This window comes from Pygocentrus nattereri, chromosome 4 (genome assembly GCF_015220715.1).
Source record: "Pygocentrus nattereri isolate fPygNat1 chromosome 4, fPygNat1.pri, whole genome shotgun sequence".
Lineage (NCBI taxonomy): Eukaryota > Metazoa > Chordata > Actinopteri > Characiformes > Serrasalmidae > Pygocentrus > Pygocentrus nattereri.
The window spans coordinates 27,840,510-27,911,189 of record NC_051214.1 but is presented as its reverse complement, the minus strand read 5'-3'; the positions used below and the strand labels follow the sequence as shown (position 1 = coordinate 27,911,189).

General features: G+C 42.2%; 5 protein-coding genes across 13 annotated transcripts in view; 2 read left to right on the top strand and 3 right to left on the bottom strand.

Moving 5' to 3' along the window:
- vamp4 (vesicle-associated membrane protein 4) overlaps positions 1-4,909 on the top strand; it is a 17,934-nt gene extending 13,025 nt beyond the window's left edge. For all 4 annotated transcript variants that reach the window (XM_017688773.2, XM_017688760.2, XM_037538137.1 and 1 more), the window contains 3 exons: positions 979-1,058; positions 1,502-1,553; positions 3,050-4,909. In XM_017688773.2, the coding sequence (XP_017544262.1) occupies positions 979-1,058; positions 1,502-1,553; positions 3,050-3,075 (158 nt within the window). In that variant the 3' untranslated portion in view covers positions 3,076-4,909. The remainder of the gene's footprint in view (positions 1-978; positions 1,059-1,501; positions 1,554-3,049) is intronic.
- Positions 4,910-12,519: 7,610 nt separating this feature from the next.
- myoc (myocilin) lies at positions 12,520-19,383 on the top strand. The gene is made up of 4 exons (XM_017688751.2): positions 12,520-13,361; positions 16,440-16,505; positions 16,844-16,942; positions 17,680-19,383. Exons 1-4 carry the CDS (start codon positions 12,899-12,901, stop codon positions 18,465-18,467), a joined length of 1,416 nt encoding a protein of 471 aa, XP_017544240.1. The 5' UTR covers positions 12,520-12,898; the 3' UTR covers positions 18,468-19,383.
- Positions 19,384-19,496: 113 nt separating this feature from the next.
- prrc2c (proline-rich coiled-coil 2C) lies at positions 19,497-44,247 on the bottom strand. 2 transcript variants are annotated; one of them, XM_017688745.2, is made up of 34 exons: positions 43,810-44,247; positions 40,306-40,476; positions 39,588-39,765; positions 38,479-38,591; positions 38,051-38,176; positions 37,636-37,919; positions 37,085-37,164; positions 36,604-36,743; positions 36,407-36,494; positions 35,941-36,124; positions 35,181-35,745; positions 34,781-34,953; positions 32,652-32,913; positions 32,277-32,490; positions 29,606-32,038; positions 28,848-29,008; positions 28,575-28,729; positions 27,916-28,303; positions 26,868-26,953; positions 26,493-26,687; positions 26,046-26,294; positions 25,772-25,864; positions 25,455-25,556; positions 25,119-25,221; positions 24,666-24,872; positions 24,271-24,392; positions 23,780-23,922; positions 23,347-23,581; positions 23,045-23,152; positions 22,608-22,814; positions 22,414-22,517; positions 22,159-22,285; positions 21,811-22,035; positions 19,497-21,602 (listed from the first exon to the last, which is right to left on the bottom strand). In XM_017688745.2, the coding sequence occupies exons 2-34, from the start codon at positions 40,418-40,420 to the stop codon at positions 21,339-21,341; spliced, it is 8,229 nt and encodes a 2,742-aa protein (XP_017544234.2). In that variant the 5' UTR covers positions 40,421-40,476; positions 43,810-44,247; the 3' UTR covers positions 19,497-21,338. The 2 variants fall into 2 exon arrangements, with proteins under 2 accessions (XP_017544234.2, XP_017544228.2); XM_017688739.2 differs by having other exon boundaries at positions 25,035-25,221; positions 43,810-44,246.
- Positions 44,248-46,390: 2,143 nt separating this feature from the next.
- Positions 46,391-64,028, bottom strand: LOC108415675 (flavin-containing monooxygenase 5-like). Of its 2 annotated transcripts, XM_017688727.2 has the most exons (9): positions 63,912-64,028; positions 60,971-61,103; positions 56,812-57,000; positions 56,187-56,352; positions 53,788-53,930; positions 51,819-52,015; positions 49,416-49,771; positions 49,157-49,229; positions 47,328-47,754 (listed from the first exon to the last, which is right to left on the bottom strand). In XM_017688727.2, exons 2-9 carry the CDS (start codon positions 61,100-61,102, stop codon positions 47,328-47,330), a joined length of 1,683 nt encoding a protein of 560 aa, XP_017544216.1. In that variant the 5' UTR covers position 61,103; positions 63,912-64,028. The 2 variants fall into 2 exon arrangements, with proteins under 2 accessions (XP_037394115.1, XP_017544216.1); XM_037538218.1 differs by lacking the exon at positions 63,912-64,028 and having other exon boundaries at positions 46,391-47,754; positions 60,971-61,102.
- Positions 64,029-68,893: 4,865 nt separating this feature from the next.
- Positions 68,894-70,680, bottom strand: part of si:dkey-239i20.4 — a 17,405-nt gene continuing 15,618 nt past the window's right edge. For all 4 annotated transcript variants that reach the window (XM_017688682.2, XM_017688705.2, XM_017688690.2 and 1 more), the window contains 3 exons: positions 70,594-70,680; positions 69,981-70,053; positions 68,894-69,842 (listed from right to left, as the gene is read on the bottom strand). The exon at positions 70,594-70,680 is cut by the window's right edge and continues 269 nt beyond it. In XM_017688682.2, coding sequence (XP_017544171.1) covers positions 69,485-69,842; positions 69,981-70,053; positions 70,594-70,680 — 518 coding nt within the window. In that variant the 3' untranslated portion in view covers positions 68,894-69,484. The remainder of the gene's footprint in view (positions 69,843-69,980; positions 70,054-70,593) is intronic.

Sequence of the window (70,680 nt, the reverse complement as noted above, 5' to 3'; positions counted from 1 at the left end):
ACTTAATACTTGGTATTGCTACATTCCCAGTAAGTGCTTGCATGTATGTGTCATTTTAAGATGTAGGAATAGGGCTAATATGGAAGTTATTATTTTAGACATGTCACCTTCAAAAGAACAAATGTAGCAATTGGCCAATGTGTCTGCAGCTGCTTAAACAAAACTTTTTGGAATTGTCTGGATTTGTGCCCACACTTTCTGGCGTCTCTCATAAGCATCGGTATACAAATAAAATAACAGTTTATCCCTTTTTCTCATGCCCTCTGTCTGCACCATATTGTTCAGCTCCACCTTACTTATGGACCATTTGATCTGATGTTTGCTCGTAATTAAAGTGTATCTTCATTATTCCAATTGGCTCTGGTTCCCTGAGCTAACAAGGGTTGATGAGAGTTCCAGACAGAGAGACAAAGCCAAGCCTGCAGGCTGGAGGTCTCTGCCATCCCAGCAGGCCCGGTGAATGTCAACAAGCCTCTCATGGAGACAAACAGAGCCAGTAATAGAGTGATCTCAGAAGGGCTCTTACATAACCACCACGCAGAGGGGCATGGAGGAAAAAGAGCTGCTCTCTCCATTCTTTCCACATAGATCTTTAAACTGCCTGATTGATGTTCCACAGCTCACCCAGGCTGGATGGGCAGATGTTTGTGTTGACAGATGAAGATAAAGTTTGACTTTAAGAACTGGTGGTGGGGGGGATTTTCCTTTGGTCTTGCTGTAAATCATGTTCACGTGATACTATTAGAGAATGCTTTGAACAACTAAAATGTGATGGCCGTGACCTTATCCTGGAGGAGAATTAGCCCAGCCCAGTTCAGAACCTTGTTTTTTTAAAACTCCCCAATGACTTAAGTCTTTGGGTGTGTGTTGTATAATTATGTGCCGTCATTATCTGCATGCAAGTAGGAAAAATAAGCAAATTTGGATTATTGAAATTCGTTCACACATCTTTCCTTGTTTCTGAAATGTGGCTTCCAGAGAGCCTATCGGACAATGCATCTGCATTCAGCAGTCGAGCCAAGCAGCTGCACAGGAGGATGTGGTGGAGAGACATGAAGGTGAGGCCTCCAGTATCCCTGCAGTACCCTGGGTTACATACTTTGTGCACAAAAGAACAAAACGATTAAAGCTCGTACTCTAAAATTTACTTAACTAATAAGAGTAGCACCTGGTGTTACTGGTGCTGCCTCGACCTCTTAGTTGCAGTAGATGTAAATGTAAATTTTAAATGTATTTTCTCCATAGTCTTGTCATGCGTATACTTTACACACAGTGATACTCGATAGTTCCACACAGTGATGTATCCAGATTTGTACTTGTATCTTCAGATCTTGGAATACAATACATACAGTGCATCCCTGTTTAATAGTATTTAATGAGAATTCAGGTTGATTATGATGAGTAGTTTTATATGAAATAGTCCAGTCTTGTTCACCAGCCCTAGTTTTAATAAGGTCTGGTCTTCTGGCATGTTTTTAATTCCACCCTCTTCTGTCCTCAGATGAAGATGATTGTGGCATTGGTGGTTGTCATACTGCTGCTCATTATAATCAGTACGTATGATGAACTTCACATACACAAACACATATAACATTGTTATTGTCATGTATTTAGCTGGAGATCTACTGCCCTGCAGAGGTTAATTCCACCAACATAGCTATATAATTCATATGTTACTAAGAAATTGGATAAGAAGCAAGTTTCAAAGAAAAAAATTATGAAGGATGTTAAGAGTTCATAAAGTTCTTACATGTAAATGTGTATCCTGTAGTTCAATAAATGCAGTAGTTCACAAAAACAGATTTTGAGTAGAGGCCTCGCTGGTTAAGTCTTTCAGTTTAAGCATATGTATGAGGTTATTGTAATTTTGAAGAAATATTTAAGATTTTTTCCAAGATAAGCACTTAAAATTGTTCTTAAAGGAATTGACCATTTTCAATTTAACCCAGATGTAGTCAGTCAGCCGAGACATGTTCAGTATACAAAGTGCTGGAGCTAAACTGGGAGCTGTGTTGCTAATAAACACTACAAGTCAAGTTACCCAAATTTTTTCCTTAAACGCATCACCAAAACTTCTCTTAACCTATTCAAACCACATCCAGGTCTTGATTAAGACTTGTGAGTATGGTTTACTGCACAGTATGACTTACTGACTGTGAACTATAAAAAATGAACAAAACTGAACGCTGTGTAGCCGATTTCCCAGCTTTTGACTGCAAGATTTCATCCTGCTTGCACAGAAAATCTGCACAGCCCACAACCTATATGTTTTGTCCTGCTACCACCCTCCAACTCTCTTAAATAGGCAGTTTCTGTCTGCATTAGTCACAAATTAAAATGACTGCCATATCAGACTTGCCTTTAGTTGGCTTAATTGTCATATATTTGCCTTTATTAAAGGCACTTTGCACAGCTCTGTCTGACTGACTGACTGAAGGCTCTCCTGTTTCTGTAGCCTACATGATTGCAATTCACATGTTCACGTGATTGCATTTCTCAGCACTAATGTTGACTTGCTCCTGCCTGCACTGTGCTGGTTAACCACCCACTCCTGTCCATGACACTGAAAATTAGCCCGACGCTGAGGATATTGTGGTGGGTCCAGTGAATGCTCTGATTTGTTGCTCTGAATTTGACTCTTCAAAGAAGTTGAAGTTTTTCCTTAAGTCTGAGGTAAAGCCATAACTCTGCAGGTTGCTCTATCTCCAAAAGCTGGATTAGACAGCTATGCTGTAGCTGGACATAATATCTCTGTTGTCGGAACAAAACCTTGCATCTCCAAATTGGTAACTTTACAGGAGAAAGAAAAAGCACATTTTACTTTTAATCCAAGTCATTTTGGGCCATTTCTCTTTGGTCCATTCATCATGAAATTTATACACAACGCAGAGGCCAACAAACATTTTTAAATTATGTCAAAAACTGAAAATCAACAAAAATGGAGATATGAGGTTTTGTTCAGACAGCAGTGGCATACAAAATGATCTTTTAACACTGTTTTTGTTCTGTCTCTGTCTCTGTCTCTCTCTCTGTCTCTGTGTGTTTCTAGTCCCAATAATACTGAAGTATCGCTAGTTTCTAGCGGGGAGGTTGGAGGCTTGATCTGCTCTTCCTCCCTCCTCCTCCCCTTGTCATGCCTCCACACCAGAAGAGGGCACTGCAGGCCCAGTGTATCAACCCGCTACAGCTTCAGGGGGACCATCGTCACACAGGGCAATCAAGAGTGTGTGTGTGTGTTTGTTTGTTTGTTTGTTTGTGCGTACGTCATGTGCAGACATCCTGGAATATGACAACATATCAAGCTGTCAAGGTGATGAACGAACATATCATTTGGCAACGAGGCCATTGCCAGAGTCGTTTTTTTTTTTTTTTTCTCCTAGCGTCCACATACACAGCTGAACTGGTTTGTAACTTGCCTAAAAACTTTACCCAGTCTTCATTTTATACGCATTACTACAAAGATTACCCGTTTTTAGGTTAAGATAGGTCAGATTTGTACTTTATAATAAAGTTTCATTTCTTTTGGCTAATTAGAGGCTTAAACCATTCTGCTTATACTAACCAGAAGTATTAGAGCGCGCACACACACACACACACACACACACACACACACACACACACACACACATACACACACACAAACACATTACAAAAATATTTATATTACTCTTTCGTCAGTGGTACAGCCCATTGGAATCCTCTAGGTTAGGAACCACCATACAGGAACTGAAGATTTTACTCTGTACTGTTGCTGTGATCTCATTCAGAATAATCTCATTGGATTTTAAAACATGAAATTAGACTTAATCCAGGTTTCTTTAAAGAAGAGAGACATGATGCTTTTAAATGTTTGCTGCTATTACCATTTTCTCTAAAAGGAAACTATTTAGGTTACTTGGCAAGTGTACATACTGTTAAATGATCACGGTCAATTGTGGTAAGTTGTATTGTTTTGCTTTCAAGGGATTGGTACAGCCCTTCTTATAGAGGTTTATGTGAAATGATTGACTAGCTTTGTTCTTATGAAGTGCTGTAATTTTGCAAGCTCGTTTTGTGGGGCTCACTGGTTTTATGAGCTCAGTTTAGGTGTGAGGCCTTTCAAAGTTGAGTACTCGTCTAATGCTTTTTATCGTTACAACACTTGGGTGACAAAATGAGCAGGAAAGTGGGAGCGGTAGCCTATAAAAATATTTCAGCTGGGTTATTGTTATTCAGGCCTTTTATTAGGCTTTCCACAGAAAGGTGAAACTGGTAGAAAACAGACCGAACTGGCTTGCTTTGAGTATTTCCAGTAAAGTCGGTTGAAGTATTTCTTGGACATACTGACCGCTTGTTACTCACACATGTGAGTGATCTCGATCGCTGCTGTCGGAAGAAAACCTTGTATCTCCATTTCTGTCATTTTTCAGTTTTTGGTATAATCTGAAAATGCCTGTTGGCCTTTACATCATGTGTAAATTTCATGATGAAAGGACCAAAAGAAACGGCCCAAAATTACTTGGAAGACATTCTGATTCCATTGACTTACATTGAAACTAAAGTAGGTTTTATCCTTCTCCTGTAAAGTTACCATTTTGGTTGTCTTTCGAAAACAACGATGTACATATGTAGTATAAAATGGTTAATGTAATTACCTTTTCTTTGTTTTTAAGATAACTGTATTAAACAGGTAATCAACTTTGTACGGCCAAGGTGAGGGATGTTCTTGATGGTATGATTGAGGTAATTAAGACGTTGGCGGGCAACGGGGACACATTCTGTAAATTTGTATTAAGATGTACTGCTTTACTGACTATTATTATTTTGTATTTAATTTATATGTAAATAACCATTCCTTCAAGAGGTGAAAAGTGACATTGGCAGACTGTGAACTACTTTTTTGTTTTGAAATAAAGTGATTTTAAAGTGAGTCTGGCTGGATCCGTTTCAAAACCAGACAAATAACAGGAAAGGAGATCGAGACAGTGCAGTCTGCCACCCTAACCTACACACACACGAGCACAGACGTCTCCCATCCTTCTGCTGATCCCTCTCATTCAGTTCTATTATTCCTGCTCCAAGTTTCATTATTTGCTCTTTTATTGGCTCCGTTTAAAGCCCTTTTGCCTGGCTGTAGTACATAATATGGAGTCTCAGGTCACTACTAAACCTGCTCCACTTTAAACTCTGTCTCTTTGTCGTTCCAGTCATTATTTCCTTTCTCTTTTTATCTGTCCCTCTTGTTTTATACCTATATATTTTTTTATTTTTTTGGACCCTCTTTTTATGCCCCTGGTCTCTGCTCTTCTCATTGCTGACGTGTGGTTTGGTGGGCTGCTTTCTCCAGGTCCACACTATGACATTCAATATAAAAGCACATCAGATGCAGGAGCAACAAGCAAAGCTATTTATAGTCAAGCTTAATATTGTATTTTATTTTTCCCTTTCTCTGCTGCTCATCAGGTTTAGTGAGCTCCATCACTCTGACACGCAATGGGTGTCGGCGTGGATCATCTGGACCTGCTTAAAAGGAGCAGCTTAGCAGTGCAGAGATGAGCCATACGGCTGAGATTTAGGTTTGAATCCCAGTTGTGCCATATATCACCCCATGAATGAATAATGGATATCCTCCAGGATGTGATCCTTTAGGATCTCTGTTGAGGTCCCAGTGCTTAGTGGTTCTTGGAGTTCTTTTAGGTGCCGTGTGCATATTTCTTGGTTTCACAACTTCACATATTAAAGACCAACTGTCTTTGATGAAATCAGTGTCAAATTTATGGCAGGGGTGTCCATTCTTATTGGCAAAGGGCTGGTGTAACTGCAGGTTTTCACTCAAAACAAACTGGAGCTCACCTGATTCTACTTGTTTAATTGATTGGTCTTCAAACATTTCGTCAGGTGACCTCTTGCTTTGTTGCAGTGAAAAACTGCAGCCACGGTGGCCCTTTGCTGATAAGAGTGGACACCCTTGATTGATTTCAATATCTGACAGTGCTCACTTACTATGACATAATACATTTTATACCCTTTAAATGTTAGCATTCTCCTTTTAGCGGAAACTGCTATTTGAGCAGAAGATTTATAGCATGTGCTTTTATCAACAGTTTGGACAAGAAAAGTTCTAAATCAGTATTTAGGCATAGTTGACTAATGTTGTGTAAAAAACAAGGAAAGAGGTAATAACTATTCTCCATATATAAAACACATATGCATGCATTTTTTCTCATGTTTCAAAAGAATGCAAGGTGTCCCCAAATACAGGTTGATTTTCAAAATGATTAATTTCACTTATAAATCATTACAGAACAATGTAGTAAACTGTAAATGGTTTAAGTGAGCATGAAGTTTGTCATTTTACAAGTGCTCAATATGAACCTCCTCCAGCTGTACGGACAACGTCAACACCATAGACAAACTCATCTCATACTTGATTGAGTGTGTCGGGTGTCCCTGCACTCGCGGCTCTTTCAGTGCGATTTCAGAGACCGTTCAGTGTTGTTGGAAGTGGTGGCACATGAATAGAATCCTTTATGTACCCCCCACAAAAACACTCATGGTGTAAGATCTGGTAATGATGGTAACCTTTTTCTTGGAACTGTTGGTACCAATGATGAGTGCGCTGAGCATTCACTGAGGTTCACTGCTCTACTGACAGTCAGAAACTCTATGACCCCTTCTTTCAATTGTTCCTAGGCACCTCACAGTTGTAAAAATATACCACTTTGAAATGGGATGAGGCTTTTGGGTTAAGGTTAGGAAACCCTGTGCAAACTTGACATTGTAACAATAGAAGAACCTTTTTGGTGCAATGTAGAACCATATACACCACAATGTCCATCAATTTGAAGAACCATTTCACCATGCAAATGGTTCAAGGAGTGTGCATGGTTCTATATAGAACCATCGTCTTTACGAAAGAGCGCTTGAAGATCCATCTTTTTGAGAAGTAACAGTACTTGAAAATACACCCTCTTAACCTGGCAATTAGCAGACAAGTCTAGTCAGGTGTGTTGGAGCAGGTAAATCTGGTGCTGGACCCTCCAGGACCGGAGTTGTGCACCCCTGGTGTAAAGGATTCTAATAGTTCAACAGCTGTTCTAGGACTCCAGATGCATTTGATGGTTTCCTAATGGGACCTAAAATGTTCTACAGGAAACTAGAGGGGTCTTATTAGAAAGTAAAACCATCAGGTTTTAATCCCAATGGTTCTTCAGCAGAGACGTGATTGATGGATAAATACAGCTAGTGCTCTGCCCTGAACGCAGCAAAACGAGGGGAAAATATTACCCAACACCCTGATACTCCAAGAGGAAACAAAAGACCTCTGTTTGTGTGTCTCTCATATTTTCACCCCTCTCTCACTTGTGTTCTGCCCTCCACTGGGTTTGGCCATTGGACACATACATATCCACCCACTTCTGGAAGAATAAGGAAAACAACTGGCATGACTACTGGGAAAGAGGCTTATGTCACCTGCTGCATGTGTGAGCATGTGCTAGTGCAAAACAAACTCTCTTATGAGTATTTAAAATGTGATGATGCCTATTCTTTTTTGTTGCATCTTTGCAAATGCCTGTGTGAGCATGTCTGCTTCATTTTAAAAGGCACTTTGGCCAAAATTAAAAAATCGAACCATCACACATCTGCTGTGCTCAGCTCCTAGAGCAGTGCCATAGTCTCTAGAGCAAGATTTTCTAGTTTTAAGACTGAGACTGCTGATGAAGAACCCTCTTCTGATGATGCATTCTGATGGTAAATGGGAAACAGGAACTTTAGGGCAGGTAGACTATTTGAGGAGAGTCTGTTATGCGCTAGCCGGCTAATGCAGAAGGAAGCATTTTACCTTTATTAACCCCTATATCAGTGCCAAAGGGGGGGGGGGGATTTTACATAAATTAACATAACATTAAATGATAGTTTTAAGGTGGAAGGCTCCTTAAAAAAGAACGCACATATACACTGTGTTCAAAAGTTTTTGGACACCCGCTCATCCAAGGTTTCTTTGGGCATGATTCTAGGCTTATGCAGGTGCTCCAGGATGTCTTCTGTTTTCTATTTCCATGTCTTTGCATGGAAATTATACAAGCTATGTGTGCAGTGGAACACCTGTATCAGTAATGAGTGCACCTCAAAGCAGCTAAATTCACTAATCAAAAGGGCTGTCTGGATATTTTTGGGCTTGTAGCGCACTACAAGGTAATTGTGGTGTATCCAGAGCCAAAAAATGGAATGCAGCTGACTGATCAATAAATCATCCAACCTAAAACTCGACGATAATGCATTTAGACAACCACCAACACCCCCCATCCACCCCCAAAACAACACCTAAACCTATAAATGACCACCTTTCTGGCCTTGCAGAGCATCATCAGGAACTTGCCATTTAAAAAAGTGTTTATAAGAAGCCTGTTTAGCATTGCTTTCTCAGCATGTTTGTGTTGGCACTGACTGATTTCAGCATCTGGTCATTACCACTAGAACATCAGGGAACACATAATGGAAAGGAATGAGCACGGTTGAAACAATGAGTCCTGGACATGGATGGGCACATTTGTAAGAAAACAGGACAGATGTAGGAGAGTCAGGGCTGGTCTTCTCCTTTCGGCCCCATCTTCTTTCCTTTCCTGGGAAGTGGATCTGGAGTTCAAATTTTTAGTAGTAGTAATCTGGAAATGATTCCAAACACATTAATCTACTTTAGAACTGGGTGCATTGATAAATGCTGTCCATTTAGCTGTTTGCATGTCTGAGGTACTCTTTTTAGATCTATGAATGTAATTGAGTTACTTACAATATGTCACGTCTGTCCAGGGAGCTGTCTAGGGAAGTCGAGAGGTTGGCTAGCAAGGGTTGTTATTAATGGCTACATGTTGGAAATACCCAGTGTGGAAGTGAGGTGTTTGAGTGTAAGCTAAAGGGGGTCCAGCAATCTCACCTGAAGGACCCTGGCATACCCAGTTACTGACTCTGTAGCTGGACAGAGAGTTGAAGATGTTAAAACAGTAGGGTAAATAAATCAGCGGACGAAACCATGACTATTAGGGATAGGCTTTAAATTCAGGCCGTGAACCTTAACTTGGTGAAAAACATCCATCTATCCATCCATTTTCTAAGCCGCTTCTCCGTCAGGGTCATGGGGGGGTGCTGGAGCCTATCCCAGCGGTCATTGGGCGGAAGGCAGGATACACCCTGGACAGGTCGCCAGTCCATCACAGGGCAGAGAGACAGACACTCACACCCAGGGGCAATGTAGCATGTCCAATTGGCCTGTGGGAGGAAACCCACGCAGACACGGGGAGAACATGCAAACTCCAGAGGGGAATCAAACCCAGGCCCTCCTCGCTGTGAGGCGACAGCGCTACCCACCACGCCACCGTGCTGCCTGGTTAAAAACATGATTGAAAAAAAAAACACCTCTATGAACATTTATTCACCATTCTAGATTAAAGACTAAAAGACAGTCTACGTTTTACCTGAATCTTGTGACCAATGTACAAGCCTATTGGGAGATGAGGGTTGGTGGGTTTGTCATTGCTGCACATCTGAACTTTGATCAAACCTGCACTTTATTTCAAGTTTTTGTAGAGATCCCAATGTTTTTTGTTTTTTTTTTGGAGATCCCAATTGTTCTTTTATAAGTTTGAAATGAAGTTTTAAGTGAGAAATTAAATTGAGTATAAAGGGTAAAAAAATCTGTTCTGTGTTTTTGTTTGTTTACAAAAAAAAAAATGCTGTAAAATGCTTTACAAAAAAATCCAGACGTATCAAATATGTTACGAAAACAAAACTCCTATATGCAAAGTGTTTTCATTTTTTAAAAATTTGACAGAAGGTCTATCATTAGGCCTTCTCTTAAGGCACAGACAATGGCGGCACGGTGGCGCGGTGGGTAACACTGTCGCCTCACAGCGAGTGAGTGGTGACCGGGTGACCAGGCCTTCTCTGTGTGGAGTTTGCATGTTCTCCCCGTGTCTGCGTGGGTTTCCTCCGGGTTCTCCGGTTTCCTCCCACAGTCCAAAGACATGCAGTCAGGCCAATTGGACATGCTAAATTACCCCTAGGTGTGAGTGTGTCCCTGTGTCTGTCTGTCTGCCCTGCGATGGACTGGCGGCCTGTCCAGGGTGTATCCTGCCTTTCGCCTGATGACTGCTTGGATAGGCTCCAGCACCCCCCCGCGACCCTGACGGAGAAGCGGCTTGGAAAATGGATGCATGGATTAAGGCACAGACAGTTCCCCTCTGCGAAAAGGTGCCTGGGTGTTCCTCAACTCCACTACATTTACTTCAACTATGCAGTCCTGCTCCCATTCCAGGTTTAAATTCAGAGGCCATCTTCTAAAAGAGACCTCCCCAGTGGATGGAGTGTGGACTGTGGAAGTGTAGTGTCTATCTCTGTGGTGTCCAACCTCATCCACAAATGGTGGCTGCAGGTTTTCATTTCAACAAAGCAGGAGTTAACATCCTCAATCATTTGAAGACTGATACCAACAGATTCAGGAGGGCTCTGGCATAATTAGAATCAAAACCTGCAGCCACTTTGGCTATCGGATATGATTGGACACCCCTGGTCCGTCAGAATGCCCCCAGCTTAGTTCAAAAACTGCACAGTTAAACATAAACACACACATATGTCGTCAAAAGCTTATGAGAGACCAGAGAGGTAGAGAGAATGAGAGTGACCGAGAAAGAGAGACAGACAGGGATGAGTATAGCAGGTTTGAGCTCATGTTATGTTATAAAAAGCAAGAAACTGACCTTACGGCTAAATGGAATAACATCTGTTGAGAAGAAACACAAACGTCCACACATACAAGTCACAGAAGTGGTGCTAAATAAATAGTAATGTGGACAGTGACATACCTACACATCATCAGCACAGTGAGTTGGTGACATAATGATGCATCACCAGCATGTACAAATACAATAACTACCCTAGAGCAAATATGGAGGATACAAAGGGCTCACACAGTACCTAACCTCCAAAACGAACAGCCTCAAGAGTTATTGATTAGCATTTAGCCTCCAACCTGACCCTAAATGCCATGCCTGCGCCACTTCTTCCCATGGCAGGTTTTTGGACAGAGTAACTCTATCTATCTTTGCACCCTCTCAGCAGCTCGTGTCTAATATGTCCAACTGTGTGGTCCCCCTCCTGTGCCTGGGGCATCAGTGGCAAGCTGATAGGGGCATGAAAAACCACTGCTCCAGAATTAGCACCCAGCAGAGAGTACACATCCTCAATTGTTTCAATTCTGAGACTAACTGAGTAGATGCGCTTGTTCACCAGATTGATTGGAGAGAAACATAAACACACTCATAAGTAATCAAAAGCTAATGGAATTACAGAAAGGTGAGAGAGAATGAGATAACATGGGTTATCTGATAAGGCTGGATGAGACTGGACACCCCTGGCCTATCTGAAAGCTCCCATCTTCATTCTAAAACCAGGCTGTACAGTTAGACATAAACACACATAAGTCATGAAAAGCTTATGAAAGGCCTGAAAGGCAGAGAGAATGAAAACAGTATAGAGAGAAAGAGAGATGGGCAGGGATGAGTATAGCAGGTTTAAGCTCATGTTATGTTATAAAAAGCAAGAAACTGACCTTACGGCTAAATGGATTAACATCTGTTGAGAAGAAACACAAACGTCCACACATACGAGGCACAAAACTGGTACTAATTAAGCAGTAACGTGGACGGTGACATACCTACACATCATCATGGTGTGTGGTGACATGGTGATACATCAATCACACGTACACATACAAGAACTACCCTAGACATATATATATATATATATATATAAGAACAACCTCGGGAGTTATTGATTAGCAGGTAGCCTCCAACCTGGCCCTGAATGCCATGCCTGCGCCACTTCTTCCCATGGCAGGTTTTATAACTTTGTCTATCTTTGCACCCTTTCAGCAGCTTGTGTCTAATATGTCTGACTGCGTGGTCCCCCTCCCATGCTGGGGCACCAGTGGCAAGCCGATAGGGGCACGAAAACCCACTGCTCCAGAATTAGAACCTGGTGAGGAGTAATGCGTGCACATTCTCTTTGGATGTCCCCCCTAAAAACACTTGTGTACTCAGACACACACCATGTATACATTTTATAGTACACATGAAACATAAGCCAGCAATAGCGCAGATAGCAGTAACAAGGCCTGAAATAATCAAATTTGATCTGTTCTGTTAAAAATAAAAGCCATTATTTGAGAACTTCATTTTTAAGTATAACACAAATGTCTAAGTACTTTCTGGGGTGACTGTATGATCATTTCAAGACAATAACATCCACTACTAATAATATTTATCTAATAAACTACAGTGCATCAGGAGCACCACTAAAAAAATGTTTGTCTCTGTCACTTTTAGCACCACATAACATGCCCATGCACACGTGCGTAGAGAAACTCCAAGACGAAGTGATGGAATATTCTTGCTGTTTGAGTCCCTCCCTCCCTGCCTCCCTCCCACCTCCCTACCTTCTTTTCCCCTTTCAGACTGTATAAATATCCCATGCCTAGGGTCCCCAGGCTCAGAGAAACTGCCTCCTGACCTGAGAGCACACTGAACTGGGATCCAAGCAGGCATCAATCACCAGAAAACCCAGACTCTGCACCGACCTGACACCTGCTTATGGACACTCAACTGGGAAAAGCAAGGGCAAGACAGAACCAGTGAGAGAGATAAAGGAGACTAAGTAGACGAAGGGTCACTGGCAAGAAGTCAGTCTTTCATTAGTCTGTCTCCCATTTCGTCTGGGAGGGGTAGAGGAAGGAACAGATTAGTGACGGTGCTGCACTGGACAAGATCAGAAAGGAGACACGGTGAAGAAAACAGTGTGCACCCTTGTGTAACAGACGCAAAGAAAAATAAGAAAACCTCTTTTAATACCTGTAGTCTTGTTCAGTATGTGGTCCCTGGCCATAGTTTGGATCTCCAGCCTGCTTGTGAGCACCCAGGCTCAAGGCACTGCCAGCGTGTGGAGAGGGAATGACCGCAGTGGCCGCTGCCAGTACAGCTTCACTGTGGCCAGCCCAACAGAGGCCAGCTGCCCATCTGTGGGATCTGGACCAGAGATGGAAGCCCTGAAATCTCGACTGGAGCTGCTGGAGGTGATGGTAGCCCGTCTGGCTGGGGGAGAGGCACCGAGGGCTGCGGCTGGGACAGGGCTCCAGGAAGCTTACACCCAGGCCATAGGGGAGAAGGCTCAGCTGCAGAGGGAGAAGGACAGACTGGCCCAGCAGGTAGATGAGCTCCAGCAGAGAGTGGCTGAGCTTCAGAAGGAGGCAGAGAAGCTGAGGAGCAGACCCTGCCAACAGCTGCCTCCTCCAACTGTGCCGCAGCACGACAGTAGTCTCCGGCCTGGAGCTGGTGAGTACCTTTCATATGTGGTATCAGTGCAGTTCCCAAATCCTTGTCCTGGAAAACTACTACCCTGCACATTTTAAAGCATTCTTTGCCCCAACACACCTGGTCTACCATTTTTGCTCTAGACTAGCTCCCAGTACACCTGTACCAGGTAGTGTCCATGAAGGCTTGGATTAGGTGTGTTGGGAGCTCAGATAGAGTGAAAATGTAAAGGGTTGAGAACCAAGCTGTACTTGCAAGTTACTAAAACTACAACTAAAACTGTTTGAACTGAAGATAAAAATAAAATCTGCATCAGTACTTGCAGGGCATTGTTTACAGCTGTATGTGTTGTGGGCTGGAAATTGTAGGTCTGGTTTGAATTCAGAACTAAAAAAGGTAAGTAAAAACCCAGGCCACAAACTATGAACCAGTATACGCACACTTTCAGATGTTTTTTATTACCTTACATAGAAATTAACTGGCTGAAGCAAATTTGCGCAAATTGACGTACAAAACAACCTGGAAAGCAGGAAAAATGACTGGTAAACCTGTCTGGTAAACAAATTCATGTTTATTACAACCCAGAGGTAGAACATTCCACTTTGCCCACTTTGAATTGCTGGTAAGGGTGAGTAGTTTTCGTCTGCTCGTACAGTCATACCTGACTGGTAGCATTACTCTCACATAGAGGGGGTCCCTCTTAAAACCAGTGGGAACTACATGGATAGAAGAGATAGAGTTTCGAGGAGGAAACTCGGTCCATTCACCATATATCTGTCAGTAATAGTTTGACAGACATAAAAATATGGAGATGCACTTGGTTTGTCCCACACCATCTACCAGTGGAATGCCTGTATGACAGTTTTAGGGTCACTAATCATGAATCTTAGACTCTGTACACAGTGCCATGTGGTGATTGGACCAGCTGGGTTTGGATCTCTCCTGTTGCTGAAAGCTCTTGCACTAAATGCTTGCCGTGATCTAGTTTTGGAATGTTAACTTATGCTCATTGAAACGGGCCTGTAACGTTTACACAAGACACCCTCCCTGTCCTTATGTAGGCACATCCTGGTCTGCACCTAGGGCAGTAAAATATAAGCCTATCAATTTTTGGACAGAGGGGGAAACCAGCCAGCAGCCCCGTGCCCTGAATCCCACTCTGCTTCCATTTAGGAGTTCAGATCTTTTTCCCCAGCCTCTCTCAATTTACTGTGCTCCTCTTGCCCGTCTTCAGCATCTGTTCTGCTCCTCATGTTGACACCTGTGCCGTGGCCAGCAGTGTCCGGCGTCCACACATGCACAGACATGTGGAGAATAGATCATGGTGCATGTTCAAAACGGATCTAAAATGCGAATGGAGTGAAACCAGAGGGAGGAGAGACGCACCAAACTGTGGAGATCCTCTTCACAGGGGGCAGAGAGCGTCTTCTCTTTCAGAGCCCACCTTGAGCAAAAACAACTCAAACTGACCCTTCTCTCTTTTTTCCAAATTAGAAAAGCGTGACCGCACCAAGACATCCAGCAGGGTGAAAATGACAGGGTCTTATGTGCTGAGAAAACAAGAACGTCCCCATAGGCAAAAACCCGGGAATATGCCTTCACTATGCTATCTACTTTACATGTATATCAAATCTTAACCATCTGCAGTCTAGACAACTGCTTGATATAACAGGCATAAAGATGTTGGCCAATGCCACATTTTAATCTCCTGGGTAGAACTGACTTGTTTGCACTGATTAAAAGGTCAGAGTTTGACTCGTATACACTCATTAAAGCTGCCAGTGGGAGCCAAAGTAGTTAAGCAGGAGAAAAAAGGCTCCAAAGAGTCATCACGGCAGACGTCATGAGCAGAGAATGAATCAGGTGTAAACAGTTCTGTTTGTGTAAAATTGGTCTGAACTCTACTTGCCCTGGAAAGTTCTTGACATTCTGCCTGTATTGCCCCATCAAGCATCAAGTGGCTCAGACAGACACAAAGAAACCTCAAAAACAATGTATGTTGGTTTGAACCTTTGGAAATGGTTGAGCCTCTATCTGCCACAGGAATGCATTAGTAAACTAGCTGATCTAATTTATGATCACACTTAGCTGAGCTCAGGGTTGCATCTTTTCACCTCAACTTGCGGCCACCTTTAGATAAAATAAAAGTTAACTTGATAAAGAGAATCCAGTTTTGTAGTAAATACTAAGAGCTTCTTCTATCGCAGCTCTATCTTACCTTTCTCGGTGCTTTGAACAGGCCATTCAAACAGCTTCCAGGTGTTAACAACTGCACAATTATAAGCCATTAGGGATGCCTGTAAACAGTTTGAATTACTGTAACTTGTAATCAAGGCCATTTCTTGTGATAAACAGTATAAGAATTCAAGGGGTCCCACAAGTTTTTGTATAATTTATATAAAACACTATACGGCCACAAGTTCAGCAGTCTGTCCAAATGAGTCCAAGAGAGCATAATTAGCCTCACTCTCTCTGGTTGGACAGGATGGTCCTTCCTCTATTTCCATCACACAGCATGATATCAGCCAATGCAGGTGTCTGTTAGTTGGTGTAACAGAATTAACAATTAGCATTTTCCTCTGACATCGTGATGATGCTTTATGCCCCCAAATGTTCAGAAACAGCCGTATACAATGGGCCTGAGTGGATAACTCTGCCTTAAGGTTGTAAACATGGAACAGTCTGATTTACGATGACAGAGATGGAGCTGGAAGATGTAATTGTCTACATGTATGAGGTTTTTGAAGTAGAATGATGCCTCACCTTGTTTGAGGGTGTGTAAATGTAAGGAAGCAGACTCCATTACAGCTGGTAATCCACTCAGCACTCTACTTCCTCCAGTCACATTCTTGCATGTCAGCAAACTCCACTCACCCCTCAGACATCCTCACCCTTTTCTAAGGGATTAGAGGATCAATATTGTCAGAGGCAGCCCATCTCTAGGTTTTGGTGACCTTATGTAAGAGGAGCAGTACTGTAGCATAGCTGTCTGGAATGTACTGGAATCTCAGTTGCTGTGCCTGATTGATGAGGAAAAACCAGTTGGTATCTACTGTAACTTCTGCTCATATATAAATTTAACTTCTTTCTGACATTTAGGCACTGCCCTCTCACATCTGGTGTCCAGACCAGGCAGGACACAAGGAGACACAAGCAGCCTGAGAGGTAAATTCCAGCGCGTACCCACACTTATCAAGTCAAGCACACAGATGCATAACACTGCATTAGTAATGTTGGTTAACAAGCAGAATGTGAGGTGAAAAATATATTTCATAGATAACTTGTAAGTTTTGAGCTTTCACAAATATCATTCCCATCCAAGACAGTTGTTTAGCAGTAACTCTAGCCTTGTAAAAAAAAAAAAAAAAAAAACATTCAACACAGAGGAAGTCAGAGCAGAGTCTCTTCACATGCACATCTCAGTTTGAATCTGGAAAAACCCATCTGGCCTCCACCTGTCCTCTCATTTCTCATTGCGTGCTCATTTCCTTGCCCTCTCCTAGATCCATCTTGGCAGTATGGTAGTCCAGGATATCAGGAGCTGAAGGCTGAAGTGGCTGAGGTTCCTGCCCCAAGGCCAGAGGACACTGAAGATTACACAGGTAAAGGTAGCCACTCTGACTGTGCTCTTTACACAATGGAGTAACTGCATTTGAGGTAGAAAGCAGGAATACCTTCACTATTCTTTAGCAAGATGCAGGTCAGGCTGGCTAACACCCAGATAACCCTTCTCAAAGTCCTTTCTTACTTGCCCCAGGAACTAGAACAGCACACATCACTCTCTGAAAACAAAAAGCTATTTTTACCAGAGAGCACAGCTTGTAAAAGGACTTGGGTATCTTTAGTAAGGCACTAAAAAGGTAATATCAAACATCGTTTAATAAGACCACGTTGCAAAACAAACTTTGGGATTTCCCCCTCAAGTCTGTGTAAATCCTGCCAAACGTCTCAGTCATGAGCTTCCACCCACAGCTGACAGTCATCTCGGTTTCAGAATATTTTTGGAAAGGGTCAACTTGCATTAGCAAGAATACCAGGATGACCTGATGTCAGTAAAGGAACATGGTTCCTTTGACAGTACAGAAGTGCATTCTCAATTCCATCTCATCTCTCAATGCCTACATTCATACACTATATACAAGTTACTTTACTATTTAATACATCAGATACTTAACTCCACAGCACTAGAGCAGCATCTATGCCTCTAGGATGCCTTAGGTTCCCCTCACAGCAACTAGTTCTGAAAGTTTCTGTTATAAATTTGACAACTGATTGAACCTGATCCTCCCTCATTCTCTTCAACTTTCTCCTTCCTTCGTCCATCTTTCTGATCTCTCAGGCTGCGGTGAGCTTCTGTTCGTGGGAGAGCCAGTAACCCACCGCAAGGCTGATACCATTGCTGGTAAGTATGGCGTGTGGATGCAGGATCCAGAGCCTGTGGCACCGTATGGCCCAGGCATGGTGTGGCGAATTGACACCATAGGCTCTGAGGTCCGACAGCTCTTCGGCTACGAAGACATGGAGCAGCTGTCCCGAGGTTTCCCCACCAAAGTTCTGCTCTTGCCCGAGGCTGTGGAGAGCACAGGGGCCACAATGTACCGTGGATCACTTTACTACCAGCGGCGCCGCAGTCGCACCCTTATACGTTACGACCTGGCCTCAGAGAGTGTGGCTGCCCGCAGAGACCTGCCCCACGCTGGCTTCCATGGACAGTTCCCCTACTCCTGGGGCGGCTACACAGACATCGACTTCGCCGTAGATGAGGAGGGGCTGTGGGTCATCTACAGTACCAACAAAGCCAAGGGTGCCATTGTGATCTCCCAGCTGGACCCCCACAGTCTAGAGGTGAAGAGGAGCTGGGAGACCAACATTCGCAAGACCACCGTGGCCAATGCCTTCATGATCTGTGGGAGGCTGTACACAGTGGCCAGCTACACCTCACCCAACACCACTGTCAACTACAGCTTCAACACAGCCACCAGCCAGAGTAAAGCCATCTCCGTGCCATTCAAGAACCGGCACCGCTACAACAGCATGATAGACTACAACCCTATACAGAGGAAGCTCTTCGCCTGGGACAACTACCACATTGTGTCATACGACGTGCGACTGGGCAAGCAACAGTGAAGCATTTTACAGGGAGGGTGGTTATAAAGTCATTATAGAAGGGACTCACAGATCATAGACTGCCCCCCGCCAAAAAAGTGTCATATTGGCTTTGTGATTGTTCCTAAACCTACAGTTTAAAACTACAGTTTAATGATATACGAATTCCATAGCATTTCCACTGAAACTTGTAAACACAATACATATCAGTGCCAGCAAGATCAGACAGTTGCTTTCCCCATTTATCACAAATGTAAACTCAAGAATGCAATAAGAGTAGGTGAAACCCTAGGCACACTTTACTCCTTACAGCTTAAATAATCAGGCTTTGAGAAGCAGATGCCAGATTTCTACTTCGGTTTCTTTCATTACTAAGCCAAAAGTGTACCTATAGAAATATAGGCAACCAGTCTTATGAAGCTGCTTTGGTCTCCCCTAGTCAGAGGCCACTCATAGCTTTCTGATCAACTTCTGTTGAATTTCTACTTTTAAATCAACTATAAATATTCCATTATGGACAATTTGCCTATTTGTTTAACATTGTTCATGTGGCGTCACTGCCAAAAGGCTTTTTTTCCTTTTTAAGCAAGATTTTATGTATTCTTTTTCATTGCAGTGGCATGGCCCACTTAATGTGTTAATAGAGATTATTTTTCTACCTTTGCTTATCTGCTATATGTGTGTTTTTGTGTATAGCACTGAAAGTGTCAATCAGGGGGGCATCCAGCATACATTTTCCAAAATAAATAAATAAATAAAAAAAACAAAAACTCACACACACTTTAATTCTCCCCTCTCAGATAAATCTCCCACCTTTTTAGAACCTGTCAATACTCTGCTCGGCTAATACAGCACTGTACTGGTATGGTTATATATAGAAAAATTCTGTTCAAATTTAAATTCATTAACACTAAATAAAGATTACACTGAACAATGTGCTAAGCCTTTTTGTATCTTTTTCACCAGCAAACAGAAGGCACTTTACTCATTTTTCACTTTCAATTTTCATTTGAAGGAAAAAAAAAAAAAAAAAAAAAAGACACTAATGCATAATTTTCATTTTTTAACAGCATATTATTTTATTAGTTTCTGTAACCAAACCAAGAGAATGTAAATAAGACCTTACATATTTTATTACAGCGATTTAACCCCTGTACAAGTAAAACAAAAAACGAGGAAAAAAAAAAAAAAAAAAAAAAAAAATCATCCCTCTCTCCACTCATTCCTCTCCTGTTTGTTTTTCGTTTAGGAGGTCCACACTGAAAAACACCTGTATATCTATAGTCCTCCTTCTGCCATAGCAACCTGAGAGGAATGGACTGGAGAGGTTAAAGGCCCAGTTGATTGAGGCCTGTGGTCATCACAACAGAAAATAAGTCCTTTATGCTTCTGAACTACAGTTCAACCTTTTTTTAACCTCATCTTTTTCCCCCCATCCTTTCATGTTTATCTTGACTCGAATTATGAATTTTCGCCTTTACAGCTATTTTCTTAAGTATTAAAAATCAAGCATTGCTGCTCAAACCCAACCCAGACCCCAAGTGACCTCTCTGTGCTGAGATTGGCTGTCAGAGAGGTCAGGGTCCTGCCCTACAGCACTGTCAGCAGCATGGCTGGGTGAGCTGTTGCAAAGAGAGTGAAAGACTAAATAAGTCTGAGTTGGTTGGGAGAGAAAGTAAAGCATTTGAAACTCCTTCACTTGTATTCAGAAATCGGTGAAGGGGAAGTTCTTGAGCTAATAGACATCAGTCATAGGACTGCTCTGGAGTAAACTATTTTTTAAAAGAAAAAACAAGGGAAAAAAAATAAAAAAGTACTACCTGTGGACCAAGCAGACCTGTATGTCATTGGTCAAACTGTGTAGAATGGTGGTGTTCTCATAAAGCCTAACCTTTGGCTAAAGATTCAAGGAGAGGTGTTGCACACATACATGCTCCCACTTTTTCAACAACTCTCACAATCAATCGAACTACAGAGAAGAAGGCAGGAGGAAAGGCTCACAGTGGAGACTGCAATCACTGAATAAATCGTCAAAAATCCATCAAATCAATCAAATCAGTGGCTCTAACAGCACGTTTCTCTTACGGAAATCAAAAGCGCAAAGACAAGAAGCATTTGTGATTTATCAATGGTTTCATTTTGTTTTTGGCATACCACTTGGTCAGGAGAAATCATGTCACTATATTGGGAGGGATAAAGTGAGCAGTGGCCATGCATGTGTGCGTGTGCACGCTCTCACAAAATAGTGGGTGTGGATATCTTCATGCCTCTTACTCTGAGACCTTAACAGCAAGGCTTGTGCCAGATCACAAAATCCAGAAATTGATATAAACCTTTTAAATAAAGATTTGTTCCTTGAACTGAAAACACAAAAAGGGGAGAGCAGAGCAGAATTCCACTGCACAAATAACTGCCCCCTTATCGAGTCATTTTGCTTGCAGGAGAGTGTGATGTGAAAAAAAAACAAAGAAACATTTATATCTGTAATAAAAATGCATCTGTGCACTTAGCAGCAAATTAACTTGCTGCTTTATATCTTCAGCCATGTACAGTAATTGTTTTACTGCCTTTTATCTTTATTTTAAAAAAAAAACAAACAAAAAAAAAAAAACAACATACTAGAGGCGCCAACAACCTAACAATCACCCCTCCACCCTACAGAGGAGACGAGTGGTCTGGAAAGGAGTGTAGCAGGATGAGGGCATGGTAAATGCAATGAACACAGTACCTTTCAATCAGTATGCTACTGTTCATCCTGTATCCCCATCCTTCTCTCCAAAACCCAACTTTTCTACTCTCCAGCAGGGCTGTATGTGCTCTAGCAGATCTCTGTCAAGTCCTACTATTCATCCAACTGCTCATCTGTTTGTCTGTTGCACTGAAGGTTGATATTTACTTGCTCTCCTCAGGTTTGATGGCCTGGGGCTTGATCGGGCCGGTCCGGATAGGCTTAGTCGTGGCGAGCGGTGTGGGTTTGTCAGGTTCAGCATGGTCAGATGGAGCCCCCTGGTGGTTTGGAGCGATGCTGTCAATCGCTTTGCCTGCTACCTCCATACGAGTGGCCTTAGATACTGGAGCTTTTAGCTGCTGCTGTTGTTGCTGCTGCTCAGAAAAGAACTTGTGAGTGGACTGTAGTACCTCTGCTCTTTGCTTTGCCTAGAAAAGGGGGGGAAAAAAAAAAAAAAAAAAAAAAAAAAATCACAAAGGATGCTACCTGTAGTTCTTAAATTATAGATGTCTGACCTTTGCTTATGTACTATATTGTAATCTATAGAACCAAAATAACTGCTAGAAATATCTAATGATACTGGTTACATTAACAATGTACTGTATGAACAATATTCCACAGAAGAATGTTTGCTACCTTAAGGTCCTGTTCAGCCTTGAGAGCTGCTTGTGTGCCACGGGGTGCAAGAGGAGGCCCAGAAGGACCACGGGGTGGGTGCTGAGGTCTTGGGTGAGGCATTAGTCCCCCGCTCAAATTGGGAGACATAGGGGGACCCATTGGGGTACGCTGTACTCCTCCAGGAAAGGAGTTGGCGTGGGGGGGACGTACCAGTGGAGACACCATGTTAGGCTGGGACAACATCTGTTTGTACAGGGAGACGAAAAATAAAGGAAAATTCACAAGAAATTTTACTTCACTACTTTTTCTACTTAAGCACATAAAGACAAAATAGAGAGTCAAGTATTTAAGTTTTCAGTGGATTACCTGTGGATTGAACTGTCCAGGGAAATGTTGTGGGATGCGCATGCCTTGTGATCCAGACTGGAATTGTTTGGGATACAGCATACTGTTCATCTTACTTGACTGACTGCTAGGGCTTGTGGAGCTTGCCCTGAGCAGAGATAGGAGATTGATTTTGGAAGATGAGCTCAGTGTCAAAACCGACTGTAGATGTGCGTTACATATGACAGAGGTGTCTTATTCCTACAGACAGACAGACAAATAAACCGTTGACAATACCTGTAAGGACTTGATGTGGGGGTAGTGCTTCTTGCACTGATTGGAGGAGTACCAGGTTTCACATCCATCCCACTGCCAAACAGCTTTATGTCCATTTCACACATCTATCACAAACAGCACCTCAGTTTCAGTTAAACTGCTGCATATTCTTTGATCATGTGATTTAACACAAACATAAATAAAACTGTACATACCTTGTTGGAAGGCTGCATCATGCTGTGTGTGTTCTGCCCGATGAGGCCACGGTAAGGCTGGCTGTTCGGGGGCTGGCGATTGAGGTTAGGTGGCTGGGAATGTGGAGGGGTCGGGGGCAAAGATTGGGGCAGGGCCAACAGAGGCTGCCCCCCACCAGAACCAAAGCTGGGCAATGACAACTGTGAGCCAGGCATGGGGACCGTAACCTGCGGAAAGATGAGAATAAATAGTAATAAATAATTTCTAATAATATAAAGGCTCCCACTGCATAAGGGTATCTGCAAAATGTCCTAAATGGATTACTTAAACATGATATTTTAAAACAGCATTGTAATATGCTGCAGAGAGACAGAAAGTCATGTTCGGATACTAGCGATGAACACCTACTACATTTACGTCCAGTGGATATATGCCTGCTACGAGTACATGCCTTTACCTGTTGCAATGCAGAGCTGGGACTCTGTGTCGAGCTGTAGTAGCTATTCTGTGTGTGCTGCTGCACTTGTCCAGAGTAAAGGTTTGAATGCTGACTCATTCCTTGGCGCTGTAATACAATAGTAGGGTCAGTTAGAAATGGGCCACACAGAAAAGGGCCCGTCCTGTTTAAAACACTGGTTTAGGAGTATAAAATGTTGTACACAGAAAACTGCCAAAAGATAATTTTTTTCCTAAACGTTCAGATATGCAAATTAAACGTTTAATTTCCAGATTTAAACAACTGAAGGTTGTAACGCTAACCTGCAGCATGTGTGTATCTATGAGCTGGGAGCCGCCTATTCCAGAGGGCTGGTTGAGCTGAGGTTCGAACAAAATGGGGATGTGCTGTGTGTTGGAAGTCTGCTGAAAGGCCAGGCTTGACTGGGGCTTGGCCAGGTCTGGGGGCTGCACGCCTGGGTAGCTATGTAGGGCAGTTCCTGAGAGCATCATAGGTGATGGCTGAGACAGGCTATTCTGCATGAACGCCTGCTGAGACCTGGAGAACACACATCAAGTAGGCATCATTAGGTGCTTAATAAAGACAGTGAAAAAGGATGTTTGGGACGCATTACCAAATACTACCAGTGACTACAAAACATACAGGATGCATCAGAAAGAGAGAACGCAAAAGACCTATATAGAGCTCACTGTGTTCATCTATGAGTGATTGGTCAGTAGTCACATTAAAATGTACCTGTAGGGCTGTATGGAGGAACTGAAAAGGTCTTGTGGCTGAGAGACTGGTGGGCCAGTGCTGAGGCCAAGCTGGGCCTGGTGCTGGGGCTGACCCTGCAGGGGGGCGTAGATGGGGATTGGAATCTGCTGCACTGCTGTAGGCTACATGAGCACAAATACAAGCTGCTGTCAAAAACAACATAATGTACAGACTACACACACTTGCAGTTCACACACAGTGTAATATACAGACAAAAGATCAGCATATCAAACCACAAGAATGTGGGGAATTCAAGTCAGGTCCTGAAGGGCTGGGATCCAGGACAGTTTGGTGATTTCTCTGCTCAAACACTCACAAACTGGCAATTAACAGATGAGTTGAATCAGTTGTGTCCAAGTCAACAAGCTGCGTTGGACACCAGCCATCTAGGACCAGAACTGAACAGCGGTAGTGCAAGATTACCCATGACTAACGATAGAGTAATAATACTGAAAGTAGGTAAGGAGCACCTGTGATAGACCAGGCTGAAAACCTTGCTGTTGGGCAATAGAGGCTGGAGCCAGGCGAGGGTGTGGTGTGCTGAACAGGTGGCTGGTGTCCATGTAGAATGCTGGGATTTGAGCTGCAGAACCTACACACAATAAACAAAGTACACAGACAACAAAATATGGAAAAAAAAATAAAAGAATGGAGGAGCTGACTACACAAGTACAGCATGGTTAAAAATTAGGGAAATAAATCTTCCATGAAATAAATCACCACAGAGTAATGAGGCAGATATTGTTACTACATACAAGTAAAAGGAAATTTTAACTTGTGCATGCATATGTAATAGAGACATTTGAACTTGTATGACTCTGTATGTACATTTATGCATGTGTTTGAGAGCATGCAAATCCTTTACCTGCTGCAGACTGGGAAACAAAGACTTGTGGGGTTTGCTGCTGCTGCTGTTGCTGGGGTAACAAGGAGGGCACACAGCCCAGCTGAGAAAAGTTGTTGGACATCCCAGAACTCTGCAGCTGCTGGGGCTTCACTTTGCAGATGTTGGGAGGATCAGAGGCAGATGTGGTCTTGGTGCTCAAAGATGATGTGGTGTAGGTGGCCGAACCTGCAGTAGTAGAAGGCTCATCATTATCATGTACATCCTGATTAGTTGATTGGTCAAAGGCAATATTAAGCAACTTAACATACAATTACATAGGCTGGTATGTCAGATTCTGTGCTTTAAGCTTGGAGGATGGAACAGATGCCTTTCTTTTTTACAGCCTACCTGACAGCGATGTGCTAGGTGTAACTGAGGCCACAGGTATCTGAGGGACAGAGGCGCTGGAGAATGAACTGAAAGAGGCACTACCTGCTCCTCCTCCACTGGTGATAGGGGATGCAGAGGAGGTGACAGGAGAGCTCTTCTCTCCCAGACTGGGAGAATTTTCCCATGCCTTACGAGCTGACTCCATCTGTGGAAGTGGCAGAAATTAACAAAAGGTTATGCATGCTTCTGACAGATGTCAACAAGATCAACATATACAGTGCTACACTTGACAGGGCTTGAAAAGTAAGCAGCTGATAGACACTGCGCAGCTTTAAAGAGGAGCTTTCTCTGGCCAAGCATTATAGGACTGCACTCCTATTGGAGCCCAGCTGCTTAACGTGCAGAAAAGTCAAGATAGAGGGTGCACGACTGCTTCACCTTCAGTGTGAGGTCCACTGTAGCAGGAGAGACAGTGCTGAGGCTGGAGCTCTGCTGTAGGGCTTCTCTACGGGGCAGAGGCAGAGAATGAGGCAGCGCCACCTGAACAATACACACAAGGAGGGGAAAGAGACTTCACAATGTGCAAAACTGACTTGGAATCACAGTTATGGCAATTGGCAGAGAGAAAGAAGAGCAAAAGCAAGCAATAGAGAGGGGAAGAATCACTGAATGAAAACCGAAGACAAAAAAAAGGAGCAAAAAAAAAAAAAAAAAAAAACCCCACACACAAAAACTGTAGTTGTACTATGGCTCACATTAGCAACCAGGCTCTCCTCCATTTTGCTCCCTCCCGTGGGCACAGTATCAGCCAGTGAGGAGGATGGGGTAGTGTAGTCAGTTACAGACTCCTGAGAAAGAACACTATCACTCACATACATAATACTCCACATAACACACACCAGATAAGCTAATAAGGAATTATTACATAAAATAAAGACTGAATATGGTTAACCTTACTCAAATATAAAATAAAAGCTGTGTAAAGTTGTTAAATTCAGTTGTAGAGGTTCTGCCATGCCAGTTCCATACCTTGGAGCTGCTTGAGTACTCGGCTGAGGGGACTGTGATCATGCCCTCAATATCTCCTCCAAGTTCAGGAACTTTGTCTTTAGCAGGAGAGTTGGAGTCTCTATCCCGGCTGCCTCCAGGTCCACCCTTCTCCAAACCTTCGCCATCTGACTGGCGACCATCTTTGGCCTTCCGGTTCTTCAGCGAGCGCTCCTTACCAATAGGGCCTGGCTTGTACTCCTTCTGCTCTGGAGCAGCGATGTCAGGCAGCTAGTAGACAAATATGGTCAGTGATATAGCTTAGAGTCACAATTACAATAATGTGTTTCACAGTACAACACTTTAGACCATGCATTCTTTTGTGCTTTTAAGTATGTGAGAATGTAGCAGAGCAAATGACCACCTTCCTAGGGTTGTGTGTGGCCATATACACCAAATTAGGACAATAAGTATGTGTGAATGATTTACTTTTTGTGGTTTGATGGGTCCAGCACGAGGTTGTTTCTGTCTCTGTTCTTTTGGTTCAGGTAGTTTATTATCAGATGGTTTTTCTAGTAGCACTGGTATTCCATCGCTGTCTGTGCTACCCGCAGATGAGGGCGCTCCAAACTGTATACTCTCCATGCCAAGTTCCACACCACCCTCTGTTCCAGCCTTCACACCCTATTATATACACACACAGAATGACTCAAGGATCAGTATCAAGATGCAGGGGTGCACATCTTACTTCAGTATGTTTTGTCGAACCCTAAATCAGCAATGTATTACAACACAGATTAAACTATGGGGCAGACAAACATGTAATTAGTGCGAATTAAGCAACACAGACGTCACCACACTCACTTCAGAAGCCACGGTCCCAGTGAAGGACGTCAGGGGTTTATTCCATGCACTGACTGAGGGTGGCTGAGGAGGGCTGATGGGTCCAACTGGAAATAAAGATTAACCATTAGTGTTAAAATGACATTACAACACAACCAATAACTTAAATGATTGCTGAACAGGATCCAATGTTTTTAAAAGTGATACTTAAACCCTTTTCATTTCATCTATCAAATGTCTGTGCATTAGTGCAAAATGGAAAAAAGGAGAATTCTCAGGTGAGTGAAAATGTCAATACAGGAGAGTTCAATGGTGCCAACACCATAAGCCTAACTGCGATATATATGGTATACGGGTCATTCTTCAACATATTCCTCCACAAGTGGGTGAGATGTGTTGTATACACCTAGAGAATGGTACCAGTTTGAATGCTCAACCCCAGTGAGGATGTCAGGCTCCGTTATGCTCTGTTTTAGTTTGGGTCCTTTTATCAACTTAAAAGGAAAGGGTCACTACAAATCAAATTTTTTTTCTAAACGACCACCCCCTTATTCTATAATGAAACCTTTTTATCGTGACGGATAGAAAGAGGATAATAGTTTAAGGAGTACAAAAATGATGTAAACTGGAGCGCCCAATCTTATCCGCAAAGGACCAGTGTGGCTGCAGGTTTTCACCTCAACAAAAAGGTGGTCTCCTGATGAACTGTATAAAGACTAATACAAACTGATTAAACCAATATGCAGGTGAGCTACAGCTTCTTTGGTGTGAAAACCTGTAGCCACACCCACATTTGTGGATAAGATTGGACAGTCCTGACGTAAACCATATGTTCTTGTATTTGCAGTCATCAGATCAACAAAAAAAGAAAACCTGTGGAAGACTTTGGATAAATGTGTTAGATGAGGTGTTACCTCTTCACTACAAACACCAACTGAGGGAATAAATTTAGAAAATAAAGACTTTTTTTCGAAAAGACACCTAAAAACAAAGAAAACCCTATCAAAGTACAGTAACCACAAAAACTTGTACAATCCCCAAAACCAATAGGAAAATTAAAAATGCTTACGTTTCTTGACATCTGGGAGCACTGTGGAGCCAGCAACCTTATTCTCCCACAGTTCTGTACCCAGTGTGTTGTGTGTCTGGGTCTTGGTAGAAAATTCTACAGTTGCAGCAGGCAAAGGGGCCACAGTACCCTCTAAAGGCTGTGATGAGCTGGTGCTCTGGGCCTGAGCAGGAAGGCTGTGCTGGGATACAGAGACAGCTGACTGCGGCTGAGACTGAGGCTGCTGAGGTGGTTGAGAGGGAGCAGTCTGGGTCTGATGGACTGGTGTTGCAGCCTGCTGCTGAGACACTGCTGATGCTTGCTGCTGTTGTTTTTTGGCAAACCGTGGAGGCAATTTGGAGCTGCCTCCGCTTCGGCCTTTCTCCCCTGAACTCTTTTTATTCCAGTTCTAAAAATAAAATGCACAGGATTATAAACCTCTCTTTTATTATAAGTCTCTATGAAAGAGACAAATCTCCATATCTGAGAATTCCAAGCTTTATTCTAATACAGTGCGAATTAACCAAGTAAAATGTTCCAAGTCCAAGCCCTCCCACCAAATGGTACATTTCATAGGTTTTACCCAGGCACAGATTGTATTAAAGCATGCTAACACTCATTCATTGCTCAGCTGTGACTCAACTGCAAACCGACTACCAAATAAGTCTTCCTTCACTGACCTGTACGGTCTGTTCCTCTTTCTTCCTCCTCTCTTCATCCTGCAGACGTTTCTGCTGCTTCCGAGACACAACCTCTGTGAAGCCGTCATCATTAGTGTTGGACTGTGGGTCCTCCAGCGTTGTCACCTCTGGATGGTCATCAATGATTACCACACCTGAAATCATGGAAAAAGCAGAATAAGCCACTGTGCTTAAGCTCAAAGCTTGACAGCGCACCGAAACAACATTTAGCAGAGTTAAAAACACAGCTGGTGTTATACAAGATATACTCACTAGCATAGTTATTAAGGTCAAACTGAGACAGAGCATTCTCCTTCTCCTTAGGTTTCTTCACAGCCTGCTTGGCCTCCTCTTTGCGACGGCTAGTTGCTGGCTCTTTACTGGCCTTCTGACTTGCTCCCACCTGCGTGCCATCCACACTCTGAGCTGCAGCACTACAGAGACAAAACAACAAAAAGCTCAATATGAAGAGTCAGTGAGAGAAATGCATGGAAAACTCAGAATTTAAAAGATCAAAAGATGAAGGTTATGGGGAGAGTGGAGCTGCAGAACTAAAGTAAGTAATAAGGACACCTGAAATGTATTTACATTAAAATAGGTTAAAAGAAAACTAAGAAACTTAACAAAACGCTTCAGCAAGGGACTTGTACACAAACACAAGCACATGGAAATAGGGGGCAGGGCCGCAGCACAACTCCAATTAAGAGTGTGTTCTTAAGAGGGGAAAAAAATACATGGCAGTCCAAAAAAAAAAAAGTCTATATTTAGGCACCTATATTAAGAAAACCATCTGCAATTAGTACAGGAGATATCACCCACAAATCTGGATCAAATTAAGGTCTATTAAAAGACTGACTCTCAAAGCTGCATCCCCAGCAACGCACTTACAAGCCACCACAGAAGTAAATAAGTATAACCCATGGTTATGCCCATAAATAAACAAAAATAACTTCAATTACATTATTCTTTAAAACAAAATCAATAAACAGCAAAAATGTCTTTCTTCTAATGACCATCAATAAAGCACTCACCCTCTGCGTCCTGATTTGGCTCCTGACCCTCCCCTGCGCTCACTCTTGCCCCCTGCGTACCCTCGACCTGATTTGGCCCCACTATTGCCTCTGCGGTTCTGTCTGTCCACTGGTCTCTGGCTGGAGAAGCTCCTCTTGGCTGGGGGAAATGCCTCACGCTTCGGAGTCACTCCTCCCTCAGGGGGGGACTTGTTCTGGGCTCCTGTTGGTTGAAGAGGTGCAGAAGAAGAGGATGCTGTTGCAGCAACAGCTGCTTCCAGCGCACCCTTCCTCTCTTCTCGTTCCCTTCGCTCATTGAAATCACTGCTTTCAGAAGCTGTTTCCCATTCCTCATTGGCCTGGTCTGAAGAGTTCTGATTTGACAGGTCAGGTGATTTGCTGCCAGCAGCAACCACTCTAGCGTTTCCCGTTTCAGGGAGAACCGTCTCTGTGACAGGAAGTTCAGGAGGACTGGGGGCAGTAGCGACTGGTGCTGGGATGGCAACAGCAGCACTTTCAGATAGAGTGACTGGTGTTCCAGGAGCTTTGGACAGTGCTGGGGAAACAGATGCAGGTGCTGAGTCAACCAATGCTTCTGTAGCTGCTGGGGAAGCTGCTTCACCTGCTATGACTGCTGCTTCTCGTTCCTTGAGGCGCCTGAAGCGTGGGGGTTTGTCCTGCCTGGGAGGTCTGGCAGGCCTGGGTCTCCGAGGTCTCTCCCTTGCGCTTTGGCCCCCTTCTCTTAATTTCTTACCTTCATATCTAGGCAAGCGTTGTTCAGCCACCGTGCTGTCCAAACGAGACATCTCTGCTTCTTCTGGTCGGAAGGTCTCCATGGGTTTGGAAGGCCCTGGCAGGCCCTCCCGTGCTCCAGCTCGACGCAGCGGAACTGATCTGGGTGCCCCCCGTTCTCTGCCTCCTCCTCTTCGGCTGTACAGTCCCCCTCTACCACGTCTTGACGGTTCACCCTTTGGCAAAAAACCAGGTTTAGGCCGACCCTCCTCTTCAACTCGAGAGCCAGATTTGTCTGGTAGATGCCCAGGCCCAAAGCCTGAGGCAGCTTTGGCAGAAGGGCGAGATTCTGGTAACTCACGGCGCAGGGGTCTGCTGGGCTTAGCACTGGGCTCACGGTCAGACGGTCCGGTGTCGCTGGCAGACTCTCTGCCTTCGCTTTCCGAATCCGTGTCGGACCCTCTCCTGCGTCTGCGTTTGGGCAGCACTTCAAAGTCTGAACTTTCACTCCGAGTCTCACTCTCCTCACGACAGCGGAAGCCGGAACCTCCTGCGGCTGTTAGCAAGTCTGAGCGAGAGCGTGGCTCTCTATATGGGAACTCGCCTCGACTTCGCCCACGACTACCCCTCCCTCTACCACTGTAGCTGCCCCTGTAACTGCGACCACGCGAGTAGTATTCTCCCCGACCACGGCCTTTGAAGTTTGTATCTGAAGGCCAGTCAATGTCCCTATCAGGCTCTCTGTCCCGCTCACGCTCTCTTTCTCTCTCCCTCTCCTCTCTGCGGTAGCCTCTAGGTGGCAGGTTGGACTCTTTACGCGATGGTAGTTTGGGTTCAGAGCGTTTCTCACTGGGAGGAGGCTTGCTTGGTTTTTCCTCTTGAGCGTTGGCAGTACCTGCTGACTGTGACTCTCGCGCTTTGCTGGCACCTGCAGGCGCTCCCTCTTCTTTTTCAGCCACACTCTCCTTCTGATTCTCGCTGGACAGCTTTTGTCTGTCAGACACTGTGGCCGCAGCAGACAAAGGGGCTTTGAAGGCTGATCCTTCCTTTTTTGATCGCTCCCCTCGCTCATGACGCTCCTCTTTCTCTCTCCTTTGTTCACGCTCCTCCTTCATGTCCCGCAGGACAGGTTTCTTTATCGGCCCAGACCTCCTAACTGGCCGCTCCCCTCCTGCTCCATCTCTCCTCCCTGCAACTGAACCACGAGAGCCCCAGCGCAACTCAGCCTTCTGCTTGCTGGATGCTGCCAGTGGTAGCTTTTCTGCCTTGTGCATGCTTTCAGCAGCAGTGGGTGGAGTTGCCCGACTGTTAAGTGCAGGTCCTGGGCCAAAAGGCTCTTTTCTACAACTATCCTCTAACCGTTCTGTAGCACTGGGAAGATCCAGGGTCTTTTGAGCTTTGGAAACTCCTTCAAACCTGGGCTCTTCCACTTTGAGTGAGTGGCTGGAACCTTGGGAGATGGTCCTCTTGAGAACAGCCTGCCCTATGGAGTCAACCTCCTCTCCACCTGAGAGTGTGGCTGTCTCTGGCTCAAAGGAAGAGATACCTGGGGTCCTGTCTGTCTGCAGGAGACCTGGCACTTCTTCTGAGACATGGCTGAATGCCGAGAGAGGCTCAGAGGAGTCCCTGAAAAAGTCACTCTTGTTCCTGGGCTCCAGGGAGCTGTGCTCCTGGGGATAAACAGCTGACAGTCCTCTTTCCAGGTCAAGACCAGCATCAAGTCTGCCCATAAAAAAGGAGGAGTTTGTGTGAGATTAAAAGCTCTAATTTAAAGTTTTACAAAAATAACCCTTGTTCCATTCATTCAAACTTGGACCAATGAGGATGGATCAAAAGTTTGGAAGGTTTTGTATATCGGTTAGACAGCAAAAAAATATTCAGACACTAAATTATCAGTTGTATTATTGGTTGGAATTTAATACAGGACCTGTTGTTGTTGTTACAATAAAGGTTTCCCAACCTGGGCTCCTTGCAGTCCTCCCGACATTTAGGGGGTGTGGCAGAGGGTAAGGGCTCAGTTGAGGGATAGGGATCAGAACCCCACACCATCCGTGGATCACTAGGCATCCCATGCTCTCTAACTGGTCGGGTTAGATGGTCAAAGGAGTCAGAAGCAGAGCTGCTGTTATCTGTGGGCTCTCTACGGACCAGCTGCTTTGGAGGCATTCTCCCTGCTTTTTAAAAAAAGATACCCAAAAAAACCCCAAAAAACCCTTAATTAAATCTGAATGTAATACAAGAAATACTGCAACACACAGGTAAACAGAAACGTTACAACTTATTGTTTTCATGTTTGAGAGCAATTCTATTGCCATTATGAATAATGGCAATCTACCTGGATGCATGGGTGGCATATCCATTGGAGGACGTCCAGACATCATGCGTGGATCCATATATGACTGCATCATCAGCCAACGTGGATCAAAGCCCATGGAGGCCAGGTGTTGGTGGTGAGGACCCAACGGCTGATAGAGAGATCGATGCTGGGGAGGAACCGATGCTCCGGAAGGGGACACTGAGCCTCCGCCACTCTGCTGTTGCTGCTGCTGTTGTTGTTGTTGCTGCTGCTGCTGCCACTGTTGTTGTTTTAATTGCTCCTAAGAAAAGAACACAAGGTCTATCAAAAGGCAGTCAGTTTTCCTTTCACAAGTCAAATGCCCCCTGGGGTCTCTATACACTGGTCATTAATAAGCCCCTGAAATGTTCAAAAGTAAAAGAGACATTTCTTCTAATTAGTGAATGCAACTAATTTAAATTGTATCCACTGCTGACAGAGGTGGTTAACTGCACACACAGCTTGTACAATCTCCACAGTAATGCACTGACAAGAGAATTGGACGATCTGGAGCAGCCCTACATGATCCTAAGGTGAAAATAGCACCAACATTGATTACCTGAACAGCCTGAGGCAAGTAAAACACCAAGTTAGGACAGCAGAATTTTTTCACTGATGCTTAATGTATGCTACAAAAACTGTCTTATCCAGTTGAGTGTCAAGTTAAATCCCCCTATCAGGTTGCATGCAAGAAAGAGCAACACTGCTAGCTTATCAGGACCTCTTGGCTTGATGGGCCTCATGTCGGGCAAACGTGCAAGCCACACCATTTATTGGAACCAATTCTGGACAACTTGGGCTTGATGACCAGGTGCATTATGCTATGATTTATTCCTGGTATACACACAACAATATGGAACAAGGAATGTTAATGCCTTTTGGAAACTGAATATCCTATCCGTCTTGCACAAGCTACGACTCCTGCATTGCCATGAGCGTGCTGGCCAGGTTTCAACCTTAACATATTCAGGTGTGGGAGTTCCCAAGCAGTCACCTGAAATAAAGCCACTTCATAATCAATTTACATACTGCTATCACATGACTTTTGGTACATCAGTGTAATTCTAATAGCACAGAAGACTCATGGCCTCCCACACTCACATTTACATACAGTACTGAAAAGTTGGAAATGTGCAGCAAAGGTAAACCTATACTGGTTACAGAATATAATTTGCACTGGAGAAAGAGCTCATACATATGTTATTGCTTTTATTCTGAGATTAATTTAATGGCCCTAATGAGATTGGCGTATGTGTACCCATTTATAGCTCCAAAAGGTTTTTAAACAAAAATGTGTTTAGGACAATTACATTTGTTGGGGGAAAAAGTTAATATTGAACCTTGATTACAGAAAAATTGTTGAGTCTACAACCCACTGAGCGCATGCTAACCAGAAAGTTCCTTGAATCTGCACTTTATCTTTGTCCATTTTATCAGTTCTTCTTACCATACTGGTGCATTTTGTAGTTCTACAATAGCAGACTTCAGTCTATCTGTTCTTCTGCATACTTTGTTAGCACTCTTTGTTCTTCAATGGTCAGAAACCCCACAGGACCCTCACAGAGTGCACATTATTTGGGTAGTGGATTATTCGTAGCACTACAGTGACACTGATGTGCTGGTGGATCAGACACAGCAGTATTTGCCGTAGTCTTTAAACACTGCCTAATCACTGTCCACTTTCTTAGACACATCTATCTTGTTGGTCCACCTTGTAGATCTAAAGTCAGACACAGTAGCTCATCTGTTACTGCACAGTGTGTGTTGGTCATCCTCAAGTGGTCACGACATTGCCTACAGGATGCTACTGGCTGGATATTTTTGGTTGTTAAACTCAGTCCAGCCGCACTGCTGTCTCTGATCCACTCAACACACACCAACATACAACCACAACATCTGAGAATGAGCCACCATCCAAATAATACCTGCTCAGTGGTGGTCCTGCCCATTGAAGAATGACTACAAAGTGCTTCTATAAAAAGGTATGTGGACCAGATTAAAAAAAAAAATAAATAAATAAATAAATAAATAAATGGAAGTGAAATGACATTGCCTTATTGTGCACATACAACTTCAAGAGAAATAATGGTAAAACTGCACAAAGACCACGTCTAACATGAGGAATATACCTGCTGTCGGAGGAAGCGAGGCGGCAGAGATTTCTGAAACTGTTTGGAGTATCCAGAGGTGAGTGAGGGACGGACAGAGGTCCCTGCCTCAGCTTCATTTTCCAGCTGCGGATGGGGAGCGTCATCACTGCCAGACTGATCCAGCCGAGGAAGAGACAACTGAGGCTCTTCCACTGCAAAAGAATACACACGTTACTATGAAACTTTAACATTTCCACTGGGTCACTTAGGGCGACTCAGAGGTTGCAAAGCCTCTTTTGTTCGAAAGGTGCTCTACACATGCATATTTATTACTGTTTCTATTATTAAAAAACTGCATGTTATGTCCAGATTACAAGAGTGACAGATGGTGACAGATGATAGCCTAGCTGTTAAGACTTTAAACTCTCCACTGCCTTACCTCTGCACTCTTCTGTGCCAAAGTAGTCTCTTATTGGTTGGCTCTCCACCTGCACCTCCTCAGTTACAGCAGCATCTACCTCAGTCACTTGCGATTCCTGAACAGTCCTGTGTGCAGGAGGGCTGGGTTGCCTAGGTGCAAACTGTGGCTCCTCCTCCACATTTGGCTCTGGCTTATCATGAGAAGGCAAGGGCACAGACGAGTGGGGCTGCTGCAAAGGAGCAGCCTGAGAAGTTTCAGTGGGTAGGTTAGGCACGGTTTCAGTCTCGTCTGGCTCAGCACTGTGTGCTGGCATAGTTGTTTTTGTAGTCTCTGTCGTAGCAGCAGGTCGAAGTTTTTCATTCAGGCGTTTGAGTTTCTCAGCACAGGCAGCCAATCTCTGCTCCTCCATGCGCCGCTCTTCTTCCTCGCGTCGTCTCCGAGCACGTTCCACAGCCTCAGAAAGTTCAGACTGCTTCTTCCGTTTTTGCCGCCAGGCCTCTGAGTCATCCTCAGTAGAGGCTGTGGTGGATGGTTTTGCCACACGAGCAGCACCAGTTCCTAGAGAGCGCCCTGCTGCCTGACCCTGTGAAGATGATTTTATAAAACTGCTATAAACTTGATCTTGAGACAACTTGACTATTAGTAAGAACACTCTCGGAAATTCTCATATATAGATCACACTGGTTGAATGTTAACATACACTGCAGCAAAAAGTTCTTGCAATGACAAAACATTTTTGATACAAATTTTCAAAAGAAACAAGATCTGTGTTCTTTGCCTGGTAGTCTGAGGATGGTCCTGTTTTGTTGTACTGAGTGATACTGGCTGGAGAGGGAACTCTAGGGTCCACACTGTCTGCCCACGAGCCTTTGCTCTCACTTTTCTCCTCCCCTCCTTCTTTCCAACCTTCCTGGGCATCAGTGTTGCGTGATCGCATACGGTCCACCTTACTCATCCATTCCCTGAATGTAAAGACAGTGATGTTACCTCCCACATTTATGTTTCAGTCCTTTCACCATTAATTAAATGTCCATTAGTAGAACCACAACATGCTAAAGTCACAACTGCTTTTGCAAGAAGATGTTGAGACAGCTTAAAGTTATCCAAAATTATAAAAAAGAAAAGCAAAGCATTTAAGATTGTCATTAGTTTATGAAACTGACCCCCCTACCCCAGCCCTTATTCAAAGGAACTAAATAAATGTCACAATTACATATTTACGTTCATAAAGACAAAGTACTCACCAGTTGTCTCCTTTCTCCTTAGCTGTATGATTCTCCTCATCATCACTAAAGTTCAGCTTCTCTGTGTAGTCAACTTCCATTTGGGCACCTGTGAACAAATAAAAAATAAAAATAAAACGTAACAGACAGTAGTACCTTACATTAAATCATGATCTCTACACTGGTCTCAAAGTAAAGACTAATGAGAACTGACTCACCAGCCCAACCCTCATCAGCATCTGTGTCCAGATTGTCAAGCTCCTTCAGCTCTGATGCACTAACAATAGAGGGTCGGTCTGGATCCTGTAGCCAGGACTGAGGAGGAGGCTGGGAAGGTCTTGCACTCCCCCGTGAACCCCTGAAAGAGAAGAAAGGATGTAAACTGACTATAAGGTTAAAGAGGGTTGACAGAGTTAAGAGGACGTTTTACAAAAGGAGCAGTTACACACTTATCAATAATAACTATTATACTCTCTTCAAAAGGGACAACTTGTGAATGATACATGGCATACTGTTTGACTTATAAAACGTTAGTTAGGGTTTAAGGCAACCAAGGACCTTTGCAGAAAACTAACACGCTCTGTCTTGTGAGAACACAAATCAGTTTCACTAAAAATGATTAACTGGTAGTTTGTTTACTACAACATGGGCTGTTGTTCTGACATTAACATGCATCACATGCCACTTAAGATTACTTACTTTGACCCATCTTGTTGGCCAGAGTGTCTAAAGTTTCCTTGCACAGGTGGATACGGCATACGAGAATATGGAGGGAACATCTAGAAAGGGGGGTGGGTGGGGGGGGGGGGGGGGGGGGGGGGGGGGGGGGGGGAGTAAGACTTGTTTTTAAAAACATAATTACAAAACACTTTCAAACTGTACTGCAAGGGAATCAAAAGGAGAGTGAACAATTTAACTAAAATTACTGGGAAGAAATGTATGCATGTTTATACAGTTCAACATTAACCTAATGTGAAGTAAGAAAATGTTGATTTAAAACAATGGCTTGATAACTATCTTCAACTGTTAAATTTTTCACTTAGTATGTTGCCAATTCAGCAGCCAAGACACAGACCAGAAATGTGCCTATAATGCTCCACTTTTGATGCCATAAGGAAAACAAGCAGAGAGCTGCGAGCCAGGAGGATTGTGAAACCAGTGAGATACCTACTAAAAACAGCTCTTAAAGCATTCTCTTCACAACTTCTCTAAATATTCACAATATGACAGAGAATCAACTCATCACTTACATAAGGTGGCATCATGTTCCTAAACTGGGCATGGAACTGTGATGTTACACCTCCAGGTGGTTGTTGTCCACCATTGACTTTGTGCTGGGAGGCAGGAGCAGAAAGCCTGTCTCTGGCATCTCTCTTTTCCCCAGTGCTGTGTTTCCCTTGCTCATCTGAGTCCCCAGTGGGGGAGGGAGTGCCTCGACCCACCCCCGCCTCCTCAGAAGCCTTGCTGTCCATCTCTGAGGGGCTGGGAGCTACATTCAGATTTCTACCCCCACCCTCCCGCCAGCTGCCCACATCTATGGAGAAAGGAGATTGAAGCAGAGGGAAAATAAATAACAGGAGGTTTTTCTTAGTGACATTTCATTTCTTGAGGGTTTTTTTGTACAACAATGTTGACATTACAGTCTGAGAGAGCTGCAGGACATACTCTGAGGTCTGAGGCTAGGGCCTGGTCCATAGGGCTCTTCCTCCTGCTCGGCTGATTTCTCTGCCTCACCTGCTGCCTGCAGGCTGGGGAACTCTTGGTGGAACTGGCTGCTTATTCGTGGACCTCCTATTTTGGCAGAACATTTGTAATTAATTCACAGAGCCGTAATCTGTGCTAACAGTAAGTACAGCATGTACAAAGGCAAATTAAAGTTTATTTACTTTTAAGGTAAAATGACAAGTCATTAGAAAACCCTCAGGAAAAATAGATCAGGAATGTGTTCTAATTGTACCCTTTTAATGCACAAACTGAAAGCCAGGCCACACCAGGAAGACTCTCCAAAAGGTTAATTTTCTGACAGCTGCACTTAAAGGACAAGATCTAAATTTTTAAGCATTCTCCAGATGCAAGTGTATGCTATGACTAACCATCAACGGCTCCAGACTGCTTGTTGTTGGCCCAAGAACGGCTAACGCCCAGAGAAGTGTCAGTTGCCTGAGGGACAGTGGGCTTTGGCTGTGGGGGAGGGGTCTCCTGCTGTCTATAAACAATAAAGGAGAGAAGAAAAATCAGACAAAAACCTTCATGCAAATATGACACTGGTCATTATTAAAACTGTAAACAAAGAGAGGAATGCATATACTGAATGAATGTTATGGATTTATTTTTAGTGCCAGAGACAGCTGAGGAGGAAGCAAGAAAGGATCTAATTAAGGAAGATGATTGGAAAGAGGGAGGACAGCACAGGACAAAAACATAGGAAACAGTATTTGCCCGACTGGAGAAAGACGATCACGTTACAGTTTCAAATAGACCTGCCGACAATGCTTCTCGCATCTTCTCTCTCCTTCTGTATGATGCATAAATCTAAGAAAGGGCATTCTTAGATTTATTTAAAAGGTTCTGTACTGGAAAAAGTTTCTATAGCTCTAATTAACAGTCCATGATACCCCTACATGTTACTTCTGCTCCATTTAAGGCGGACCGAACAATTTTAAAGAGATTATGCCAAATAAGAAGATTCTGAATGAATGAATGAAACAAATAACTAATAAATGATTCTGTACCAAAAACATATTGTATTGCAATGTAAAAATGACAATATGCATCGTATTGTGAAATTTGCAGTTACCTCTATATTTGAAACTCATAACTTATCAACCTAAACACGACCCAGTCACTAGTTACCATCCAAAAGTAAGACTGAGGTTATTCACCCTTTGTTTTCTTTCTATTTTGCACCTATGACGTAAAACTAAAGATTAGCAGGCACTGCAGCTGACACTGTCATTACTGAAAGATCACATAAAATAAAATGACAACCTGCTCTATGTCCGGTATTGTTTTTCCATCATTTTCTCAAAGCAGACATTTCAACTGCTCCGATTTATTTTTGTTGATATTATGACTATTCATTTGTGTGCGTTTTTTTTTTATCTTACACACAGTTGACCAACCATACTTGATGTGATGCATGTGACTTATCAGTAACAACTGTACAACCGCAGCTTTTTATTGTTTGTCTTGTATGCTGTACCGTTCTTCCCCAGCCTGGTCCTGCTTGGAAGCCCAACCACTGCCGTCCTTTGGGACGATGCTGACGTTGGGGTCGTTGCCTTTGTTTTCTGCCTTTAGGCTGGGCAGGTTGGCAGGAGGGGGCATACGCCGACTGGCCGCGACTTTCCCCAAACTCTGGAGCCCATGTCTGGCGGCAACTGAAAGGAAATACATGAGAAATTTTCAAGCCCACCAAAGGCATGAACTTAAATTCATAAGATATTAAAACGCATATTTACACAGTATTTTGGCAACGCAGAAGATGCAATACACCTTCATAATCAACACAGAATTGCTCACAAAAACACATACGCTATTGCCTGCTCTCTCCTAAGGCTCATAGGAATGCATGGTGGTGACTCGATAGGACAAAAGGCTGCTTATTTGAGCGGACGATGCTCTGGAGGAAAGCTGGGGGTAAATGAACCAGGGGAAAAAGACTCCCATCCAGTACTTCACATTCTTCCCAGATGAGCAATGCTTACTGTAACAATGTGCAGATTCTTAAGCAAACCATCTTAAGATTAACATAAGCAGATCGCAGTTCTGCTAGTCTTAACTTTTATGCAGATGAACCTTGAATAATTGTGCAACAAATCATACTACATAGACCAAAACTGCTGTTTTCTGTGCATTTTTTTCCACATATAACTGCCAATCACTATGATTTTTACATGCTGAATTGCAAAATCCCTTACCTGCAGTTTTCTGGGTCTCCAGAGACTTGCCCTTGTAAGTGTTGAAGAGGCTAAGGGTTGCATACTTGGTCTTGCCATCCTTTGCCTTGGTGCTCTGCCCTGACTTCTCTGACATTTCGCTGGAAACTCATTGAGTCTGGTCCTCTGGCCTCACCCCTCAGAACCAGCCGTCTGCAGGGAGATAGAGTAGAGTAGTGTGAGCCTGATATTTCTGTTGTAGCATTATGGCTTAAAGGTGAGTCAGCAGGACAGGAGTGCCTCAGACTGCTTCCTATCGGACAGAGGAAAAACATTACGTGCAAAAGTGAGCTAGAAGAGAGACACACATAGTAATTCTGAATTTCCATGAACCCAGACTGATAAAGGATAGAGAGTTTCGCTAAAATGTCTCAACAGTGAGTTACTAAAGAACAAGCTGATGCGTTGGCTTCCAAACCATTTCATACTGTCCAAAGTTTCCTTCTATTCCTTCAATTTCTTTAAGACTCTACTTTCCTTAAATTGTACCCAAATGATAACATACTCCTAAGTTTCCTTTCTTGGAGAAAAATATAGCTAAAGAACACTGTGCAGAGATGTGTTTCGCCATCTGAAATACAGCTTAAGATATGTGCAGCTTCATAACATTGCCATTAAATCAATGAAGCATGTCATGTTGCCATGCCGACAGGTGGATTGACGGAGGTGGGGGTCAGAGCGTCCGAGAACCACATGGAGCTCCATTCATAATTGATGTGGTGTCAAACACAGAAAGTGGCCAAAGCCAAGCGACAGCAAATCATGGGGATCAGGGTCACCTCAACAAATGTCATACCTAGTCACCCATAAGCTGAACTACCTAACCCCTCACTCACTCACTCACACACTCAGCAAACCTCCATGTTTTGCACTTAGAAATAGCTCAACCACAAAAATCACTTAAAAAACTTAAATATTTTTGTACATTTCGTTAAACAGAGAATAAAAGCCCTCAGGGTCTTATGATGAACTTGGTCACACATAAACTGATCAGGTGACTGCACTTCCAAATAGGGCTAGGGTGACCAACCAAGTTTAGTTTTTCAATAAATGACAAATCACATACATCCTGTATGATAAATGAAAGTGAAACCTACCATGTTCACACAGTCAGGACTTCAGACTTTGAGATTTTATCACTGGTTACAACAAAACAAACACTAAAACAAAATCATGCCAATATACCTTGCAAGATGTGTTTTAGATTAACATTAGTAAAATTATCATGCAAACACAGCCCTTGACTCTTGCTCTCTCTTTTTTTAAATACATTTGAGGGGTCTCCTTCTGAGAACAAAACAGTGTTTAGCGAAAAGGTTGGAAGGGAAATTGGGGAGATAAGAGGCAGATCCTGAGCTTGAACAGACCACTACTGCACAGAACCAACCAAACTCAGTGAGACGGACTGTAATGGCCTTGGAGGCCAGGAGTCAGGCAAGTACACCGGCTGCTAAAGCGGTGCTACTGCACTGCAGCCAAAGGGACAAGGATGTTCTTCAAAGCTTTCGTCACTTCACTGGACAGGGAAGAGTCCACTGCGTCGGTTTGCACAGAGTATGTGCTTTCACATGCACCCATGATACAACTGCATTAGTAACAGCTAAGAGCCAAATGATCCTAGAATGGCAGCTTCTTGCTTTGAAATGATGTGTACCCCAATCACAGCCATAGCCAATCACCAGTGTTCAACATAATCAGCAATAAACACATCAGCTTCACCTCAGAATCATGATGCGGTTTATATACCACTCAGCATGAATACACAGACATCACACATGCACATAAGGGATCAAAAAGAGAACAGTAATGTAGACACTTCAATCTGAGGAGGTGCACAGTGTCTGCCAGATCAGGCAGTTTGTGGACACTAGAATGAATTTATTTCTTGGTGTGAAAAACAAACAGGACTGTGGGTTCTGGTTCTAAATTAGTATGGAATAAAAGTTACTTGACACGTAAAATTTGTTTCAGAAGCAGTTCTCTTAATATAAATACAGACAAAACTAGATTTGTCTCAGTGATCAGGACATCTTAATCTTCATCATGAACCTTAATTCAATTATTCACTCAACACTAGGGCAAGAGAGATTATTCTTTTATTCTCATGCTTAATTCCACCTTTTTTAAAATAACATTGGTTTCTAACCACCTGGTAACACCTGTCTCCTAAATGAACGCACCAATCTCAGTGCCTACACACCCCTGAGCAATCAGCAGTATTGAGCTAGTGCCCCCGGGGGACAGGCAGAAGTCAATATCTCTACACTAGACTGCCAGGGGTCCTAGACAACTACAATTTCCCTGTAATACAGGCATCCCTTAGCCCAATTAGACTGGATGTTTAAAGTGAAACGAGCCCCGAGGTATTTGAGATCTGTCCAATATGCTTTTGCTTACTTCCTCAACATCATAAGTGTCTCGGTTACTCTGCCTACTTTGAATAAGTTTTTACTCAGACAAGGAAGTAATGAGGTGAACGCTTGTCTGCTCATCGAGGTCTTCCCTGCTTTGCCCCTGTTCCTATTACAGCAAAGGGGAAGATGAATCACGTCTCATCTGTTCCTGCTTCTGGTGGTGACTGAGCCTGGAATGCCCCTCATTATGGCTCCACCAGAGCGAGAACCCGGAGAGCCTTACGGTATATACTGTACATGGAGTCTGCAGCTGAACCTCTAATTACTGCATCGCCATGATTCAGAGCGAAGAAGTGGCTCCAATAAACAGGACAGGACAACCAACCTGCCTATGCACTGTGGAAAGCAGACATGGTTAAGTCGCCTGCATCTGGCTACCTGGAGCAAACACGTTTAGGCGCTGAGAAAGAAGTGAAATCATCACCAAGTGATTTTGTTTCATGCCCGCTTTATTTAGACAAGCGGTTAGTTACCTTCCCAGCTACCGCAGCATTATTAGCAACACAGCTGAGATCAGAAGGCGAAGAGTCTCCGTTTTTAATGACACTGCAAATACATTTTCGTTTGCTGTGGATACGGTTTTCCTTGCTTCCAGACGGACGCAGCTATGCCGCGGAGAAACTGTACGATATAATGTTCGGTAAGGGCGGGTCACGGCGGCCCGGTGAGGTGGCCTCCAGTTCTGAGCCCCATTTTAACAAGTTTCCCCTCAGCCCGCTCCCCTGCTCCCCTGGGCCTAAAGGAAGCCAAAACTCACATACAGCACCACACACCAGCGCCCAGCACCCTGAACGACTAACGTGACAAAACGGGACCATCAGAGTCTTTCGGATTCGTTTCTGCGCTGTGGCCCGATCAAACCCCCGCACGGCGCTGGCCGGGCTCCTCTGTTCTCCCGGCGGTGTGGCTCCGTTAGCGTTAGCCGCTCGCTAGCTAGCTACTCCAGCAGTGCTAGTTTAACCTAGCGCCCTCACATGCTGCCTGCTTCGCCTCGGTGATGCCCGAGCTCCCCGCCGCCCTCACACAGCTGCGATAAAGCGAGAGGAGGAAGACGCTTCGAGCTCGAACTCACCTGTTTCCGCCGGTCCCGTCTCTCTCTCTCCCTCCCTCTCGTTCAGAAAGGCCGCTGTGTGCGGGTCTCCCGGCCCGCTTCGCCTCGAGCCTGCGTGTGTGTGTGTGTAGCTGTGTGTGTGTGTGTGACCGGTGGTGGATTACAAAAGCTATGCTATGCTATGTTAGCTTAGCTCCAGCCAGCGGTCCCTCTCAGCCTCTTCCACACGCGAGGCCGATGCCGCCGTCCCGCGCTCCTGCGGCTGCTCTTCTCTCGCGCCTCCTCTTTTAACCGTGACCTATGAGAGGTGAAGAGCGGCGGGCCCGGTGAGGCGAGCTGCTCCCAGTCGTTCGGCGGTGGGTTTTCTCCGTTCTCTTGCCCCGTTGTCTCGTGTGAGACTCGCCGGTCTCCTGCAGTCAGAGGCCCGCGGCCTGACGCTCGCTCAAAGATGGCACGCCGCCAACACACGGCCGTGACGTCACCGCGTCCGAGACGTTATTTGAGAAGTAGCGCGAGCGGCGCCGTCACTGAGGGGGGCAGCACGAGCTTCAGCGAGCGCGAAAACCTTTTGGTTTTTTTTCCTCCTTCATTTAATGAATTGATTATGTATGAGGACCAAACCGATCAGACGGGACTCTTATTAGTGTGATTCGATCAGAGGCAGCGCTTACTTTACCACAGTCATCACGTCGCTGACGGTGACAACTAGTTTACCTTTACCACAGTCATCACGTCGCTGACGGTGACAACTAGTTTACCTTTACCACAGTCATCACGTCGCTGACGGTGACAACTAGTTTACTTTTACCACAGTCATCACGTCGCTGACGGTGACAACTAGTTTACCTTTACCACAGTCATCACGTCGCTGACGGTGACAACTAGTTTACCTTTACCACAGTCATCATGTCACTGACGGTGATAACTAGTTTAGCTGTGGTAGCTAATCGAAGAAAACGAGAGGTGAAACATCTGTTGTGTGTTTATTTCTTCTATATTATGCAGTTCCCATACACATGAATCCAAGACCCATATGCTGGAACAGTAGTTTTCAGCCAATTTACATTTATACCTTTAATAGGGGGGTGGTTACTGGTACTAAAGGTTTTTTAGGGAGTGGAATATCAAAGACCTGGTTAAGAGCATTGTAGATGTCCTCCCAATACTTCCTCAGTTTTTCACATGACCAAAAATATGGACAAAATTCGCTTCAGCTTCCCCGCAATTCCTCCAGCAACTGCTCGAAGCCAATCCTCTTGGTTATATATGGTGTTCTGAAGAATATAGGACTAAGCTTCCATTTGAATTCCCTCCGACTACTAGAGCGGGTCATTAAATGAGATTCTGAACAGATATCTTTCCAAATTTCTACTGAAATCTCCATATCGGTTTCCCACTTATGCCTAATGTACAGGGAGTTATGTGGCTGCACTGATTCAAGGGTTTGATATAAATTTGATAGTACCTTACGGGCTCTATTGGAGATGGTAATTTTATTTTGTCAGTATCTTCATGCTTATTTAGAAAATGCCTAATTTGTAAAAATCTGAAAAAGTTTGTTTCAAGGAGGTCAAACTCTTATCAAACTTGGACAAAAGACTTAAGTATTTTTTTTATTCAAATAAGTGATGTATATAGGTGAGGTCATGCCTGGACCAATTTTTAAATGCATCTGAATATAGTGGGGGATTTATGCATGGATTTGATCAAGTTTAGAGCTGACAGAGTGGTTGGCAGATTGTATGTCTTCTGTATTTTTCTCCAAACTTGAATTGTGTTTGAGTTGTGAGAGGCTTACCCTACAGGATGACAAGGGTGTATTAGTAAATAGTATGTCCTCTATGGCTATTTCACAGTTTAACCTTTCAGTATCTAAACAACTAGTGGTGGTATCTTTGGTAATAGTGGACACAATAGGCCTTAACTGAGCAGCCCAAAAGTACAGCTTCAAATGTGGAAGAACCAACACTTCAGTTCAACTTAGAAGGTTGAAGTGTTTTAAATTGCATCCTAGGCTTTTTACCTTGCCATATAAAACGAGAGATCATACAGTCTAACATATGGGAGGCTGACTCTGGTTCTTCTGTTTTTTGAGGTGCTTTTAGTGTAAAATAAAATGCTAAAGCTCCCAGACGAGAGGTGCGAGCAACATCACAGCAGCAGAACAGAACGTTTAAAGCCCAAAAAAGGAAATAAAGAATTAAATGTGAATGACACATTTACACACACACACACACACACACACACACACACACACACACACACACACACACACACACACACACACACACACACGAGTCTAAGACGCTTATCCTTCTGGGTTGTTCCTGCTGGAGCCTTTCCCAGCAGTAAATGGACAGAAAGCAGGATACACCCTGGACAGGACAGCAGTCATAATGCACTCTCTTTCCTCACAAATATACGTGAGTACATAAGAAAGGGTTCACTCTTCAGATCCATTCATTTCTCTTGGGTATGCAAAAATTGATAAATTGTCACTTGTTACGCTCCACTGATTAAGATGCATGGATATTGTAAGTCAAGTATATATACACGGAAGTATGTAAGTCAAGACTAATTTAAGCAAAGACTAATCAGTGTCTCTGGTCAAATCCTTTTTTATTTTTAAGTTTTTACATACATTAGAAACATACAATTAACCAGGAATTATTTAATGCATAATTAAGGCAGTACAGTATTATTTAATGAAATGTTTCAGGACTTTTAGTTTTTCACTACAAAGAACAAGAATCATGTTGTATTAAGACCACATGACAACTGCTTGCAAATTCCATCACACAAAAAAAAAAAAAAAAAAAAACACAACAACTCACCAGTAAAATGAATCTTTTTTTCATTAAATGTTGAATGAAGTCACTTCTTGGTAAATCATGAAGTTACTGATTATACTACTTGCAAAACAGTGTCTTTAAAATGAAATAATTTTCATATTAATTAAACTGAAATGATTTTCATAGTGCCAAAAGATTTTATAAATTGTCATAAGCTAACACACCTTTTGCAAATATCTACTCTCCTTTATGTGATAATGAGAGTGATCAGATTTAATTACTAAAAAAAGCAGCATGATTAAATCAGAATTAGCCCTTCAGATTGCTCATTTTATATGAGTAGGCTACAGTGTAGGTGGCTTTGGCTTGTGTCTAAATGAAACAGTTAATGTACAACAATACTATACTTTGAAAACACAATAAGAGTTTCAGTGGAACATAGTAGACGGGGAATGAAGATACATCTAGAATTCTGCATACTCTGGGGTTGAATAGGATCAATCTCCAATAGCTATATTTGGAAAGAAGATGATCAAAACTCTAAGATATTTATGAAAACTACATGTCTTTATAAAACCAATAACTTTAAGGGTTTTAACTGGAAGTGTTAAAAGTAATTAAAATATTATGTCATTTCTCCAGCTAGCAGCACCCTGCTTTTACTCTACCTAGCAGCCTTCCTCCATATACTGCTTCTACAGGAGAGCAATCAGCTCTCTCTGAGGAGTTTCAAGACAGGTTAAGTGGTCACTGCCTTGATAGTTGTGGCAGATAAGCTGTTACCCTGTCCAGGTGGGATGAGATATCTGGGAGGATGCCAGTGAGGCTGGCCCTGGCGTAGTAGACAGCTGAGAGCAGAGCAGCAGCAGACATGGACAGGAGGAGAGGAAGAGAAGAATGGTGTGACTCCTGCATAGGGACACTACGTGTCTTCATGGGCTGGGCCACACGCTCCCACTGGGTGTAGATAGCCTGACGAGCCCTCTCCCAGCGGCCTGGCCCATGCAGCCGGTACTGATACGGGGTGGTGGGACCAAACATAACCCTCCAACCCAGAATAGGATCCGTTAAGAACAGCCAAAGGAGGTTAGGACGTACACCCACTTGCATAGCCAGCTCATCCATGTAGGGGAGATAGTCTACCTGGATGGTGTGTCTCTGGGAGGCCACATACCTGAGTGAAGATAGCAGAGTTACACTGGAGCAAAGGTCTAGTCAACATGATACACACATATACGTAATAGGAAACCACTGGGATTTGCATACAGCTTCTTTTATAGAAAGTTTGCTTTGCTGCACAGCAGGAAAATAACTGTGGAGGCAGTTTTATTGTCTGTTCTTTATTTCTCTACAAATAACCCAGCTAGCACTCTTATTGCTCTGGATTCTGTGTACAACTCAGCTCTACAATTCAGTAAGGGAGGCTCTTACTCTACTCATTAAAGGTTGCACCACTTATTATTTTTTGCTACTCAACCAGTCACCTGACTAGTCATTAGCACAAACCCTTTGTAAAATCCATAACTGCATAATTAGAATGTTCTGAATTTTAGCCTTGAATTTTAAAATTTATTTTAATTAAATTTAATTTTTTCATGACATTTTCAATACAATTAATATATTTGATTATATTAATAAAAATATCCGATGAGTTGCCACTAGGAGACCTGCAGGTCGGGTTGAAAATGCATGTTCTGTTCTGGATGTCAGGGAAAAAAATGGAGTAATTGCTGGATTGCTACATAAATTCTGAACGATTCTTTTCCCTCCAATGTTTAACCCAAGTTTGCAGCCATAACTGTTGAGTTTTTTGCTGTATTTTAGTAAGTTTCAGTCTCAGGGACTCAAAGAAGTTCTCAGACTGTCTGAGGTAAACTGCACAGTAAAATCAACCCGTTTAACCCCTCACTGAGAACTTTAACTGGCTCAAATCCAGGTGCTGTCTGCTGGGAAATGACTGTTTATCAAGCTAAACACTAGTAGCAAGCAGCTGCATCTACTCACTATTAAGTGTTTGAGAGAGAGAAGTCTAGTTGCAGAAACAGAAAACATTCATGACATAGCACTTCAAGAATTGAGGCCTCCCCCAATGAGCTGGACTGCCTTAATGTCATCCATTCTATGTTTAGCAACTGCAGTGATAGCCTCTTGACGTAATGCAACTTATTTAATACCTTATGTTATTCAAGACAAGTATTTCATAGATCGTTATTTGCAAACTTCAGCCAATTAAATGTCATCTATGATGCCAGGCCATTTCAGCTTTAGCAAAGGCAGTGATTACAGTTAACAAGTTACAACAAAATTATGATGCACTCAGTTCTGTGCCCAATCAAAAAGGGAAATAAACTTAACTGCCATTCAGGCAACAGGCTCAGACGTTTTTGTGGCTAAAATGTGAAAAGCTGAAAGCCTAGGGGACATTAAATTTAGCAGTTAGTTACCAGATTCAATAGATGTGATAAAACAGGTAAATCACCTGTGCTGGACCCAGACCCTACAGATTAGAACAGAATTGTGCCATAAATGTAAGTAAGGTTCATTTCCCCTACATTCTCCTAATAGATGTTTATTACCTTTTGGCCATGGTCTCTTCCTTTGCCTTGATGTCTTTCAGCATTGTTTTCATTGATGGAAGCTTTAGAAGTCCTATATAACAACATAAAACAATACTCATCAACGAAAAAAGGCCACACAAAGATACTGTATATAAAATGGCCAACCTATGACAGAAAAGTCACAGCAAATGTCTTTTATTCCACTAAATCTCAAAGATCATTAAAAAAAAAAAAGGTGAGCCAGCAAATGGGCCATTCTATGGCTTTAAACTCTCACCTTTAAAGACCCGTGTGGCCCAGCGAGCTTGCATCTCAGAGATGGGCATGATGGCTCCTAGAGGCTGGATGAGGCCAATCACAGCCAGAGTTGACCTCTCAAGGCCTGGAGGGAATATGTGCTTATACAGGGACGTCTTGTTCCCGGTTACCGATATAACATGATCGGGCAGAAAGGGGAAAGAGAAAGTGTAGCCTGTGGCAAACACCACCAGGTCAATGTTGTCCTCGACAGTACCGTCCTCAAAGATCACACTGGAGCCACGGAACTCACACACATTGGGCTTGACTAGGACGGTGCCCGAGAGAATGCGGTTGGGCAGTTCGTCATTCACCATGGGGTGCTGGCTTGTCAGCCTGGAAAGATACAGGGAAACATTTTGGCTTGGTGAGTGCCTATTTTATGACACATAACATTGAACAGAGTAGCCAAGCACACAGACTAGTAACAAATACCTAACAATAGGACATTTAAAATAAAAATATAATATATATATAGAATAATAAAGAGCCTTGGTTTTGATGACCCTGAATACCAGAGGGAAGCAGCTCCAAGAGGTGAGGTCTAGAATGAGAGGGATCAATTGCTTAGCTAATCTGCGATAATCAGAGTAGCAGAGAACTATGCTGCCTGGAGTTTTGACCCCTTTTAGTATCCTTGTATAACTGCTGTTTTATAAAATGTCTGCATCTGACCTGCATCTGACCCCTTTTAGGGTCTCACAAGGCAGAAAGATCTTACCAGAGGTGCCAGACGAAACCTACCACCTATATTGAGCAGCAGTATGAAAAGGCACTGTCAGAGGGCAGAAGGCGCTAATCATATATAAACGAGGAAGAGGATTATACTGAAGAAGACAGGACATTCTAGAAAAACACTTTCCAGATGAAAAGGGTTACGCCTAGGCAGACTTGCTAATCTTGTTTAATGTTAAATGTAATATGATTTAATATTTTAACACAATGTTAAAACACAATACAAAGATTGCCGATGCATAACATTTACTTGTTTTTTATATATATATATATATATATATATATATATATATATATATATATATATATATATATATATATATATATATATATATATATATATATATATATATATATCGCTGTTGTTGGAAGAAAACCTCATATCTCCAAAATGGTAACTTTACAGGAGAAGGAAAAAACATGCATTACTTTCAATGTGAGTCGATGGAAACAGAATTTTTCATAAGTCATTTTGGGCTGTTTCTTTTAGTCTGTTCATCATGAAAATTACACACAATGTAAAGGTCAACAGGCATTTTCAAATTATGATAAAAACTGAAAAATGACAAACATAGAGCTGCAAGGTTTTCTTGCGACAGCAGTGATATATTTTAATATGTCTAAATATAGGTACCTTTGTACTCAAGTATAGTCACAGCTTCCTATTTCCTATTTTAGACTTTAGTTGAGTAAGACTTTGACAGAGTATGCACATTTTCACTTAAAGAAAGGGTTTGGCAAACATTTCCAGTTTTCCACTTCCCTGAAATGTAGTCATTGAGCTAAGACATGTTACAGTTCTTTAGCTTTGCTGGAGCCACTAAGCTAATTGTGCTGGAGCTGCAAAGTTAACTGACATTAGAAGTCAATGGTCCCCTAAATTTGTTTTTTTTTGCAAATATATCCTCAAAACTTATCTTCGCCCACCCAACCGCATCACAGTTTTTATTATAGTTGCACAGTGTCAGTGTGCTGTAGAGCACAGTATGACTTACTGTAAACTATAAAAACAAACTGCAGTTGAACTCAGCGGACAGACATTTTAAACAATAGCTGTAGAGGCGACTTGTCTTGATGTGCACGTCACACAGGCATATGGAATCCTCCAGATTACACTGGCCTTTAGTTTCTTTTTATAAATAAATGTTAATGTTGAATTTTCCGTCTGAAGATATTGCTTATAAATAGAAACAACAGAAATCACAAACTTAATCCAGCATCCATAGGTGTGCATGTGAAGCAAAGTTGGCTTTGCAGAGGAATTAGATTTTTTGTGGTTACTTGTGTGTATGAGTGGGTAGCCCATTCTCCATCTTAAGCAGTTCTAGATTTACAAATAATTTGTAACATTGGCTGTCACTGTTTAATTGTTGTTGTATGTGTTGTTGTGTGTGACCACTGGCTGCATACCATCCATTTTGGCTGCCAGTTCAAATGTCACAAATTACACTCTGAACTTTAATTTGGGGAAATGCAGAGGGGGATATATGCCTGATTCTAGGGCATTATTACTAAAAGAAATATTGTCCACATCCCAGGTATAGAATGATAACAAAGTATCATTGTTTAACTGCTGTTTTACAAAAGGTCTGCATCTGACCTGCATCTGATCTGATGAAGTGAATTGATTTGAATTGAATTACCATACCTGTGTTTTGGCTGCAACCCGAATAGTGCATGGTTGAACCTCTGATTGAGCCTCTTCTCTCCCAGGCTGCTGATAACGCTTAAGGGCAAAATATGCCGCATCATTTGAGATGCCCTGTTAAAGAACATGTCTATGGGAACACCGTTAGGCCCCACACGATTCAGAATCCAGGAACCCCTCCTAGTGCTCAGAAAAACCTGGAGAGACACAACATATTCATTTTGAGACCCAAATGTAGTGAGGTGTGTCCTACCTTCTATGTTCCATAGGAGACATAATCTATCTTAGAATGTAAGCGGTTCTGGGCTTAGATGTGTGATTTTAGGAAAAACCTTAAATTGGTACAGACACAAGATGTAGAGGTTTTATTCTTCACTCTTAATAGAAATAATAACTATTTATAGAGCGCTTTTCACACTTGTGGCAGATTAAAGTGCTTCACAGACAGATAATAAAATTTATCAGTAACAGAAGAAATTAATGTTGAATTTTCTTTTCTTTTATTATCACTGTTTGGTATAAGCAATATGAGAATTATTAAACCATCTGAAGTCAAACACAAACTAAACTAGAAAAGTGATTGCAGAGCTTAAGCAATTCCCAGGTGTTGCTAGGTTGCTATTAGATGGTTGCTGTATGGTATATCAGGTGGTTGCTAGCATATTGCTGGGTGGTTGCTATGGTTTCCATGGAAGTTTTTATGGTATACCAGGTGGTTATCTGGGTTTTGCAAGAAGGTTGCTATGGTATCGCATAGTTGGTAGGCAGTTGTTATGGTATCGTAGGTGGTGGCTAGGGTGTGGCAAGGTTATCGCTATGGTACCCCAGGTGGTTGATGTGGTGTTTCTACAACCCCAATTTCCAGAAAGGTTGGGATACTGTGAAAAAGTAAATAATAACATAAAAATGCAATGATGTGTAAATCAATTAAACCCTATATTTCATTGAAAATGCTACAAAAACAACATATCAAATGTTGAAACTGAGAAATTTTGTTTTTTGAAAAATGTATGCCCATTTTAACTTTGATGCCAGCAACACATTCCAGAAAAGTTGGGACGAGGGCAACAAAGGCTGATAAAGTTGTGTAATGCTAAAAAAAACACCTGGTGGTGCAACATAAACAGACAGACGTTCAGCTCAGATACTCAGGTACTGAGTTTAGAGCTTTAAAAACAACAAGCTCTCTTTTTTGTTGGAGCTTTTGTTTTGTTCGGCTGCCTTTTTTGTACAAGTTAGACATGTGTTGTAAAAATATACAGCACTGCATGAGTTGTTTAAGAAGTCCATTAAAAAGAGCTTCAGAGTAATCAATTCTGCACGTAACAAATGCATGAACAAGTTCCTGTGCATCAGAAAGAGACAGAAGAGGCTTAAGCCATATCAAAATTTTAAATTAAGTGAATACATTTACACATAGGATAAAACAGGGTTGAGACTAAAATTACACCCACATTTCCTACTTCAGATTTGGTAGGCAAAGCACATCTCATTTCTAAAAGTCATACTTTAAAGAACCATGAACTGAAAGGTCCAAGATTTTCAAAGTCTATATGGCTATTTCACAAAGCAGCTTTTACTTAAATAATAAATGTCAAACGTGAGCATTACTTGTCTTTTCTTATTCTGTCCTGACAAATTATAACATATAACACAGTTACAACATATTCACAATTCATGTGGTAGAGTTTCTTTAAGGTTTTCCAAAATAGTTCATCACAAACCTTTCTCTGATAATATGGTTTCTGATTTCCCACCATAGTCTTACCTTTTCTTCCAGCAGGTGGGGGTAGTTAGTAGCTCAAAGACAACAAGTCTTGTGCCGGAGACAGACTTAAAATGACTGGTGCCAACATTTTACATTTTCTCAGCACCTTTTCATTCAGATGGGCTAAATATTACATTAATATTTAATATTAATAAGTAATATTAATATAAACAAGTCTTGCTGTAGGCATGTTGGACTCACCTGCTTGGTCATCCTGCTAAGCTCCACAGCGATGTCACCTCCTGAATTGCCGATTCCAATCACAACCACTCTCTTGTTACGCCATTCCTCTGGAGTCTTATAGTCTCGACTATGTAAATATTTCCCCTTGAATGTATCTATACCTGAAGAGAAGTGAATTATTATTTTTTTTTCCAAAATGTAAACTTAAGATCTGAGAGAGCACAACATACACATTTTAGTAGTCTTTGTATGTTTACTCTCCTGACTTTTATTTAAGATGCTGAAGATACTAACATCCCAATCAACCTCTCAAACTGCTATCAAAGAATTCTAGCCTACAAGTTCAATTTATAAGCAGCCACTCTTTCCAAATCCAGACACAATGTCTCAACTGGGTTTAGGCCTTAAGACTGAATATGTTATTGACACCAAAGTTATTACATCCTATACAGGAAACACACTTAATGTGACACTTTTCTGCACATTTCAGTGAATAATTTCTATTCATTTGTGCATTGAGTTGAGCATATTGGAAAAAAAAAAATAAAACAAGTGAATGTATAAAAATGTACAATGTGTCACGATTGGCCCCTCCCCGCCTTCCATGTGTTTTTTGTTTTGGTCTAGTCCATGTGCTTTCTTTGTTTGATTCATTCCCAGTCCGGCCCCCATGTTTTCTGACTCTGCCCCTGATTGTTACCAGTTGTTTTCCACCTGTGTCTTGTTATCCCTTGTCAGCCCTCTTGTATTTAAGCCCTCTTGTATTTGTGTGTTTTTCCTAGTTGTTGGTCTTTGTATTGTTTGAATTCTGTGTTTGTTTCGTTAAGATAAGATAAGATAAGATAAGATAAGATAAGATAAGATAATCCTTTATTAGTCCACAGCGGGGAAATTCACAGTATTACAGCAGCAGCAGAGTAACAGGAGTAAGGCACTCAGTAATAGAAATGGGAAACAGTATAAACATTATCAACATTAGAAATAATAAAAAAATAAAGCTAAATCTCTAGACTATTTACAACAAAATAAGGATAATAAAATAAAGTAAGAGTTGCATAGGAATCTGTATTGCACTTAGGAACATATTGCACAATGAAAAATGAAAAATGCTCGCATTCTGAATGTAAGTGTATATTGTGTGTGGTCTACTGGGAGCAGTGCTGATTGTACAGACTCACAGCAGCAGGAAGGAAGGACCTGCGATAGCACTCCTTCACACACTTGGGGTGAAGGAGCTGGTCACTGAAGGAACTGCCCAGTGCTGCCAGAGTCTCATGCATGGGATGGGAGTCGTTCTCCAGCATGGATGCTAGCTTGTTTAGCATCCTCCTTTCTCCCACCTCCTGCACTGGGTCCAGAGGAGTCCCTAGGACCGAGCCGGCCCTCCTGATCAGTTTGTCCAGTTTCTTCCTGTCTGCAGTGGAGGTGCTGCCGCCCCAGCAGACCACTCCATAGAGGATGGCTGATGCCACCACTGTGTCGAAAAAGGTCCTCAGGAGTGGCCCCTGCACTCCAAATGACCTCAGTCTCCTGAGCAGAGTCTGCTCTGTCCTTTCCTGTAAAGTGCAGCTGTGTTGTCTGACCAGTCCAGTTTACAGTTAAGGTGCACACCCAGGTACTTATAAGAGTTATGTCTGTCCCACCCTCCTGCTCTCTGTGCTGGTATAAGCAATGCTTAGACATTGCAGATAGAATTTTGCTAATTCACCCAAATAATGAAAAAGACCTTTAAACCTATTTTACTAATAGAAATTTCAACATATGGTTGGAAATGCCTCTACGGCACCTGTACACTTACTAAACACAGGGCAAAGGTTATTATTGGACTGTTACCACGGCTCCTTCAATATTGACATTTCATAATAATGTTCTGCCATTCTGTCTCACATGTACACGTACCAGTGAGCTTTTATTTAAAAGAAAGGACTGCTAATCTGCTACTTCAAAGAGGGCTTTATATCAGGTTTGGGGGATTTGCTTATATCAGGTTTGCTCAGTCTTCAGGTCAGGGTTTGAATTAGTTGATAAAATGTTTTTTTGACCAGAAAAAAAACAGAAAAAGACCAGAAATGTCTGCCAAAAAAAAACTAAACTTTTACGTAACTGCTTAAATTTCTATATAAATAAAGCCCACACTTGGCTGTTGTGTGCTACAATACTGTCTCAACAAAAGTCAATGTAGAAACAAGGGGTAGAGCAGAAAATCAACCATTAAACACCTCAAGAGATTCTGTTCTTTTTTATGTTGCTTCAGACTCTGCAACCTTACTGACTTTTAAATGTATGTTTATTCATGAGAGTTGAGTGTTTCTGTTATACACATTAATAACTGATTTTACTTGATGGTGCGATTCGTGTTGATCAATGTAAGTGTTTTTGCTCAAAGCAAAAAGAATAACACAGTTGTACTATTGTACCTGGAAAGTCTTTCAGAGGGAGGTGGGGGTGACAGTGGTGTCCAGTGCAGACCAGCACTGCATCAAATACATGTTTCTCTCTGTTCCCTTCTTTGTCCTCTGTCTCTATGTCCCACTGACCAGAATGAGCAAAGTCTGGTCTTGGAATGACTCGAAGGACTTTTGTCTGGAATTTAAAGCAAAGTTTACAAATGCACTTACATAATAACTGTGCCATTGCAATACATTTGACAAATAATACTTATTTAAAATATAATTATATAATCTATATTTTAGGCACTGCCCTATTCATAATGTCCAGTGTGCTTACACATGTGAGCTTGGCAACTTCACCCACCCCTGACCCACTCAAACTTGCTTTACCTCTACTGGTAAACATTAATCATTTACATTACTCGCTGTAGTCTGGCTGCCCAATGACCACTGGGATAGGCTCCCGCACCCCCTGTGGGAGAAGCAGCTTAGATGGTGTGTGTGTGTGTGTGTGTGTGTGTGTGTGTGCGCGTGTGTGTGTGTGTGCTGTAGTCTGGATGAAAAATCAGTCCCAAGTTCAATATTAACAATGCAAATACTTTAACAAGATGGAAGCCCATCAGCACAACTGCCAAAGACATTGCTAGCTTACCTGGAAGCGAATGTAGCATGTGAGCTTGAAGTGCTCAGCATACATACGGTAGTAGTCCATGATGTATGAGTTGTGCATGAAGTTTGGGAAATGGCCTGGGATGGGGAAGTCACTGTAGCACATCATCTCCTTTGAGGTGTTGATGATCACTGAATGGTAAATGCTTGCCCTGTCTGGCTCAGGATTCTCCTGGGGATGTAAGGGAATGTGAGAAAAAAAAAAAAAAGAAAAAAAAAAAAAAAAGAAAAAGAAGTGGAATATTGTTCAAATACTTGTTCTGAGCAAGACCATCTGCATCTCCATTTTAAAAAAGTTAGAATGCTGTCCATAATGTACATAAAACAGAATATAATGTGCAAATCATTTAAACCCTATGTTAAATTGAAAATAACATTTCAAATATCTTATGTTTTTCTCCACTACATTATGCAAAAACTGTCCTTTTGGTTTATGTGTGCATAAAAACATAACATGTTAAAATGAAAGAAGCGCAAAGCAATCAGGGCACAGCGGTAACTTTGTTTTGTGCTTGTTTTGACCTGTCGGTCATACTGATCCAGTGCAGCACACGGTTCAATGTCAGTGCAGCAGCAAAAAAAAATTTGGGAGAGTCTATTTAACATAAACAATGAACTAACCTAACTTTGTTAATAACCTTAATACAAGTTTTTTATTAAACTTAAACTCAACTAAGTTGAATTAAGTTAATTACTCTTTTAGTACTTCTACTTTTGAAAGTACATTTGAAGGCAAATACCTTTGTACTTTTATTGACGTGGAGGTGTAAAGGGAGGAGCTTTCACTGAAGTAATATTTATCCTTGGGTATCTCTTCTTTAACTCAAGTACATGATTTGTGTACTTCATCCACCACCGATAAGGTTCAGCATTAATAATGCCTCCAGAGATGTAAATGGTTAAGCATTAATAGTGCCTCCACAGATGTATATGGTTAAGCATTAATAGTGCCTCCACAGACGTGCAAGTCACCCATGCCACATGCACTAATGCACCCCATACCATCCCAGATGCTGGCCTTTGAACTGTGCGCTGAAAACAAGCTGCATGATCACTCTCATCTTTCACCTAGAGGCTGGATCACATCCATGATTTCGAAAAATAAGTTCTAATTTTGATTAATTGGACCACAGGACACTTCACCTCAGTCCATATTAAATTAACTAGCAGTTATCAAACCCCTGATCAAGAAACCAAATCTTGATGTCGCCGTTTTGTCCAATTACAGGCCTGTTTCTAACTTACCGTTTATATCTAAGATCTTAGAAAAAGCTGTGGCCCAACAACTTAGTTCATATCTACACAAGAACCATATATATGAAAAATTCCAGTCTGGATTCAGGCCACACCATAGCACTGAGACAGCTCTAGTTAAGATAACTAATGATCTTCTTCTTGCCTCTGATCAAGGTTACATATCTCTCTTAGTGCTACTTGACCTCAGCGCGGCTTTCGATACAATAGACCACAATATTCTCCTAGAAAGGTTAGAAAACATGGTTGGAGTCACAGGGACGGCCCTATCATGGTTCAGATCTTACCTATCAGAACGTTATCAGTTTGTTAGGGTAAACAATTTATCTTCTAATTATTCAAAAGTGAGATTTGGAATTCCACAGGGGTCTATATTAGGACCATTACTATTTACACTATACATGTTACCGTTAGGCACAGTTATAAGTAATCATGGCGTAAACTTTCATTGTTATGCAGACGATACTCAACTGTACATATCAGCCAAGCCTGATGACCAACACAGGTTAAAGAAAATGGAGGACTGTGTAAAAGACGTGAAAGGCTGGATGTCACGCAACTTCCTCCTATTAAACAGTAACAAAACGGAGGTTCTCCTTCTGGGTCCAAAATTAGCAAGAAGTAAATCACCAGATTTAATCTTAAATCTCGCCGACTTTCCAGCCACACCTGGCTCAGCAGCAAAAAATCTCGGTGTTATAATAGATTCAGATTTATCATTCGATCAACACATAGGCAGCATCACTAGGACAGCTTTTCTACATCTTCGCAACATCGCCAAGATCAGAAATGCCCTGTCCCTGCGTGATGCAGAAACACTAGTACACGCCTTTATTACTTCTAGGCTAGACTACTGTAACGCACTACTGTCAGGATGCACGAGCAGGAATTTAAACAAACTCCAACTAGTCCAAAACGCCGCAGCCAGGGTCCTCACTAAAACTAGAAAATTTGAGCATATTAGTCCAGCGCTATCATCACTTCATTGGCTACCTATTAAATTCCGTATTGATTATAAAATCCTTTTACTGACTTATAAAGCCCTACATGGTCTTGCTCCTGAATACCTGCAAGACCTTATTTCTCATTATGAGCCATCACGACCACTCAGATCCCAGAGCGCTGGCTTATTAATAGTTCCTAGAATTCAGAAGGTTTCAGCTGGGGAAAGAGCTTTTTCTTATAAAGCCCCCAAACTCTGGAATGATCTTCCAGAAACTGTTCGGGACTCAGACACAGTCTCAATCTTTAAGACTAGGCTGAAAACACACTTGTTCAGTTTAGCTTTTGGTAGGTAATGTTCCCCCCTAGATAAAGGCAGCAGATCCAGGGGTCCATGGACACAGGGAATTATAGTAAACTGAGACGCTGGTACTGTCGTCCCGCTGCTCGCACGCGGTCACTCAAGTTTGTGGACGGTGGAGTGGAGGGATGCCGAACTGTTTCAGAGTGCTGCCGTGTCTGTGTGTCCTTCTGGTTCTCTCCTTTTAGTTAAGCTGTCATAGTCAGATCTGCCGGAGTCGTTAGCCACACTCTGTAAATGTTTACATTCCCTGTTTATATACAAACGGATAGAACAAAACTAATCCCATTTACCTGCTTTTTTTTTTCCGAGTATACAACTGCCCACATGTCCGGCTGGACACTGAAGGACGACTGACTGCCGAGCCCCCCTGCTACCCACTTCAGACCAGCTGCCCACGCCTACCACCATCCACCTTGGATGAGCTGCCCACCCTACCCTGATGTTCTCATAGACTCCTAGATATTCCTAATATCAATATTACTGCTGTTAATATTAGTAGTATAATCACTTGTAGGTAGTTTGACCAGAGGAGGATGGGTCCCCCCTGGTGAGCCTGGTTCCTCCCAAGGTTTCTTCCTCAGTTCTGAGGGAGTTTTTCCTTGCCACTGTTGCCCCTGGCTTGCCCACTGGGGGGTTTCTGAACATTCTGTACATTCTTTCAGTCCTGTGGAAACTTTGTCTTTTCTGAAATCCTGTAAAGCTGCTTTGTGACAACATCCGTTGTAAAAAGCACTATACAAATAAATTTGATTTGATTTGATATTAAATGAACTCAGGCCCAGAGAAGGTGGTGGCATTTCTGGATCGTGTTTCTTTGCACAGTAGAAATTTCATTTGCAGTTGTGGATGTTGCAACAAACTGTTTTCATAGACATTTTTTTCAGAAATGTTCCTGAGCCCATGCAGTTATTAGCACTACAGAATTGTTTTGGTTTTTAATGCAGTGCCTCCCGAGGACCCGAAGATCATGGCCAGGCAATACTGGTTTCCAGCCTTGTCCACTGCATACATACATTTCTCCAGATTCTCTGAAGCTTTTAATGATGTTATGTACCATAGATGATGAAATCCCCAAATTAGTTTCTATTTTACATTGAGAAACTGAAGCCTTTCACAGAGTGTTGAAACCCTCCTCATCTTTACTTCTGAAAGGCACCGCCTCTCTGGGACGCTTTTTATTTGCAATTGTGTTACTGGCCTGTTGTCATTTAACCTAATTAGTTGTGAGACATTCCACCTGGTGTTTTTCAGCTTTACACAACTTTACCCGTCTTTCGTTGCCCCTCTCCCAACTTTTTTTAAACATGTTGGTGGCATCAAATTGAAAATAGGTATACATGTTTCAAAAAAATTTTTCAACATTTGATATGTTGTCTTTGTAATTTTATTTTGTAATTAATTTTCAATTAAATATCAGGTTTAAATGATTTGCTCATCATTGCACTCTGTTTTTATTGATATTTTGTCAAGTGTATCAATTGTTTTGGAAACAGGGTTCTACTAAATAACAATGCAATCTATCAGTTGCCAATCCAGCAGGTAGGCACACAACACAAGAGCAAAGATGTTCATTTCATCTCACCTTAAACCTCCAGAGTCCACCGATGTCATCACTGCTCTCAAAGCACACGGGCTCCAGCCCCTCATCCAAGCAGCACTTAATGCAGGTCAGTCCAGAGCTTCCCCCTCCAATCACAGCCACGCGTTGAGCCATACTGTGGGTTTAACAGGTTGTTGTGATAAAACACTTTTCAGAGCATTTCACTGGTATTGTCAATATTTAATGAACAATGACCACCAGTAAGAGAAGCATAATGGGCCTTGTTTAACCAGATGTAGTTATGCACAGTACGTAAGGACAAACAAATATCAGGACATATAACCTGTGGCATGAAAACTGTGATATTATGTCATCCACCCCTACAGACAGGAGCAATTAAACAGAGAATTCAAAAACATTACAAGGTTCACCCAAGGTTCATGGATAATGATAAATTAAGATCAACATCCTTTAATATTTACTGGAAATCTGCAGTGAGTGGTGCAGTACAACCCACTGCATTTAAATCCCAAATGTGTTGTTTAGTCATGACTGCACAGCCCATCAAATGACATACAAAAGACTAATTATGCTTTTTTCTAAGAAAAACATCACACATGCCATTTGCTACCTTGAGGTTAATACCATGCTTCATCACCCTTGATGTGATGTCAGTACTAACATCTTTAAAGACAGTGGTTGCATGAACATGAACGGATTAGCAGTATCCTTCAAGTATAACGAATGGGCGAAAACACTGTCAATCATTTCTTGCATCGCCCAATCATGTAATAGATGGACTGTCAATCAAAACTTGCATTGGCCAATCACAAGTGTGAATTATCTGTCTCTCATTTTGTGCATCAGCCAGTGGTTTGAAGGAAAGTGCAAAAAGGGCATTACACACTGTTGAGGCATGCAGGAGTGGGAAGATAATTTGAAGTTGCCTTAAATATTATCTAATTCTTTATTTCAGATCAATACATTATCATAGCTATTGTTTCACTTGTGCGTTTGTGTGTGTGTGTGTGTGTGTGTGTGTGTGTGTGTGTGTATGTATATATATATATATATATATATATATATATATATATATATATATATATATATATATATATATATATATATATATACATACATACATACATACACACACACACACACACACACACACACGTAATTCGTTACTGTACTGTTTTTTCATGTATCTTTACTGAAGTATTTCTATTATTGTTTTACTTTAACTCCACTACATTTCAAAGTCACATATCTTATTTTTTTTCTCCACTACATTGTGTGAAATCTGTCGCTCCTTTTGGTTTATGTGTGCAGGTGTACCTGCTTATATGTACACGCTTAGGTCTTTGGCAGGTAAAGCAGGAGTTCAGGCAAACACTGACCATCACACATAAAAGCATCAGAGAACTGATAGATGTTCTTCCTGCCTTTGTGGGTAAAAACATGAACACAATATAGAAATATGTGCAGGTATGCAGTTCTGACCGGCACATGACCTTTCTGAATTTATATAAATGCTGTTTCCACCTAAACTTTGCTTATTCACAAAAAAATGATTCCAAAGCCACTTGGTTCCTGATGGAAACTTTGCCTTCAGTGTTTTGTGCTTATGATCATTTCAGGTCTCCGGTCTGCAGAATTTCCCCTTCTCACAACATCTAAGTAGATTACACGGTAACGTTTGGCTGCTTCTGCTTGGCGATTTCATCACTTCATCCGTTTTTCGCCCATAACACAGCGAGAGAGTTACATTTAATACCTCCCTGATGAAAAAAGTCAGAGAACCCATTAAAAGTGTCTGTCGGTTCCGATGGTGTTCTGGGTTGATATCACAGAGTAAGGGATTCGGATCATTTAATCAGATGTTCTGGGACTGATTCAAAATACAGTTGTTCGTTTCCTAATGGTCTCTAACGGCAACCATCAGCCAATTTCCATTAGGAAGCATAACCATTAGGTTTTATTCCTAACGGTTCTAACAGTCTTCAGCATGGCTTTCATGCGTTCCAGCAGCAGCAGCCTGTCTGTTTGTTCTGTGAATGAACTCGACATTTTATCGTCGTGGTTTTATTTGGAAAGTTTCCATATTAAACTGCCGTATAATTCGTCTGACAGCGTTAACATTCATTCAGTGTAACTCTCACTGTCCAGCAATACGCGGGTCGCGGTTTTTCCCTCATAAAACCAGCAGCGCGGCGCTGATGCTGTTTACAGACAGCTCGCTCTAATCTGCGGTTGGCCAATAAAAATGTGATTGATAGCCAAGAGTAGTTATTTAATTGGTTGATGCAAAAGCTGATGGGCAGATTCCCGCCCCCAGTTCCCTCCCTTTCAGGGCTCCGTCCATCCATCCATCCATTTTCCAAGGGGGTGGGGGTGCTGGAGCCTATCCCAGCAGCCGGTCTGCAGCATTCCCCTTCTTTATCCTTACTAACGTTACATAACGAATTAAGGGGAGGGGGCGCACTTTTTCATGCCCCTGGAAAACAGTCCAGCGAGGCTTTTGCCCCAGAGTGTTAATACGTCGTAAATCCTGAGTCACTTTGCGTACGAGAACAGCAACTTTACATTTAGCTCACGGCGAGATCCACACAGGAGCGTCATTACCGTCACCCACCACTGTCCTAACAGAGCAGCTCGCTAAACCGCTGCAGGGCAGCGCGAGCCGGCGTGGTGTGACCGTTTCCGCTCCGACTTGTTGTATGAAGTTTTCTCTGGTAACCGATGCGGTGCAGGGTCGGGCGGACGGGGAGAAGTCAGGACACCGCTGAACCAGACGACACATTGCACCTTCTGTGTCTCCCAAATAGCAGAGTTCAAGCTTTCACGCTGTCTGAGCGGCTGGTGGGCGTAGGGTTGGTCCGTTTAGCCACCGTAGAGGTTCCCGGATTCGCATTCGATGTGTTCATCAAGTCAGCACATAAAAGTGCCTAAAAAACTGAAGTGTCGGTGCAGACAGACTTACCTTACTGTCGAGACGGCAACGGAGTAAAGTTTACAGGTGAAATTCTCTCCATCACACTTAGCAAAAGATATAAGGGCGGGGAGAGAGGGCGGGACAGGAAGAGGGAGGGACAGAGAGAGAGAGAGAGAGAGAGAGAGAGAGAGAGAGAGAGACAGAGAGAAAGAGAGAAAGAGAGAGAGAGAGAGAACAGGTGCATGTTATTATTGTTGCAATAAAAATGGTCTTTCACGGCCACTCGTCACTTAAAGGGACATTCCACCCAAAAATTTTAAAATAACTATTTTTGTTGTAAGCACGCCTAGTCGCTTCCTGCTGTAGTCTCTAGACCTGAGGTACGCAACGTTAAGAGGAACCAGTTTGTCCTTTCAGCAAACATACAACCACCCTGGGAGACATATTTTATGTCCATTTTACCATCTTGGCTGTAAACACACTATATTGCCAAAAGTATTCAGTCACCCACCCAAGTCACTGAATTCAGGTGTTCCAATCACTTCCATGGCCACAGGTGTATAAAACCAAGCACCTAGGCCTGCAGACTGCTTCTACAGACATTTGTAGGAGTTCAGAGAATTCCAGCATGGTACCGTGGTAGGACGCCACCTGTGCAACAAGTTCCAGTCGTGAAATTTCCTCACTACTAAATATTCCACAGTCAACTGTCAGTGGTATTATAACAAAGTGGAAGCGATTGGGAACGACAGCAACTCAGCCATGAAGTAGTCGGCAACGTAAAATGACAGCTCAGGGTCAGCGGCTGCTGAGGCGCTGATAGTGCGCAGAGGTCGCCAACTTTCTGCAGAGTCAATCACTACAGACCTTCAAACTTCGTGTGGCCTTCAGATTAGCTCAAGAACCGTGTAGAGAGCTTCATGGAATGGGTTTCCATGGCCGAGTAGCTGCATCCAAGCCTTACATGACCAAGCGCAATGCAAAGCATCGAATGCAGTGGTGTACAGCACTGCCACTGGACTCTAGAGCAGTGTAGATGTGTTCTCTGGAGTGACCAATCACTCTTCTCCATCTGGCAATCCGATGGACGAGTCTGGACTTGGCGGTTGCCAGGACAACGGTGCTTGTCTGACTGCATTGCGCCAAGCGTAAAGTTTGGTGGAGGGAGGATTATGGTGTGGGGCTGTTTTTCAGGAGTTGGGCTCGGTCCCTTAGTTCCAGTGAAAGGAACTCCTAATACTTCAGCCCCAAGAGATTTTGGACAATTTAATGCTTCCAACTTTGTGGGAACAGTTTGGGGATGGCCCCTTCTTGTTCCAACATGACTGCTCACCAGTGAACAAAGCAGGTCCATAAAGACATGGATGAGTGAGTTTGGTGTGGAAGAACTTGACTGGCCTGCACAGAGTCCTGACCTCAACCCAATAGAACACCTTTGGGATGAATTAGAGCGGAGACTGTGAGCCAGGCCTTCTCGTCCAACACCAGTGTCTGACCTCAGAAATGCGTTTCTGGAAGAACGGTCAAAAATTCCCATAAACACACTCCTAATCCTTGTGGAAAGCCTTCCCAGAAGAGTTGAAGCTGTTATAGCTGTGAAGGGTGCAAACATCATATTAAACCCTAAGGATTAAGAATGGAATGTCACTTAAGTTCATATAAGTGTGAAGGCAGATGACTGATTTTTGGCAATATAGTGTATGTCTCAGGGTGTGCTAATGTGCTAGTATAGGCTAACTAATTGAATTTAAACAAAATGTAGACTTACTTTGCCCTGCTTTAAGCTTCAGCTCAGCTACAGCTGCATTTCTTGTATCACTGTCAGGAAACATTTCCAAAAGTGGAATGTAATGTCTGTCAACGTTCGACTTCTTACGAGGCTGAAGTCAGCTCAGCTCATTCTCCAGATTCTTGTTCTAATTTTACAGTTCCACCTTAAACTGGCAGCAGGCCAGTGGTGTCTGCACTTATTTTTTCTCAATGGCTAATGCAGGATGATGACAGATCGCTAACGTGACTGTTAGAAGGCGAACTATCCCGTCTGCATTGAGTAGTTTACATCAGTAGCTTTGCTGGCTGTCAGAATGTCTTAGTTGCTATAAGAGGATTTCTAATGGCTGTATTGCATATTTGTGTAATGCGTGGTATTGTAGTGAGGAAACCGTGATGGAACAAAACACAAAACGGATGAAAACTTGTGAATTCTGTGAAAGGGAGTGAATGCTGTGCTTTAGAATATTGCATATTCATATGACATATTCTAGCTCTATTAATACCTACAGCTTTTGCACAAGTCATGATGCTTTATTTTCCAGCTGTTGTCAGTCACAGCTATGCTATATACATTTTTACAGCTTGGTCTGTGACTCAGCTCACATCTCGCTTATCTCCTCTCTTTGCGCACACACACACACACACACACACACACACACATATACACACACACACAGCCTGGTGACGGTGCCTAGCCCTGCCCTCTAAAATCAAAGTCCTCAGCTAACGAAACGTGTAATCAATGCTGGGGAGTAAAAAAAGTAATCCATTAACTTTGCTTGAATATATAATTTCCAGATGATTGAAATCTTTGAAATCTTTTCAAAAACAAATAATAAAATATGTTTAATTCATGTGGAAATGCACACACTGGAATCAGTTAAATTCAGTGCATCACTTCTTCAGTGTAGGTGAGCTTACACTTCACTCCAGTAAAAGAAATGTTACTTCAGTAAAACCAGAAACTGAGCAGATATAAATGTGCCTCCCAAAAAACAACTGGAGTAAAGAATTTTCTGAGGTCCTAGAGAACTGTGGTGGAACTTCTTAGTACGCAGTATCCGTCTGCATAATGTCTGTTTTTTAGGTTCTATTCTTATGTTTTTGGAAAGTGAAAAAGAGAGCACAACAAAAGGAAATGAATTACAAGACAATGAATCGGGAAGTAAATGTTAGTGAGTAGATTTCTTTCCTTACAGATACACACTGTCCAAAAGTTTGTCGACGCCTGTTCATCCAAAGTTTTAGAACCAGAATTCGAATCACTTTACTTCACCGAGCATGTTACACATATAAGGAATTAATCTTGGTTTCCTCTGAAATCAAAGGTATTAATAGGGAGTTTGCCCCCCTTTGCTGCAGTAAGAGCCTCTGCTCTTCTGGAAAGGCTTTACACTAGATGTTGGAATGTTGGGCTGTGAGGATTTGACTGCATTCAAGGCATTAATGATGTTGAATGATTAGTTTTGGATCACAAATGGCACTCCAACTCATCCCAAAGGGACCCCAGGGTGTCCCCCTATACAGACAATGCTGTTCTATGGACATTATATTAAGCTGAGCATGCACAGCTGAACCTCTGCATCAGCAATGGGTGCACCTTAAAGTTGAGTATAAGGGAAAATATGAAAAAAAAAATGAATACAGATATGCATACATGTAGGCGACATCGAACTCAGTATGAGTAGCTACCATGCAGGTCTAAGAAAAGCTCTTTACCAGTGAGGCTGATTCAGCATGAGGGTATTGCTTCAAACAACTTCAGACTCACAACTAACCACTTGCACAACTCTGATCAACTCTGACTGATATTCTGACTGACCTCTCAGCTCTTTAATGAAAAGTGTTTCAAATGTACTTTTGGACTTTCTCAGAACTTTGCAATCAGCCAATTACTCAAAATAACAATCTGTCAAAGAGACATTTACCATGATTGACAGATTCACATTTTTATTCTTTTCTCTGTGGAGCACTTAAATAAAAAAACAGCATAGACCAGTATAGCTGGTCACCAGCAAAACCAGCATATTTTGTGTTTTGGAAGCTGGTATGCAGGTCAGGAGCAATAGAATTTAATATGCTGGTCATCAGCAAAACTAGTATATCGCTGTTGTCGGAACAAAATGAACCAGCTTAGATCAGCTCAGACCAGCATGTTGGTCTATGCTGTTTTTTCAGCAGGTCAATAGGACAGAAAAATAAATCCTCAAAGTAGTCAGATCCTGTTCCAGTTAATTGAGCGGTGGTAAGGAATTATGACAAATAAGTGACTTCTGCTTCAAAATAGCGGGATGCCTGGTACAGGAGGAAACAGAAATCTGAGTCTAATCTCAGTACATTCTGGGTTCTCCTCACACTCCAGCACCTCTGAATAGGAACTATGTGAAAGGTTTCCTGAGCTGAGCTGCCAAGGTGTGTACCCTGTAGTAACCTGAATCGATTTATGGAAGATTACCGATTAATAGAAGTACTTAGTTGACAGTGAAAGTGCAGCTCCAAAGGATTTTAAAATCAGTTCAATATAAGCAGTGTTGGAACGTGATGATGGGGAAGGGCTTGCCTCTGCTTTTTCATAATGTTGCAGAATCATGAATGAAAAGACGCTGGAATGAATCATCGAACTGACTTTGCTTTTTTGTTTTAAATTTAGCCACCATTGTACTTTATTGGACAAAAAATGTGAACACGAACAAACACAAATGTTTTGCGATTCAGTGTAATTTTACATGTTCAAACAAATATAAAGCTAAATTACAACTACATGGTTGAATTAGCATTTTCTATTTCCATTTTGTATTTGAATTGTAGAAAATGCTTCCATCCTACACCACTCCATCTTATTTGAGCCTCCGCTTCAATCACAGGCCTCAACCAAATCAGTCATCAGTGTCCAATTCAAAGCAAAACTTTGTGCATGCCATAAAAAGGCTTTTAATATGTAATCATCACATTACTTTCATTTATTACATGTGATTATTGAAGGGGGTGGGACTCTAAAGACTTTTTGCCCAGGGGCCTTGCAAGACCATGACCCGTCTCTGTTCATGATCTTACCTTAGGATGCCCTTCTACCTAGATTGCATCTGGAAACAATGCCTATCAGTAAAGATTATGGATTATCTTTATAGCAGTTGTAACTGAGCTGATAAGGTAGCTGTTAGTCTTTCGCCCAAAGTGTGGGATGTTTTTCTCCAGAAGCACCACATATTTATCTCAAACATTTATGTTTGTTATAATATATTTAGTAAAAACAGCCCTACATTTACACAAAGAAGTTTATTTTCTCCAAATATAAATTTACAAAATATTTTTCAGAACTGGAGATTGAAATAAAGTAAATTTCAGAACTGTTTACTCTTCTTATAACAGGGATGCTAATCAACATGATAAACGCAGCCTGTCCAAAATCTTCAGTATTATTTAGGAGCAATGTGCAACAATATATAATCCATGGCTGCTGTCAGAACAAAATATTATATCTTCGAATGTCAGTTTGAATGTAAGTCAATGGAACCAGACTTTATTCCCAGGAATTCTGTGCCATTTCTTTTGATCCATTCATCATGAAATTTACATGCAATGTAAAAAAAACAACAGCCATTTTCAAATTAAGTCAGAAATGAAAAACATGCAAAAAAAACAAAAACCAAAAACAAAACAAAACAAAAAAAACAAACAAAAAACAAATACAAAAAAGGAGCTACAAATTTTTCTTTTCCCTCAACAGCAACGATATTCTAACTGAAGTACTAAAGAGAGTCCTGTTCCACCGACTTACATCACACTTCATTTCACCATGATGCAGCACTATTAGCAGATGTCAAAGAGGCCATCTATGAGACCTGATTCTAAAAGAACCTTGGAATTTGTCTTTGAAATGCAATGACAGCAAAAATGATCACAGCCCATCCCATCAGACCCAGCCAGCGGGTTAGGCCAGAGGATTTGGGCTCCGGAATGGGGTGTGTGTTCAGGGGCTGGACCACACGCTCCCACTGGGTGAAGATAGCCTGGCGAGCCCCCTCCCAGCGGCCTGGCCCACACAGTCGATACTGATATGGGGTTGTGGGACCAAACATAACCTTCCAACCCAGACCAGGATCCGTTAAGAACAGCCAAAGGAGGCTGGGACGCGCACACACTTCCTGTGCGATGGAATCTATGTAAGGGATATAGTCCTCCTCAAGAACAGTAATCTTGGAATTTCTATGAAAGTTCAAGAGACAAGGGAAAACAGTGAGTTAAAGTGTTAAAAACAGGAAACACCTGAGAGGTAATCAGAGAACAAAACTACAGTCTGGAGAAAATAGTACTGACAAAGGAAGATTTGAGGAATGTAGTTACCTAGCCGTTTTTGTTTTTATTTCTTTTTTAATAATCTCACACATTGTTGCCAAAGAAGGTAAATGGTTCAGCCCTAGAGAAGAAGACAGAACATTGTTTTCTCAACAGAAAATAATATTGAGAAACAGATAAGACAGTCAATTAGAATAATATTCAATAAAGTATGTGCTCACTTCTTTGAGAATAAGTTTTTAAATGAAAGGTTGTGTTCAAAATGCATTTAACACTTTCATAATGTTTTCTTGATATATATACTGTTGAGAGAGGACTTTACACATACAATAAATATAAGTGCTGTATTATGAATTAAAATCACCTGTATTAGAGAAATAAAAATCAATGCTTCAGCACTTGTTCTTTTTAAAAATCTTTATATCCAAAATCATTACAAATTGATAAACAGCATTTTGGAATGAAACACGTCAATTCTAAAAAAAGTAGATTTTTAAAATTTCTTATAGAAAAATACATATTCACTACTTTGTAAATAGTTGCATTCTATATGCTACACACAGTATATAGTCTATGTTTTTTTAAACAATAATCATAAATTATAAAATCACTACACGCTTTGAAAAAAGGCCCAAACTTTTTCTGCCTCATTCTAGAATACCTGCAAAGACTCTAGTGGCCCATCGTGCCTGCATCTCCTCCACAGGCATTAAAGGTCCCTTGGGGTATACTAGCCCAAAGATAGCCA

Bases quoted from the DNA above. Each gene is read 5' to 3' on its own strand.
- prrc2c (XM_017688739.2), bottom strand. From the start codon at position 40,420: ATGTCAGAGAAGTCAGGGCAGAGCACCAAGGCAAAGGATGGCAAGACC. The intron at 36,744-37,084 runs GTAAGTAATCTT...CTTCTCTTTCAG, and splicing joins GGCCAACAAGATGGGTCAAA to GGGTTCACGGGGGAGTGCAA. The intron at 32,914-34,780 runs GTATATTCCTCA...TTCTTTTCTTAG, and splicing joins CTCGCTTCCTCCGACAGCAG to GAGCAATTAAAACAACAACA.
- myoc (XM_017688751.2), top strand. From the start codon at position 12,899: ATGTGGTCCCTGGCCATAGTTTGGATCTCCAGCCTGCTTGTGAGCACC. The intron at 13,362-16,439 runs GTGAGTACCTTT...TCTGACATTTAG, and splicing joins TAGTCTCCGGCCTGGAGCTG to GCACTGCCCTCTCACATCTG. The intron at 16,506-16,843 runs GTAAATTCCAGC...GCCCTCTCCTAG, and splicing joins AGACACAAGCAGCCTGAGAG to ATCCATCTTGGCAGTATGGT.
- LOC108415675 (XM_017688727.2), bottom strand. From the start codon at position 61,102: ATGGCTCAACGCGTGGCTGTGATTGGAGGGGGAAGCTCTGGACTGACC. The intron at 53,931-56,186 runs GTACAATAGTAC...ACTTCTCTTCAG, and splicing joins CCCTCTGAAAGACTTTCCAG to GTATAGATACATTCAAGGGG. The intron at 49,772-51,818 runs GTATGGTAATTC...GTATCTTTCCAG, and splicing joins GGGTTGCAGCCAAAACACAG to GCTGACAAGCCAGCACCCCA.